Raw genomic sequence first — 71,012 nt, 5'->3', positions numbered from 1 at the left:
TTGTATTTTTCTTCAATAGACATCGTCCACTTGTTTTTGTAAACAGGATTTTTTTTTAAAGAAGAAAACTTGTGGTTTTAAAATAAGATTTGTCGACATTTTAGCCGGAAAAAATAGTGATATAAGCTATTAATTAATAATATTAGAAAAATTAAATTATGTTAGATACAAAAATTTTAAATTTTAGATTCAATAATATATAATTAAAAATATATATATTATGGTTAGGATCAAATGTGTAAAACTCTTTTATATTTTTCATATGTTATAAATTTATAATTTTATTTGTAGGTTTTAATACGTTTGTGTGCTATTGTCGTGTTTTATATATTATATGTTAAAAAACAAACATTCTAGATATTTGAAAAACCCTTGAAAACACACGCACACATATAACATAACACGTGCATTTCAAAATTTAAAAGAAAAACATGTAACTTTTTCTCATGTATTTTTGCACGAATTAAACGATTTTAATAGTAAAAAAATTATTATTACTTCTTGATATTCGAGTTCAAGCACAAAATATTATGAATGTGACATTCAATATTAATAATTAAAAATTATATTTAAATAAATATTATATTGTATTTATCTCACTTTAATAAAAATCTCTCATAATAGAAAAATATAAAATAGTTAGAAAAGAATTGTTGTAAATATTTTAATCTGCGTTTGAAGTGTGACCTTGTATTTATATATTATTTTTTTGAGTAAATTTATATATTAGTTTTAGAAGTTTTGAATATTGAATAGTTATATTTATAAAATATAAATACTTTATTAATTAATTAAAAATTAAAAAATATTATTGTGTATTCACTTTATACTATTAAAAAATAAAAATAAATAACATACTTAAAAAAATGTTTGATAAAGATTTATAAACAAATCATTTATGGATCCATCCTTGAAATAATCTAAGCATTAATCACTGTTCATGTTCTAGACTGGATTAAGCGGAGCATTGGAAACACTTTGCGGGCAAGGATTTGGTGCGAAAACTTACAGAATACTGGGAATTTACCTGCAATCGTCGTGCATAATTTCTTGCTCTTTTGCCATTGTCATATCGGTCATATGGTTCTACACGGAGCCGATATTGATAGTGCTTCAACAAGACGCCGAGATCGCAAGAATGGCAGCGCTTTACATCAAATATCTCATTCCAGGCTTGTTTGCCTACGGATTAGTGCATAACATACTGAGATTTTTTCAGACACAGAGTATTTTAATGCCTCTGGTATGGTTTTCTGTTATTCCACTGGCGCTTCATTTGGGGATTGTTTACTGTTTGGTTAATTGGACGGATATGGGTTTCAAAGGAGCTCCGTTGGCGGCTTCGATTTCACTGTGGATTTCAGTTATTTTGTTGGGGTTTTATGTGGTTCTGGGCAAGAGATTTGAGCAAACATGGACGGGATTGTCATCGGAATCGTTTGGTTTCGTCGTCGCCAACTTGAAGTTGGCCCTCCCTTCTGCAGCGATGGTCTGGTCAGTTTTACTTTTTCCCTATTTTTTACCCTTTAGAAATATCAATGTTCCCCAGTAAAGGGTAAACTACTTGATTATGGATTGATGTAGATATGATTATCATATTTTTTATTTTGATAATACAATTATATAACTATTTAAGTAGTTTTAATATAATTACTTGTCGTTATAAAATAAACAGCGTAGCTGACTGATTTTTGACTCATCGATAATCAATAATATTTACATCAATTAGGTCGTTTGTTTTATAACAGCAAGTTATTATATTGAAACTACTTGAATATGTATGTTGTCATATTTCTATAATTGAAATTATGGTTGTCATATCAACAGTAACCCCGTAATTAAGTGGTTGTTTGAGTAGTTTAGTGACTTAATTGACAAATAAATTAGTTTAATGATCAAAATTGAGTTGAACTAATAGTTTAGGACCTTAGATGTAGTTTATCCTTTGTTTACTTTGGTTGAATTAATTCGGATTGTTGGAATTTTTTGGCTAAATTATGTATTTCATGCTTACACTTTATTTTTTGGTCAGTTTGGAGTACTGGGCGTTCGAGCTTCTTGTATTATTAGCAGGAATGATGCCTAATTCAGAAGTGACTACTTCACTGATTGCTATGTGGTAAAGCTTACCTTGCACTTCATTCTTTTCAATGGATCCACATAATGGTATTATATGATCACCTGGATAAAATAAATCGATTCAAATATAATCAAGATCGAATTCGAATATTCTAATATTTGATTTGAATATCTTGGCAAATTTAATGCCTAGTTTTTAATCAGCTCAAACAAAATTGACACAAATGATTTTGTTCTAGTGTGAATACAGAAGCAATTGCGTACATGACTACTTATGGCCTTAGTGCTGCAGCAAGGTAAGTTCAATTTTCTCTTCTTTTTCCTAATGAATCAATTTACGAGTTTTATGATAAATGGAGGGTTGGTTTACAGCACACGGGTTTCGAATGAACTGGGGGCGGGGAATATGAGGAAGGCGAAGGGCGCCATGGCTGTGTCGCTGCAGCTGTCGATTCTTCTTGCCGTTGCGGTGGTGGTGGCTTTAGCATTCGGGCATGACTTATGGGCAGCTACCTTCAGCAACAGTGCTTCCATTATTAACCAATTTGCTTCTATGACACCCTTGCTTTTGATCTCCATAACGGTCGATTCTTTTCAAGGCATCTTGTCAGGTTTCGATAACAATACATTGATTTTGAATTTAAGGTTTAGTGTTTAGAATTTAGGGTCCGGAATTTGAAATGAGCACGTGTGGTGCCAGGGGTAGCCAGAGGAATAGGATGGCAGCTGCTGGCAGTATGGGCGAACTTGGGGACTTTCTATTTCATCGGAATGCCCATTGCATACGTTTTGGCCTTCAAATTCAGCTTTATGCTAAGGTGTGTATGTTACTTTAATCATCGAAATCAACGATCGCATCGAAACATTTTTTAAGATCATCGTGACATTACAGTAATAACTATAAAATCATATTATACTATATTCAAAACCGTGACACTACAATCACAGTTTATTATTATATTTTATTCTTCATCTTTTCTTAATGAATTAGTTTGTACTTTTTTTTTCCAGGGATTGTGGATTGGGCTAATATGTGGTCTTTCTTGCCAAGCTGGTGCCCTCCTTGTTATTGCTCTGTTTAGAAAATGGAGTAAACTTGACCTTTCATGATATAAAACCTATCCCCGTGCAACGACGAGACTTAATTGGAGATTTAAAGTGTCTAGACAATGTCAATTTTCTTTGGGTAAAACTACAGGATTGATCATTTTCATTTAAGTTTTCTATACTTTTTTATTGAATTTAAAAAATATAACATTTAGTCATTTTTGATTTTATTTAATTAAGACTTAATCATTGAATGTTGACTATCGTTAGATATTGAAGGTTAACTGTAGTTAGATCTTTAACGTTGATATGACCTATTGAATTTATAAAATTAAAAGGGGTAAACTACACAATTGGTCACTATTTTTAAGTAAGTTTTCATTTTTCCTACTAAGGTTTAAAAAAACAAATTGGTCACTAAAACATCAAATAGGTTCTTGAACAATGATTTTATATCTAATTTTTTATGTTAATTTTATATTCGATTACATTATCATCACGTTGGTGAAAAAAACAATGTTGATTAGTTGGATGAACAAAAAAAACTTTTATAATTGGGTGACAAAAAAGAAAATTAACCATAATTGGATAGCTCTGGATGTAATTTACCGGGAAAAAAGGCTTTCCACTAACAGTGTATTTGGTAATGATCGAAATTAATTTTTGTTTCAAGTTGATTTTTATTTGAATTAAACATAAATTTTACAAATAAAACTGAATAGAACTCCAGCAAAATCCAATTCCAAGTTTCTTACTAACAAATGCTTGTCATATAAAGACATCATCAAAGAAAATACATGTTGAAGTGTTTCTTTCTTCACTAGATGTAAAAACCCTTTCTTCGACAAGATTGATTGATTCAAAATGTTGTGTCTCATGAGAGTGTTCGTGCAACATTTTTGAATTCAGTTAAGCAAGATTGAAGTACCTTTTGGCGATTTTGGAGGGACTGTCGTTTTTGTTGCAGCACATCAATGGCGGCAGGCGATACGAACATGTCCATGAATTTCTCATCATTCACGACAAACAGATCCAGCCCTAGCACCTAAAACCTGTCTCGGCTGTCGAACTAGAAGTAAAGGATTAACAGTGTATTAGCTCCAATCTGAAGTGCATGCTCAACATTTGGCAGCAATCTTGTGCATATATAGCTAATAGAACTGAAAGAACTTACCATGGGGTAAAAAATCCGGAGTTTAGTGTTGATGTCACACTACGCTCAACAAGAACTTCACGTATCCGTGCGAAATGTTGTGCTGCTGATGAGCAGATTGCAGTGTAAGCTGATGTAGAACTACTGTCACCGTTACCGAATAAAAAACTACCGCCGTTATGAACTTTCATCAATTGTTCAGGATTTCTGTTGCCTGTCATTCTTGCCATACGTTTTCTCGGTCCAACTTCAGCCTTAGCACCACCAGCGTAGACCACATCACATTGCTGATCAGGAGATGGGGTCTCAGGGCACTGTCATTTGGCTTTCTCGGAGGACTTCTCGAGCTTCTGTGCCTTTTCCTGGAGTGGCTTTCCGTGCATTGTTTTCAGGAGGATGTTCTCTTGATCCCTCATCGTCTCATCATGCGATACTTGCCCATCATCGGATAGCTCAAGCCAAAATGAACTGGCCGAAATTTGGTTATGCTTGAAATATGAGCTTGCACTTGAGCCAAAGCCTCCTTGAAAGTCATTCTCATAAAAAACCTGAGAATATGGGCTTGTGACTGAATCAAGATGGTTCTTAACTAGTTGCTTGCACTGTTTAGCCAAACCCTTTATGAAGCGATTGTATGCATGTCTTAAAGCTGCATGAAACCCAACATAACCGTCCATGTCTCCAGCTTTCCTACAATCTGTGGAGTTGAAATAAATATGAAACAACTGTGGCAGAGAAAATATACCATCTCTGTGAAGATAATTACTCTCAAAAATGACGGCTAAACATCAATGAGATGAGGGAAAATGGCTATCGATCATAGTTATGGAAAAAAAGAAAAAGTTTAAGAGCTTCTTACACTCTGATTCCCAGCTGCGGTTCCTCTCTAGAGCAATGTCAAAAAGATTGCCTAAAACAGCAAGCCGATCACAAGCAGTATCAAGGAGAGGAGCAAGCCATGACCGTGCAGCAGTTCGTGCAATTTCTGCAGCAGCCTCTGCTGTTCCTCTACCCCCACCTCAACCAGCATGTGCAAGTAAGATATTTGCAACCTGTTTCAGGAAAACAGATCTGTTTAGTATTTCATCCACTTTCAAAATCAATTTAATCAAATGCTCAACCATGATATTCTTGAGTCGAATTCCATAATCGAAATATCTACCTCTCCCTTGATACTGGAGGGCATTCAATGGAATATGCAGCGCAGTGGAATTCATGCATTACCCTTTCAAAAGCAGCTCCACCATAAAGTCGGAGAATGACATTAGCAGGTTTTATATCAATGGTAACACCTGGCCAACTCCCTATGAAACTCTCTGATCTTTCCTCCACTGTTGTTTTCCCCCACTGCTCGGGGGCTGGATCGGCTGCTCCATCAATTAGAACTCCCTTAAGCAACAAAACAGTACCATTAGGTTTCTTGTAGTTAAACAAAGGCCTATAAAGACAGTTAAATTCTTCAAAATTCAAATCTGATATGTGAATTCAGGCGGTCAAACAATATATGTTGTCCAATTTCTTAAATGAATATACATAAAATAATGGGAGGAAGTCAGACATACATGTGTCTGCCGCTCAAACCGAGTTATGCATTACCTGAAGTGCATATGCTTTTCTCAAGTAGGCAAAATATAATATTATGACACTGTTTATCTGGAACAAATGAACATCTGTGTGAGAGATGTCTCACCACGTGATTGCTGATAGAAGCTGCATGCATCATGGCTGATTTTCGAAGATGAGAAACATCAGAAGTTGCTTGTATTTTGGAGTCCAATCTCGCGAGCTCAATGTTGATTTCACTGCACCGCTGCTCAAGAATTTGACCAGTGTTGCTGGAGCAGCTTCTTTTTATCTCTTTTGAATTTCAGATTCTAAATACTCCCTCAATGAAAAAGAACCAATATAGGGTTTGAACTTCTCTTCATCATAGCCTCCCTTGATTCCATCATGCAGATGACGTAAAACTTCAGCATCCACTTCGGATATTTGCCTTCAGAATTCATCATTCGAAACGGTGTTCCTATCCTTAGGCAATGCTACAAAAATTGGTCTAGTGTTTTCTCCAAGATAACCACTTGCACTCAAATAACGATCAACTTCCCATCTGTCACGAAACTCCTGCATTAAATTCAATTGAATTACCACAATCAAATTCCTCACAAGCTACACACCTAGAGACATTCTATCAAACACAGCTTATTTTTCCGATCTTACACCGACTTTTATTTTCAGACATGGGCGCAGGGATATGACCCCCAAGGACCATCCAAATACATTGAAAGGCTTGAAAAAAGTTGAAAATGCCTATGTTAAGCACATTTCCTGTATCGAATAGTTACGTCCAAGTCCTGGTAACATGGATTATTTAAATCCCTCGATTTCATGTGCCATGTGAAAAAGTAGTGTGAATGTGTCAGCTCAATGTTACATCTCATAGATGAGTAGATGACATAGCCAAAAAGAAAAGCAGCAAAATATGTACCATGAGTCTGTTATCAAACTTGGAGACCACAATTACCGTCCTTCTGAAAGTTGGATCAATTTCCCTAAGAGAAAATAACCTCAGTGACCAAAAATGTCTTATAATATACGATTTTAACCAACTTTTTTTGGATTTGCCAAAATGACCAACTAAATCGCAATGCGATCGATAATTCGCAACGCGATCTCCGGTATCGCAAATCAGTTTCCAGATTCGCAACGCGATTCTGACTATCGAATTGCGATTTCCCAAATTCGCGTTGCGATTTAGTAAATCGCAACGAGATTCTGACTATCGCAATACTGAATTTCAAATTCGCAACTCGATTTCTGAATTCGCAACAGGTTTTAATTTCGCAACACAAATGATTTGGGTATATAACTACGCAGCAGCAGCAACTCATAATCTAAATCCCTAAATCACAACTCATTCCATCTCCATCTATCACTCTCTCCGGCGACATCCGTTCCTATATCCAACGACATCCTTCCCCATCCGGCAACAAGTTTTAGTTTCGCAGCTCGTTTGTTTAGTAAATTAATTTACAATAATGAAATCATCTAATGTTGATCATGTTTGGATAGATTTGTGTTTTGGAGGGTCATGGGAGAATGTTCATGGTGTTTTACAATATATGCCTTTACCCATGAATCTTCAACTAAAACTGTCATTAAAAAAGTTAACTTATGAAACTCTAATGTTACGTGTTGTAAATAAATTGAATTTAGAGCCCCTAAGTGGATTTAGGCTATCTTATCAGAGAAATGGTAAAGTTTATTTGTTAACCGACAATGAAGATGTTGAACGATTCATTGCTTACATTAGTGTTTCAAGTGATGATGTTACATTGTATGTTGTTGAACCTAGAAGTAGTGAAGTTGGGTCAGTAGCGGGTAATAATCAACTAAGTTTTTCAACCCAGTTTATGGTGCTCAAAATTTAATGGTTCCACCACAATTTCATCACCAAGCAAATATTGTTTCACCACATTTCCAATACCAAACACAATCTCAAAACCCACAACCTTTCCCTAATCCAAATCCCAATCAACTTTCAGCATCAAATTCTGGTTTTCGTATTGACCAGTTAGACGATGATGAGCCAACAGAAAAAATTATGAGTACTAGTCAGTATTCGAAATTTGATCTTGGTCAATGATCTTGGTCAATACTCAGATTTTGATGATTTTTCAGAAGAAGAAACAGACCCTGCGTGTAATGATTTTGATATTGGTCAACACCCGAATTTTGATGATGAAACAGCCGTTGCCGAGGAAGATGTTGTTGATGATAATGAGGAGGAAGTTACGACTGTAAATGAACATGTTAAAAATCCATTCTGTAATTCATATAACACTGAAGAAGAAAAAGAAAAAGAAGAAATCCCCAAAGAAAAGTCCCCGAAGAAAATGCCCCGGGAGTATAACTGGAATATGCCAGAATTACTTCAGATACCGGAAGAAGAGTTGGTAAAGATAGCAGTTGATTGTTACACAAAATTATTCGTATCAAGAAAGATGATTGTTTTGATACAAAGGAAGACTTGAAGATAGCTTTGTATATGAAATGTGTGGAAGATGGCTATCAACCAAAAGTTAACAAATCAAGCAAAGATCGTTTCGAAACAAGGTGTATGATTGACAAAAACTGTATGTGGCGTATGATTGCAAAGAGGATAAAAGATTGCGAAATGTTTCAAGTTAGGACTTTTATTGATAAACATACATGTTCAAGAACCCAAGTTTTTCCTCACCATAGACAGGCAAACAAAAAGGTGTTGGGTGGTTTTCTGGCTGAGTTAATGTTTTTGAATGGTAAGGTATATCGGGGACATGAAATTATGGCTGACATGAATGCTCGGTTCAAGATTAGTATCTCATATTCTCAAGCTTGGAGAGCCAAATGTTATGCCTTGGAATTGTTGAGGGGGTCGCCAGAAGCATCGTTTGCCCAACTGCCGGCTTATTGTGACAATTTAAAGCTGAAAAATCCTGGGTCGGTAACTCATATCAAAACAGATAGAGATGGACGCTTTGAGTTGCTGTTTATCGCCATTGGTGCTGTGGTTAGTAAATCAATATAATTTTGTTGACTCATTTTTGTTAGTTACATGCATTTCACATTTAAATGATTATATTTCTTGTGTATCTGATTTTGTAGATTCGTTCGTTTATTAATTGCATGCGCCCAGTTATTATAGTTGACAGAGCATATTTAAAAGGTCGATACCTTGGAGTAAACTTATTAGCAGTAGCCATGGATGCTAACAATGGGATACTGCCAATAGCTTACGGGGTTGGCAAATCTGAAACCTCTGATTCATGGACATGGTTTATGGGGCATTTTAGGGATTGCATAGGTCCTATTAGCAATCTGACAATCATATCCGATAGGGCAAACTCAATTGACAACGCTGTTAGAAGGTGTTTCCTAGATGCTTTTCACGGACTTTGTGGTGTTCATTTGTATAGAAATCTAAAATCAAGGTCTGCTGGTATAAAAAATCACAAATGGACATACTGGAAGGCTGTAAAAGCTTATCGGGAAGTGGATTTTAATAAGCATATAAACTGTTTAAGACGTGTTTTGCCTCAGTGTGCTCAAACACTAGAAGATGTCTGGTTTGAAAGATGGTCAAGAGTACATCAACTTGGAGCAAGATATGGTTTCATGACGTCTAATAGTGCAGAATCAATCAACGCTCTAAGTCGTCATTCCCGGAAATTACCCATTACTATGTTAATGGAGTTTTTTCGAGCCTCTATTCAACAGTGGTACTACAAGAAAAGAAACCATGTATTATTTCTTTAAATTCGTAACTTATCATATATTTTACTAAGTATTATTTATTTAAATTTACAGGAACATTGGAACATCGTGTTACACCATGGACAGAAAAAAAGATAACGAAACGTGTTGTGAAGTCAACGTCATGGAGAGTTGAACCATGTTCAAACACTTTGTTTGAAGTACTGGATATAACTTAAATGGGCTTGTCAATCTAAATGCAAAGACGTGTAGTTGTATGAAATGGAAAATATCTGGTTATCCATGTGGCCATGTTATAAAAGTTTCTCTTCATCTAAACCAAGATGATTCAAGCGCATACGCTATGGATTACTACACTACAGAAGTATATCGACAGAATTATGGCGAGATTGTCTACCCTATTCCACATCCTTCTGAGTGGGACATACCAGATGACTTACAAACAGTTTTGCCACCAGCCATGGACAGAAGGCTACCTGGCCGACCAAAAAGTCACGATCGTATACCGTCTAAGGGTGAAGAGAAGAAGAGATCGACATGTAGTCGGTGCAAGGAAAGTGGTCATACAAGGTTGACATGTGGATCACCAGTGCCATCACAATCATCTTTTCCTCTACCAAAATATGGATCCTCATCAAAATCCAAAGCTCATATGGTGTCAAGCAAAAGGCAATCATCTTTAAAATCCCAATCACAACCGGCTTCATTCTTTTGGGACTGTTAACTTAGGTGATTTTTAAATACAAATGTTGTATTATGTGGATTTTATGTGTGAACTTTTAACATTTTCAGTTAGGCATGTATTATTAACTTGAGTTTGAAAATTGCTATGATCTGTTCAGTTGTTATCACTTATTAGGCATTCATTTGACTATCGCAACACGGAAATGACGTTCGCAATCATCTTAATGTCTATCGTAACGCGGAAATGACTATCGCAATGCGAAACGAAAATCGCAACGAGAGAATCGCAATGCGAAATGAAAATCGCAAGAATCGCATTGCGAAATGAAAATCGCAACGAGGGAATCGCAAAGCGAAATGAAAATCGCAACGCGAATTTAGTTTCGCGTTGCGATTTTGTCGTTGCGATTTTCATTTCGCGTTGCGATTCTCTTGTTGCGATTTTCATTTCGCATTGCGATAGTCATTTTTGCCTTCAACATAATGCAGATTGAAATCAACAAAATCAACCATTATATTTCAATCAATTAAACAAGCACAAATAAAAATTATGTTCACATCAATTAAACAAATCAACTTTTACAAATCATCTTTTACAAATCAATTAAACAATAAAAAAATAAGCAATAATTCTTATTTCTTCATCTACTATTGAATCAACTTTTGCAGCCATACATCATTTTCACGCAGCTCACTTCTGAGATTAACCTGCAGAAACCAAACATTTGCTCAAACAACACTTTCTACACATCTAAAACCTACAAACAACAAATTATTGAATTCTAGGTACTTAACCAAACATTTTCAAACCAAAAGCCTATAAACTTACCAATTGTTTATGGACATTTTTATAACGCGAATGCAGGTAGGCAGCGTCTCGTATATATCGATCTAGCCATATAATGCCGAAACCACAAGCCTACTACAGCTCTATCTCTATCGGTGGGAGGTAGATACTTTATACTTCCTGTGATCAAACGCTCCAACGCCAATCATACGAGAGGACCACAATCCCCTTTGGGTCCTTTCGTTTGTTATGGTGCGGTCTCGTCTATGCTAACTGTAATATTGAGCTTCTTTGGCTTCTTGTTTCCAGAATGAGTCCAATAATTTATCGCATCCAAGAATTTAGCCAAATGAGACTTAATAGCACGTGCACGTCGTCTGATGCGTGAACTCCGTCGTGCAAGAAAAACCCGACGTAAAGCATCCACCTTATCGGGCCGCTAAATAATTAAATACAAAAATCAGTAAATAAACAGACATGATATTTAAACAGTGAAAACAAAGACAAATACGTTTCAAACTTGCATTGAATTCACCCAAGTCATTATTCTATCATAGTTCACAAAATGCATCAGATAACAAAGACAAATATGTTTCAAACTTGCAACACTGTCAACTTAGTATTTGTCTTTGTCTATTGGTTGAAGTAATGCAATTCATTCAAGTTTCAATTTGCAGAAGAAGAATAGTTTCTGGAACTTAAAATCGCAACGTGAAAAATGACTATCGCAACGAGAGAATCGCAACGCGAAATGAAAATCGCAACGAGAGAATCAAAATGCGAAATGAAAATCGCAACGCGATTATAGTTTCGTGTTGCGATTTTGTCGTTGCAATTTTCATTTCGCGCTGCGATAGTCATTTTTCACGTTGCGATTTTAAGTTTCGTGTTACGAAAGTAAACTATTTCTTCTTCTTCTGCAAATTGAAACTTGAATGGATTGCATTACTTCAACCAAAAGACAAAACAAAGACAAATACTAACTTCAGAGTATTAAAGAATACACAGTTTAGCAGAATTGGCAGCAACCGAACAAATTTACTTTCAATCAAAAGACAAAACAAAGACAAATACTAACTTCACAGTGTTAAAGAATACACAGTTTAGCAGAATTGGCAGCAACCGAACAAATTTACTTTCAACCAAAAGACAAAACAAAGACAAATACTAACTTCACAGTGTTAAAGAATACACAGTTTAGAAGATTTGGCAGCAACCGAATAAATTTACTTCAACCAAAAGACAAAACAAAAGACAAATACTAACTTCACAGTGTTAAAGAATAAACATTTAGCAGTATTGGCAGCAAACCGAATAAATTTACTAAGCAATCTAAGTGAAATGGTTAATCTAAGTGAAATTACGAGTAAATTTATCATCAAGTTAAATATGGAAAATCTTAAACTTACCTCGTTGCGTAGAGTATGAACCTCATTCTGCAACGATACTACCATCTCACGTAGAGCGGCAACCTCACCACGTAAAGTAGACACCTCCACACGCCATGCATCATCGTTATCGTGTAGAGTACCGATCTCCTCACGCAAGGCATTGACCTCATCACGTAACTCCCTTGACTCATCCCGTGGAGGTGGAGAACAGGGAGATAGAAGTCGTGGCATCTTTGTCGGTCGCCTATCATGAGGTGATGGTGGAGAAGAGGCTCGATGATGTGACGTGATAGGTGATGGCTCTCGTTGTAGAGGTGTATAGTCGGGTCGATCAGGTGATGGCTCTCGAAGTGGAGGAAGTGGAGGCTGCTCATCATTCGTGCCATCAAGAAAACGCTGACTAGCTTGCCACCAATCAGTGGCAAGCTCAGCCTCCGTGGGTGTCAGTCTCTGTAATGGAGTGTTGGCCTCCTAAAAATATAAAAACTCAAACAAAGTTAAACGTCTACTATTAATAACTTGTTTATATATGATAGTATTTGTGTTAACTTACATTATTTATTGTCGCATATGGTATTAAGTCTTCCCAATCCAACAGACATTTCCTCTTCCAGGAAATAGCCCTAGAAATATCATTTGAAGTTTTTAATGCATATGTCCGCATGCTGGGGAAAACCTCGAATATCCAAATCTACAAACAATATAATAACAAACATTAGTAATTGTTAAATAATTAATTATAATTTTGAAAACATTATATAGAAACTCTTACCTTAAAGGCCCAAACAAAGCCTGACAAAGTGTATTTCGACCCATCGCCACGCAAACTTTTGCGGTCATCAAAGGCAGACGACAACTTAGTCCAGGTAGCTTTCCATATATACGAACCCCACGGAAACAGATTCCATGCATTTAGGTCCTCTACCAATAATATTAGCTCCTGAGGAATAAGTTGTCTGGCCTCTCTGTCTAAAAAGCCGGCATAAAAAAGTACTAGAAGGCATACTCGGATAACATCGACGTCATTCATCCGAGTAAAACCATCTTTCTTATTAAACAATTTCTTCAGGTCGTCGACGTGTAAGTTTGGCTTCTCTATTGACTCATCAGGAAAAACCCTGGATAACCATGATGGGCGGGTGATATGACGAGTGTACCGGCCTACATCATCGTGTCCGAATCGTATACCAGTGATTAAGCAGAACTCCTTCCGCCCAAAACAAGTATACGCCAGTGGAAAATAAAACCATATCTCTTCCTCACCACGTTGTATACTGTCGGGTAGATCGCTAGTCATGGTCTGAAGCCACAACTGGGTCAAATTAGAATCTCCACCCGGATGCTGTACTCTCAGCCATAGCCCGAAGCAGGTTTCCTCAAACAATTTTCTTTGTGCAGGTGAAAGCTTCGAAGCAATTGTAGTGGCTAGGCTAACTTTATTCCTTAATGTCAACGAAGCCGAAAAAAATTTCTACAAAAAAATAAACATACCAAGTTAGATATACCAAAAACGACACTGTGAAGATATACCAAAAACAATAAACATAAAGAGTAGTAGTTTATTCTTGAAACTAAAATTTGCAACACTGTTTTGTCTTTTGGTTGAAATGAAAATCACAACGAGAGAATGAAAATCGCAACGCGAAAATGACTATCGCAACGAGAGAATCGCAACGCGAAATGAAAATCGCAACGAGAGAATCGCAACGCGAAATGAAAATCGCAATGCGATTTTGGTTTCGCGTTACGATTATCTCGTTGCAATTTTCATTTCGCGTTGCGATTTTCATTTCTCTCGTTGCGATAGTCATTTTCGTGTTGCGATTTTCATTTTCATGTTGCGATTTTAAGTTTAGAAACTATTCTTCTTATGCATTACTTCAACCAAAAGACAAAACAAAGACAAATACTAACTTCACAGGGTTAAAGACTAAACAGTTTAGCAGTATTGGCAGTAATCGAATGAATTTAATAAGAAATCTAAGTGAAATGGTTAATCTATTATTGAAATTACCAGTAAACTTATCATCAATTTCAATATGAAAAAACTAAAATAATGCAAAAATTTCAAAATAAAAATAATTAAAAAAAACTAACCCTCGGATGTTGATTTTTCATTTCTGAATGATTGTGAGGGATTTCTGACCGTGAATGGTTGTGACGGAAGTCTTTGGAGATGGGGAGGATTTCGCCGTAGAGAGTGAGAGATGGAGATGGGATTGAGTTGTGATTTTAGGTTTTAGTTATGAGTTGCGATTACGGGATATACTGTGGACGGTTCAGTTTCTGATATATTAATATATTCGTGTTTGGAATTTGAAAAAAAATACGCGTTAATACGAATGGCGCTATGTAAATCGAATTGCGATACTCAGATTCGCATTGCGATTTACGTATTCGCATTGTGATTTTCCTAATTCTCATTGCGATTTACGTAATCGCGTTGCGATTTAAATCGCAACGCGAATTTGAGAAATCGCAATGCGATAGTCAGAATCGCGTTGCGAATCTGGAAACTGATTTGCGATATCGGAGATCGCGTTGTGAATCATCGATCGCATTGCGATTTAGTTGGTCATTTTGGCAAATCTAAAAAAAGTTGGTTAAAATCGTATATTATAAGATTTTTGATCACTGAGGTTATTTTCTCTTTCCCTAATTGAATCTAACCACAATGATGAGCACCACTCCACACTACTCTGCTGGAGGAACAACAGAATACGATGGGGAGGACTAGTTAATGGCTTCATCATGGAAAGAATCTCCTGTGGAGTGTTCTCTGGTTCTCCTTTCTTTTCCTGCCAAGAAATTTCCAACCATACATTTCGGCTCATAAATAAAATGTTGTATTACAAAGATTTCAATCAATTTAAGCCTGAATTTTCCTTCACAAATCAGTTGGCAACCTACCTTAAGAAAAAATCCAGGGGTATCAATGATGGTGAGGTTAGGACAATGTGCGAATTCAGCTCTCATCACAACTGGCTTTGGAGAAACTGAAGTTTTAGTCTCTTTTAAAAGTGCCTCACTTCTTGATTTTATGATATCTGCAATTGTTGATGATGAAACAACTGGACTTCCATATTCTTCAGAATCATCTTCCTGTTTTCAATTGTTAATTTTAAGTATCGATGAAAAAGAGAAAAACAAAACAAAAAACACATAGCAGGCTACAAAAGTGGAGCATTCAATGAAGAAAACCCAGATTCTAAAGAAATAAAAGAAAACCTTATGCTAGCAAAATAATTAAAGCTATATTCAAGAGTATTCACATCTAAAACAATCCAAATCCTTGGTAAGTAGCTAATTATTGATATTTTCACCAAATTTAACTTTCAACGAATTCGATCTCTCTAAAGTCTATTGTAAAGAAAAGCCCAACGTTGTTAAGTTATTCAAAAATCCTCGTACTTCTTTTCGTTGTGCAATTTGCAATTCTTCCATTCAAGATTCAGTTATTTGATTCCTATAAATTAAATAAACACAGGTCGATCCAGCATATAACAAAATCAACACAAAACTTTAAAATCAACAGAAAAAAATAAATGCCCGTCAGAACTGTCTTTTGGGTGAGCCCGAAATTAGACTTCGACTTAAATGAAATGGTTAGAGTTGCCACCGATCATTTGAACAATAAGATTTGGCTGATCGGGTAACATCTTACCCGATCTGCGTCTTACCAAAGATGTGTTGGATTCGGGAGTCGGTTACAATTAAGGAAGATAAGCACCATTGAATTGTCCTTTCGGTACTAATTAATTTCCAGTTGTCTTTAATTAAAAAAATTGTAAGTTAAATTAAATGGTAAAAATTGATACAAATTACTTATCTATGACGATTTAAAAGTGTTAGATAAAAATAAAAAGGGGGTAAAAAGATAAAAATAAATGAAATAAGTAAATATATATATATAATAAATAAAAATAGATAAATAAAAGGAAATTAATAAAATAATAAAATAATGAATAATAATAATAATAAGAAAAAACTAAAACTAAAATAAAAGAGATAAATAAAACAAAAAAATAAATGAGAAGAAAAGTAATAATAATAGTAATAATAATAAAAAATAATAAAATAAAATATATATATATAATAATAATAGGAACAAAGACAAGGAAAAACAGGAAAAAAAAAGATATAAATATATATATATATAATATATATATATATATATATATATTAGGTAAAATCATAATAATAAAAGAAAACAAAAACATTATATGTATATAATAAAATATAGATAAAAAATAAAAAGAAAAAAAGAAATAATAATAATACTAATAATAAAAAATATATATATGCACATAAAAATAAAATATAAAAAAATAATAATAATAATAAATCAAAAACAAAAGCCTAAAAAATAAAAAAAAATATAAAGAGAAAAATAATAAAATACAATATATACATATAACAGGATAAAATATTAAATGAAAAAAATTAAAATCATAAAAAAGGGATTAAATTAAAAGAAAAGAAAATTGGGGGATAAATTTAAAAGGAAAACTAAGGTAAAATTCGGATTTAAGGGGCTAAATGAAAGCATTAAAAAATGGGACCAAAACTTATAATTCCCCTTTTATTTCTCAAAACACGCAGATCCTAAGGGTGAATCGGGTCAACACACATGTCGATGAGTTACTATAAAAACCAAAAAATAAACACCCTAACTCATTTCTCTTCTCAAAACCGATTGAAGTCATCCCCCTCCCAAATTCTCTGTAACATTCAACTGTGTATGAAGAACACGACAGCTGCAAACCCAGGTTCCGACGGGTCGTCGTCTCGCCGACCGCCGTTCATCGGCGACGACCAACAAAAAAAATCATTTTTTAAAAGCTCTTTCCCTTCCTGTTTTAAATATCCAAATGGTTTTTGCAAAACGGCATCGGGAGGGCTAGATATAAGAAAAAAAATATCTCGGTCACCCTCCCCTCAATCATCGACCATCCCTCTTTTTTTATATATATTTTCGAATCAAAATGAATAGAAAACTAACAAAAGTTTACATGCAAGAATCCAACCGAAAAATGTGAGACTTTTACCTTTATTTCCCTTTCGAAATATTACACAAATGCTTCAATTTTTTTCTCTTGCGACTGCTCGTAATTTTTTGTGTCTCTCGTGTATCTTTTTCTTTCTTTCAAATTACATGCTTATTTATTACAAAGTCCTATTTTAGGGAGTTTGATTCCGAGTGAAATACTTGGTTTGTAGTTGTTTGTGTTTAACTTGCTTTGGTGTCACACTAACACACATTTGTGGTGTTTGTTGAACCGTGAGAAACGACCGACGTGCGTGAGAAAGGTGCATCGTTGATGGAGAGAAGGGGGATGCGGTTGGAGCAAGGGGGTTAGGGTTTCAAAACCCTAACCGATTTGAGTTGACAATTAGACCGGTTCGAGTTTCTGGTTCGGATCGTGGGTTGCTCTAATGGACCGGGCTGCTGCCTTTACTTTGCAAACGGGCTCGCTGGGTCTATTGTTGGGCTGACTGCTGGAGGGGTGTATTTGGGCCTGTAATATGTAAACAAAATGAAATAAATAATATATATATATATATATCATATAATATATAAATATTATTACTGTGTGACATGTATGCGATACATAATATCACATAAGTTAAGGCGAAATGGTGTGTCTACAGAATCAAACGCAACACGAAATGACGAAGGAATAAAAAGAAGACCCTAAACCACCTGGAATCGACAACGAGGCTCAAGTGCAGAAGGGTCGTGAACCATCTGCAAAATTAGAGGTCAACTAGTACCCATCTCAACTTCACGCACATTGAAACGGAATCCAAGATAAACTTCTAGGAGAGAGCTTTTTCCATCCTCTCTCTCTCCGAAGGCCACAGCGGCAGCTTGGAGGCGGTTTTAGGCCTCGAAACGGGACAGAGAAGAGGAAGAGTCATATAATTGGTGGTGAGAGTGAGATCTCTTGGATTTGTCTCCTGGGGTTCTTGTTGGAGTAGAGGTCGCCGTCGCCATTGAAGAGAGAACTTAAAAAATAAGTACAGGAGAAGAAGGGGAAAGATGGAAAATTAGGCGCTTTAGATTTCGAATTTAAAATTGTCAAATATAGACGTTGGAGGATTATGGGTTGGTTTGGGTTTCTATTAGCCCACATTTGGGCTGGACTTGCCACGTAGAATTGTTGGGGTAATTAAATATATTCTCAAAAATTTTATAATATTTAATTGATATTCTAATCAATTATATTGGTTGGAAATCACTTAATTATTAAATATATGTTAAAGAAAAAAAAATCCACGGTAATTAATTTTTTTTTATAATATGTTCTGTAAGTAGAGAATATGATTTAACTATTAGAATTAAGGAGGGTTAGTCACGCAGAAAATATTATTATTAGAGGAAATAAGAAATTATATTTCTATGCTTTAATGCTTGGTTCGTGAAAATATCATTATCAAGTAATAATTTATTATAAATAGTAACATTTCTGGTTAAAATGGTAGAAATGCATTACTTCTAATTTCTTAGCTATTACACAATTCTCGCCACTTTATACAATAATACTCCTAGAATAATAAATTTTTTCGTATAGATCATTCTCATTCTCATATAGACAAAAATAAATTTGATAAGTTAAAATTATTTAATATATTAACAAAATATAATTTTATTAGGTGAAAAATGTAATTATTTAAAATAATATCTAACTTTGAGTTATTAAAAAATGAATCTCATACATTGAAAAATAATATTTTTGTCCACTTGAGACCACAACGTTGTTTTTTTTTCATATTATATTATATTTTTTATAAATAAATATGATACTTATAAAGAATATTTAAAAATATAAATTTGATATACTAATTATACTAATTATATGTTAAATATATTTTTTCTCAAAAATTAATAGTACAACAATTAAAATATTTTTATGAATTTTCATTCAAATATTTATAATTTAATATCATAATTTAATTTGTTGAATATATATTATATATATATATATATATATATATATATATATCATGTAGATAATTTAGTAAAATATGAATTCAAGTAATCTTATATTTCCCCAATCAACCATAACGATTAAAGATAAATTTTTATTTTATTTTCATCTCATGTTGGTTTTATTTCTTCTATAAATTCTTACTTTAGACATAAATTATCGCATCAACACATAACAATCAAAGATAAATTCTATTAATCATAAGTTTAAAGCTTAATCAGTGACTTGTTAAAGAAAAAAAACTATTATTTCTTAAATAAATAAAACTTCATATACGCTTAATATACAAATAGCTAGTAACAAGTAGAAATGATTGTAAAATAGAAGAGACCAACTTACTTCTAATCAGTGGTGGATCTAAAAATTTAAAATAATAAAGTCTAAAATTTTAATTTTCTTTTCATAAAAATAAAGGATGTACAAAATTTTTTATTTTTCTCATTTTTCTTTAACATATTATACTAAATTTCACTTGACCCCTAGGGGCTTAGTGCATCCACCCTTGCTTGGATAATTACATGATTATAAAAGAAACTTACGTAATAAGAAATTACTTGAACTAGGTTTTCTACTCTTAGTTAAAGACTAATAGTAGAAGTATTAGGGGCATATTCGGTTCAGTTTTTCATTAAAATATGAATCAAATCGTACTTTGTGGATTTTTAAAAATTACAACCAAAACTGAAACTGAATGGCATAAATATCATTGTTTTCGGTTTAATTTGGTTTTGCGATTTTGATTATTCACTATTTTCAAACTCAACCTGAAAAAAACAAATTTAAAGCTTAAATCGAGTGCAAATATATAAATTTATAAAAGAATATTATTAGTTTTTAGATTTTATTTATTTAAATTTTTATTAAAATAAATTCAAAATGAATTTGTTTTAGATCCTTACTTTCTTTTATTTTTAATCCGATTTGATTCTATTCAAACGGTTTTCATATGAAAAAATTGGAATCGAATTGTATATTTATTTTTAAAACCGAATTGAAATTTAATCCCAAATTGAAAAACCTGAACCGAACCACATAGTCTGATTCAGATTAATTTTCAATTTTCTCGATTTTGTTGCTCAACCCTAAGAAGTATAATCATGTACGAATTCGAACCGGGTATTCCACTCGAACTCTCATAATCATCACAAAATTTTCTAGTTGAATTAAAATAAAATTCAATTCACAAAACTCTAATAATCATAATCTCTACATTGACAGAAATTATTGAAAGTGCTTGAAGTTAAAAAAAAACTATACTCAAGAGAAAGTACATTTGACTGGTTGGTCAAACTATTCATCTTTATTTCCTTGTATATCATTAGGTCATAAGTTCTATATCCATTAAGAATACTTTCCTTCCTTCCCTTAAAGTCTTCATTCCCCTCTAGGTAAGATTAAAATTAAATTTATAATTTATAAAAAAATTATTCAATTAAAAAAAGTCTAAACTCAACATAAAACCAATTATTCACCAAAACTATTTATTCAAATAAAGAAGAAGGAAGCATGTGAAATTGCTGAGGTTTGCTGGGGGGCTGAAACCGTGTGGGTTTGGGGCGTCGCATTTTGATTCCGGAAAACTGGACCAGCTTCACGTGTTTTTACAACAATTCCACCCTTTGTTTTATTAGCTCTCATTTTGCTAGATTTCTGCATTCACTATACCCTCCCTTCTATCACGTATTCATATTGTGATTGCGGTAATAACGCGTGCTATTATGATTATTGTGGGTGTCATGATCAGAGACGGAGGTAGAATTTTATATTAAGAATGGTGAACTTGAACTTATAAAATTTTGGAGGACTAACTTGAATTTATAAAATTCTAGGGGGCGAAAACAGATTTTCAATAGAAAATACATAGAAAAAAATCTAAAATATACGATGATTTTAAATTTTTAGGGGACGACCGCCCCACCTAGGTCCATCACTGATCACGATCGTTCAATAACGTTTTTGGACAACACTTTTATTGTTATATAACGATTGCTATTTAAATCCCTCCCCCTTGTTCTATTTCTAGCCAATTTTGGAATGCCTCTGACAATGAAATAGTGATTTTCCACCCTATAAGCAATGCTAAACACTTGATTTAAAATGGTGATAGGAAAATTGGTTTTCAACGTCATCTTAAAAGCTCAAATATCTAATTTTTGTTGTGAAAAATCACTTTTGAGTGAAATTATATTTTTATCCTGAAATATTATCTTTTCAATTTACAACATAATATATAAAATTGGAAATTTTATATTTTCAAATCTGCTTTTTACCAACAATCTAAAACATTTAAATTTTAAAGTGTATTTTTTAAAAATATTTTTTACAACACATTTTAAATCACTTTTCAAAATCAATACCAAACTTATCTTAGCTCAATATGCGTACACTGTGAATTGGTTTAGCTCAAGTAATACTTGTGAAATTTGTTAGATCAAATTCAATATTTATGTCCTTATATTATGTGTAAATTTGGGATAAACAGAATAACAATTCAAAGTTAAAGGACAAAATGTCCCGAAAAATATTTAAGGAGACAACTTGATACAAATGGTATAATTCGGGGACAATGGTACATTTAAGCCTTAACAATTTAAAGTCTTTAATCAAAAAAGATAACGATTTAAAGTCTCAATGACAAACTTGAAACTTTTTATAATTTAGCAAACCAATAAGACATTATCTAAAGTTTAGTTACTTACTGATGTAATTTACCCTTATAAATTTGCAGCTTAAAACACCCTCCACCCTCCCTTAGCTTAAAATTTTTATACGAAAATTTCCCTCCACTTGAAGCAATGGCTTCTAATAACATTCTCAAGCTTATATCCATTCTCTCCCTTACTATCTCAATCCTTTTATCCTTTCATCCTCAAACAACCTTCCCATTTGAGATCGAAGACTTCGACGAAGAGGAAGAATATGTGCTCGATCATCCTCTCATTGTTTCTAACATTCGATCAAGAAGCCGATTCTTAACGACCTCGCCAAAGAAAGATAAGATCAGGAAAGGTGCACATTGCGAACTAAACTCCTATCAAGATACATGCAACGGCATTTCCGTGAACAGCGGGACCGGCATACTGTACTGCTGCAAGATGCATTGTCGAAATGTTCTCCGTGATCGGAATAACTGCGGAGGATGCGGGAACAGATGCCAGTTCGGGCAACAGGTGCACATTGCGAACTAAACTCCTATCAAGATACATGCAACGGCATTTCCGTGAACAGCGGGACCGGCATACTGTACTGCTGCAAGATGCATTGTCGAAATGTTCTCCGTGATCGGAATAACTGCGGAGGATGCGGGAACAGATGCCAGTTCGGGCAACTCTGCTGTGGTGGAGTCTGTACGGGTGTTGTTTACAATGTTGATCACTGCGGCAAGTGTGACAATCGATGCTCGCCTGGAGTGAAATGTGAGTTTGGATATTGCGGTTATGCTTAATTAGATTAAATATCAAGTATATTGATTTTGATCAAATGGCTGTTTTGATGGTGTCGACACACACATACATATATATATATATATATATATATTTGAATAGTCTCGGTAGTAAAAGAAACACTGTTTTCATTTAGTAACTATGTTTCCAGGGCATGTGCATGCGTTGTCAAGTTAAAAAATTCTAAACAAATATTATCTTGTAATCACTCAGATTATATAATGAAAAAAGGTGCCATCTTTATCCCATTGAACTACCATAAAGTACATAGTTTTGGCCCTCGGAAAAAGCATTCAGATTGAACTGAAGCAACATTATGTGTTTTTTTAATAGTTTTGGCCCTCGAAAAAAGCATTCAGATTGAACTGAAGCAACATTATGTTTTTTTTTGTCCATCCTTCATGGGATGCAAAGAACAAAGTCATCAACTTTTGCTACTATGGCCTTAGCTACTAACATATATGATCGACCAAAAATGTTATCCATCACTCCCAGTTCCATTCAAGTTAAAACTTCTTCAGACAAGATAGTAGTAGCTCATTGCTAGAAGTATCAGCACCATCGCAGCAGGGGCAGCCCATATCCAGTAGTTGGTCGACTTCCTACGTTTCAGGATGGCTCGTGGAAGTGACTCAAATTCTTTATTTCGATTCCTGTACCTAGCATTATTCCCCTTAGGTACTTTATCCTTCACTGAAACAGGAGCGGTAACAGGTGCATCAGGAGTGAAATCGACCTTCTCAGTTTCTGAATCCTGTGCCACAGCTTCGGATGATTCCTCGGGATATGCTGCTGCCTTCTTTGCTTTCTTTTCACGCTCCTGCAAAAAGAAGATCGAGAGTGTTTCAGTTTCAACCCACAAACTAATTATGAATAAGAAAAACTGACTAACGAAGCAAATGATTGCCTTGAGCTTCTTTTCAGCTTCCCTTTGAGCTCTTCTAGCAGCTTTGGCTGCTGCTTTCTCAGCCAATTTCTTCTTCCTTTCCATGGCATGCTTTGCTTTTTCCATTTCCTGTTGTCTCTTCAAATCTTTCAGTTTGGCCTCATCGACTTCCTTGTCCGCAGAAGTGTCCTTTTGCAACTTGCCAGATCCCAAGATCTCTTCCGCTACAACACTATACTCTGACGAGTATTTTAATTCCATTAGTTTAGTCTCTGCATCTTTTGCAACCTTTTTGGGGTGTATGGAATCTGGTTGGGGACCTGATTTGGCTTCTTTCTTTGGTTGTCTTACACTAGGTCTCAGAATTGTTTCCGTTTCAGATTGCACCGGTTTCTCGGGTGCAACCAGTGGTTTCTCATCAGGATTCCTTATCCGGCCATCCCGGCTCAATTGCCGACTGTCCAAGGATGGCAGAATTCTTTTCTCATAATCATCTCTGAAGGCTTTCTTGCCATTCCAGAGAGCCATGAACTTCTCAACCTAAAAGCAATATAAAGAGCCATGAACTTCTCAACCTAAAAGCAATATAAAAGATAAAGAGAGTAGCCAAATATAAAGACATGAGATACTCCGGATGTAACACTAATCAGCAGTCTCAACAAACCTCTGCAGTCAAGAACTCCTCAAGAGCCGTTATATCTTTTTCTGCAGCAAGCATTTTAGCTTTGTTTACAGCTGAACGACTCTGGTAAAAGGGAGCATTCTGAAAATTTGAAAACGGAAAGTAATTAAGATGATTCATGAGTAATATCGTGCACGAGGATATGTGAAAGTTGACCTATAATATGCATTATTTAACATCATGCTTATCCTAGACAGAATGAAAAGCACTGACAAAACCGTATAAAAGTAAGTTATTCTCGAACAATTTATCAATCTACGAAAAAGATTAAGAAACAAAAGATCTTAAAAAGGATTTCTATCTTTATATGCACAAGGATTATGATACGGTTATTTTTCTATTATACATCATGATTTCCCGAAAGGTCTCCCTTGCTCTCATGCACCGAATAAAGGATTCTATAGTAATACAGAGAGTCCAGACTTTGGAACTTTGGCCTCATGATGTAGTGAAAACAAATATTGATATAAAGTAAGCTTATTTCATTGTGATATTAAATATTTCATCAATAGTATAATTAAATAATGTCCCAATGAATATGACACTAAAGAAAACACTCGTGATCAACTTATGAGCATCCCTGCATTCAAACTCAAGCATCAAAACACAAATGCAACCTGGTTAAGACTATTCAACCACACAAAACACGAACTGCTGGCAAATGGCAATCTCTTATGGTGCATAACAAAGAATCAACAAGTTTCCAAGAACATTCATTATTCAACTCCCATAACACAAAGGCAGAGAACTGTCAAAACATTTTTCATTGTGAAAAAACCGGAAATGCACACAAGACTATCTTAAGTGACACTACTTATTCAGGTATAAAGGAAATTGTTTCGACATCATCAGCATATGAAACAGATATGTTAAGATTTGAAGGAGAGAAAAGACAATACCCCTTCATCACGTTCTTTTCTCAGATCCTGAATATTTCCATATGCTTCATCCCTCTTCTGGGTCACAGCTTCCAGCTCCTTCTGTAAAGACTCCATTTTATTCTCAATAACATCCAATTTATCTTTAATTTGCCTTTTTTTGGACCAGATTGCTTGCTGCTGCTTCTTTACTCCATTCAAATCAACACCCATAAGCTACAATACACCAAGTTTTTTAGTGCGCAATGCTATGATGTTTTATATTCATAAGGAAAGGGGAAATTCGAACTTTGATGGATAAATGTGCAAAATCAAAATCTAGTACTTTAACTTGATCTTGAATGACTTCTTTTTGGCCTAATGAGTCCTGAATCTTTGATATCATTTCAGCATTAGCAATAACTTGTTCGCGGGTTCCCTCTAGTTGTTTGATTTCTCTAAGGAGTTGCTTCTCTTCAGTCAATGGGATGCTTTCATGCTGAATGCGATATTGCAAGCTATGGATCTGCGATTCACGATTCCCATGAAGTGATTAAAAGAAAGAAGAAAAGGATTAACTGCATGAAAAAGACAACCGATATATCTAAATGCATTAAAAGCTTATAGTAAAATCATACAATAAAATCAAGCTCTTCCTCAGATGAACATATACCAACACGACCATCAGCGTCTCTATTATTGCGAAGCTTGGCTAAAGCCTGCTGCAGTGGTGCTATTTCCTTCTTTTTCTCATCTAGAATCGTCTTAAATTGCTCAAAATCAGCATTCAGGGCTCTCACTTGAGAAAGCAACTCTGATCGTTCGGACTGCAATAGCATAAAGATAATGCATTAAAAAGTTATTGTCTAACCGGCAGCATAGTTATTTTAAACTTATTTCGCAATTTTCTCAACATTCGAAACCAAGCAACAATAATGAATCGTTATACCAAAATAATATTCTACAGGACAACGAAACAACAATAGCGCATGTGTAAGTGTTACATGTTCAAGGACTTAAATTTCAAACATTCAAATACATGCATCCAGGTTTATACATTCATCATATTATTATAAGCACATCAAATTGCACTGCAAAAAGTTTTAAAAGACTCATCCCGACAATAATGTCTCACCTAATGTATGAGAGTCAATGAAAAACTAAACAGGATAAGGCTAATATCACTCACCCTGTTCGCTTTTAATTCCTCGGTTAGCTTAAACCTGGCTTTATTCCACTTTTGTACCTCTTTATCAGCCTGATCGATTTTGACTTTTATCGCTGGGTCTTCGTAAAGGCGATACCTAACAAAATGAAAAGAGTGGATCTGCTTAGGTGCAGGCCACTCATCAACTGCATCCTTTGGGAAGATGGCATCCGATGCATTATTCTCTTCTCCCTTATCCGGTTCCTCAACATTTGAAGCAACTTCAATGGGTACACAATGGAGTGGATCTTTGTCTAGTGTTCCATTGTCCTTATAAAAGAGAATTGATTTGTCTATTTCGGTTACTTTGTCAACAGACAATAGAGCCATGTCTGGTTCAACAACCTCAACATCCATTAATCACAAAAAATGAATTAACCTGAAAATATCCAAAAACAAAGATTAAGATAACATATCGTATTGAAAAAACATAAATATCATTTAGTTGATGAAATATAAATTATGAATAATAAAAAATCAACCCAAAGTAATATGCTCTGCTAGCTTCTTTGTCAATTGGATTATAAGAGTGAACATGCTAAATATATATTTAAAACTACCCCTTTAGCTAGTTTCTTATTGATCAGATCAAAATAGTTAGCAAATAGAAGAATTTCAAACAAAGATTCAAAATTTCACGAACTCTACATGAAATATTTACAACAAACATAAAATTAAATAAATTGAATAATAGAATACGCATGATTGACAACTATAATTGAAATTTATAATACTAATAATAATAATCAGATAACAACCTGATAAAAAAAACTAAATGATAAATACATTAACCCGTGCTATAACACAAAATCAAACCTTTACCTATCAAGAAATTAACATGCAAAATGTTATGAAATTAGAGGAAAAAGGGGAAACCCAGAACTTTTGTTCAGAGTTCTTGCAATTTAAAGCGAAATGTTGTCAGATCTCAGTTTCTTTCACTTTGATTTCTCTTCCGCTTCTTCACAAAGAAAGAGGGAAAAGGGAGCAACATAGGAAAATGAAGGAGTTAATGACTAAGATCTTTGCTTTAAATGTTCGTCTTTAGAAGAGCGGAATTCGAGGGAAAATATATTTAATATTTATATTATCATACAACCAAACAATTTTAATAATTAATAAGTATATTATTTTTTGAAGTCACGAGTTTTAATATTATATATGTCAAGATATAAATATTTAATAGCAAATTATTAAGATTTTTTTAAATATATACAATCTCGTTTCGTCTGAAATTTATTAAAAATATTTTTTTATCTTTTTAAAGATGAATTATGGACAAAATATTATTTAGTACTTAAATTCAATTTCATTATTCAAATTATTAGTACTTATACTTTTATATTAGTTTGAGCACTGAAGCTAACTTTTAGTACCAATCTTGATTAGAAAATATATAAATCAGTTTGTTTGTTTTTTTGAGAAAAAATCATTCCTTGGTGGTTAAAAAGCATACACAGATCTTACTTAAAAAACAGATACATAGATATCAAACTTGTACACATATACTATTCAACTTTCAATTATTTTAATTATAAAATATTGATTTTGATTTTAGCTTTAAATATATCATTCAACCGTTAAATTTTAACGGTACAATAATGTAGATTGATTTTTTTGGCATTGTAGTGATATGGATAAAATGACATAATTTTAGGTAATGAAATTTAAGAATATATTAGTTTTGCCACTAAATTAAAAAAGCATACACAGATCTTACTTAAAAAACAGATACTAGATATCAAACTTGTACACATATACTATTCAACTTTCAATTATTTTAATTATAAAATATTGATTTTGATTTTAGCTTTAAATATATCATTCAACCGTTAAATTTTAACGGTACAATAATGTAGATTGATTTTTTTGGCATTGTAGTGATATGGATAAAATGACATAATTTTAGGTAATGAAATTTAAGAATATATTAGTTTTGCCACTAAATTAAAACCAATTTTATGTATTTAATGTTCGTTTTTTGTTACAAATAAGAACGATGCCGGGAGAGTGCTAGGGGCCTCGTCCACTCAGCCCTTTCCAGGTTGAGCAGATTTCTTACTCCCTCAGGGGGAGTCGACAAGATACATAGACCGATTTAGCTATTCCGCCCTAGGTGGGCTAATGAATCAGTGACTATATGGGCTTCCCGGTGAATGTGGGAAATCTTCACCCTCATTCGCATTGAATAAAGTTCCTAATTCTTCGAATCAGCGCTATCTCATTCGATTGCTGAGCATCATTAAGGGCATCCACTGCTTCCTGATTATCTGTCTCCACCTCAATATTATAGTGTCCTTGGTCCCACACGATTGACAGGCCATCGAGGAGAGCTCATAACTCGGCATGGAAAGCTGAACATTTACCAATGTTCCGGCGGTACCCTACTAGCCAAGTTCCTGCCCTATCTCTGATAAATTCGCCACCAGTTGCGTCCATCGTTTGTCGGTTCATAGCCCCATTGGTATTAAGCTTAACAGCTCCATCTCTGGGTGTCATCCATCTATGCTTCATGGTACTATTTGCCTGGCTTCGTCGGGGTTCACCCTTAGCATTCCGAATCGTTTGAGTCCACACTCTTACCGATTGGATGATTTCCATGGTTGACAAGACGTATCTATTAAGGACAGTTATTCCTTTGTTTCTATAATCTCCATATGAGTATCTTAAACAGATGCCTCCAATTAAGTAAAGGGGTGGAGAAATAACTACTCCTAATATGTAAGTGTAGAATATACTCCCAAGTTGCACGCGTGTAGGGCAGTCACGTAAGACGTTAATAATAGTCTCTTCACCGTTGTTGCAAATCGGATCCGTCACCAGCCCCATCCTAACTCGTTCGACGTTGGTTATTCGTTCACAAATGATCAACCAAATAAATTGTTTGACCCGCTGGAGGCAATCAAAGTCCCACACCATCTTCCAAACATTACTTTGAGCCTCCTAATCATTCCGATTAAACTCATGGAAAGTGGACTTCACAGTACAAACGCCTCTGGAGTCCCACCTAAAAGTTGGGGGATCATCTCTCATGCTATCGCACGGTTTGGGGGCAGCGATGACTCGTTTTCGGGTTTCCTCATCAAGCACGCCTTGGAGCTTTTGTTAGTTCCAGTCATCATCCTCTTTTATATATATATAGTCACAACGGCACTGTGGGGGTCGGTTATTCTATTTGAACTTATGGTGGTGGTTATTTCCTTATTTTACTTATGGTGTTTATCTTAAAATTTTATTTTTGTACACCTTTAAATTTTAATTATGCCCACACATTAATTTTTTTTGTATTACTAGTCGATATATATTCGCCCTCAAAAATATTTTTAGATCCATCACTACCGGCTAACATTGTCTCTGATAAGCTTCCAAACACGGGTGAGCGACCTCCAAACAAAGAAACAGTTCCTGATCATGTATTGAATGTTTCCAACTAAACAATCTATTCAAATAATTCATTTCTTCATGATAGTAAACAATGTAATATTCAGAATATCAACTAAAATTCTAGACATACTTTGGCAGGAAGAGTGACACCATACAATATTGGATCTTAGGGTAGTTTAGGGTTGTTTAGAATTTTTTAAAACATTTGGAATGGGGTGACAATGATATGAAGAACGTCAAACAATTTCAACAGTGACCTGAGTTGATAAATTTTAAAACTTAAGATTTTAAAATTTTAACGTGTCACGTTTAGCTTTCGACAATTAACAATGATAACCAAGTGCCCTAAAAATTTAGTAATTATATTATAAATTTTAAAAATTTCATGAGTAAAATACAAATGGCTTAAAAATTCAAAAATTATTTATGTAGTTTTATTTTAAAACAAAATAACTTCTTTTTTTCACTAAAATCACTGAAACGATGTCTTAGGAAAAATAGTTAATCGATAAATAAATATTCAAACTATATATATAAAAATTAGAGTGTGGATTTAAAAAAAGAAAAGAAAAACAAGTGCTCTACCGCAGTTATTTTATATTGAATGATTCCCACAATTTTCCTGTGTCAAGACACCGGTGGCTTTTTCCTATCACTATCCTGTATTTTTATCCTTTTTTTTATCAATGTTTGGTGTCTACTATTATTAATTTTTAGTTATATTTTTTAATTTATTTATAATAATATTTTCTCTCGATCCTTTCTTCAATAAAGGGTATCATAGTTATCGGTGTTTTTGGATTTTCATGAGTTTTCTTCGTGTTTTTTCTCATCTACATTTGATACAAGAGGACGTAAGAGTGATTCGTTTTTGTATGTCACTGCCTCAAATACTCATGCTCTTGATCATCAGACTATCATTAGTCGCTCATCATTATATTTTACTTTTGATAGTTATAAATGTATTTAACCGGTAGATATTTGACAAGTCATTGTTGATGGTACTTTCTTTGAATAATAAATATATCTTCGTACTATTTTGATATATATATATATATATATATTATATATAGATATATATATATATATATATATATATATTAGGTGCCTAAAAGATTTTTTTAATTAAAATAATTTTTCAATGTTTCATTTTAAATTTTGATTCTAGGACGATATGTTACGTTGATTGAATAAATGTTGATATTCTCTATTAAATAAATGATGATATTATCTATTGATGAGTTTCTAAAAACTTAAAATTTTTTTTATCTAACTCTTCATTATAAACACTTAAATGCATTGGCAACAATGGTGGAAAAAATGATTTTGAGGGAGCAACTTTCCTCGAGCCTACAGGACTGGCAGCCCTAAAATTTCAATACGACATTAGGAATATAAACAACATTGTTTAAGTTAGTCTAGTTTTACTCTCCTTCACTTAAAAAACCTAAAATAAAATCAAAATTGATTTTTAAGAGTTGAAATTTTAATTTCACGTTTGGAAAAGATGAGTTTTTGTTATCAAAGTGAATGAAATTAATTTTTAGGGCATACAATTTTTTATCTTATAAAAAAGAGAGTTAAGAACAAAATTGATGTAATAAAAAAAATTTAAAAAAAGGTGCCTAAAATATTTTTATCCTCTATTTTCGAATTCATAATTTTTTCTATTTACTTCTCTAAAAAAATAGAGAAATATTATAAAACAAAATAAATGTGTCACATGTTATGCATTCCCTGCATAATATTTTTCTTGAAAATAAAAATAAAATAAAATAAAACAAAACGATTAAACAAAAATATTAATACAAAATTAGACTCTTTAAATAAAAACAATCCATACATTTATTTATCAATTAAGCTTAAAAAACATAAACATTTGTTGTAACACCCTAAACCAATATGACACACAGTCGATTGATTAAAATGCCACACAGAACCACCCGAATGACTAACCAAAATTTTAAGAAAAAATTTTCTTTAAATAAAACGATTTCTTGAAAATACTCATAATATAATAAATCAACCACAATTATATAAAATAATTTACAACAGGAGCTCCAAAATAATTAAATCAAAACATACAAACTTTTAAAATGAAGTTACGGCTCGAACATACAAAAAAGGGGTCTACAAATATACATGCGCTCTACAAAGATAACTCGAGACGTACTCTATTATGGATCTCGGTTTGGACCTCGACTGAACAAAAAAGCTCTTCAACTACTTCTCATACTGACCAACGTAAGGAGACAAATTCCAAGCGCTAAGCTCACTAGCCCAGTGCCATACTAACAACTAAAACATACTAAATGTGTTCATCTAATGCTCAACTATCAAGGAACATGCAAAATATACTCGTATACTACACTCTCTACTATATGATAGACATCAAGGTACGGTTGAGGGTTCTGTATCTCGGAGCTCACGCACCTCTCTAGTCTACAAAGGATGGAATATGTACATCGGACACAACACTTTCGACTAACCCACCCCTCGCGAGTGTCGGGCCTAGGCCCTAGTTAGTATGTTTAAAGTATCTCGCGCACTACCTAAAGATATCCAGTATGATTTTATTGTTGGATACTAGTATCATTTACTAAAGTGACCCGGGTGTCCTGATCGTTTCCCGAGTATACAAACAAGACTAGTTTTATGCAATCCTAGCAGTTACTGTATAACATCCAGAACATGTATACGTCTTGAATTACGAGTTAAAGATGTTACATTAGTAATTCAGACATTTGTGAAACATAAATGTTTAAAATTTCGTTTCATTGTAAAACATCCCTTTAACAATTTTAAATATGTTTCATTAAGCATGTATATTCATAAAATAATAATTTATCATTCAAAACAAATCTGATTTTACCCAGCAATTAGACAGTTCAATGTTGTTTCATAACTATATAAAACTGCATAAATACTGCTTGATTTAAAAACCAGTTAAGACCTAACATTTATACTATCCATTCATAAATACGATTATGACTAAAATTTGTCAAAATTAAAATAATCCTAAATTACTATTATATACCCTTTTAAAATTCCAACAGATATAATGTACATGCCACTAATAAGTCAAATATATGATGTCTTACTGATATTGTCAATAGGTTTGATTTCCAAAAGATTCTTGGAAAGCTCCTCACTTCACGTTCTTTTCATTATTCAAACATATGCATGAAAATCATCACACGCTAAGTAAAACTTAGTGAAACAGTAATATAACTAAGTTAAAATAAAACATAAAATTCCATAAAATACTTTAAAACATAAAAAGAAATGTAAGTCAAAGAAAAATCATTGAAACTTTCAAACCGAGCTATTCAAGCCGATTTCCTCTTTAAAAACCTGAAAATCGTTATCTCATGAATTTATCAAAATCATGCAAATTAGCATTTAATATAACAACTATTTCATATTATTTTACATTCGTACATAATTCAGAACTTTCATTGTTACTTCATATTATTTCCTTTTAGATATTTTTCTTAACTTTCACATTCACTATTCATATTTACTTTCATAGCCCAATGTATATGTAAGAGAATGCAAGGTACGTGAGTCAAACATAAGGTGCACACTAGGCACTACACGGTGCCAATCATCATCATAAGATGCACTTATAGTGTAAATCATATCATATGCACCAACGGTGCCATACATAATGTACATGAATGTACCATAATTTAACTTAACTTGAAATTTACTAAAATTCCTGGCATACCAAGTGTACCTACGACTCTCAATGCAACATACAATGAGATTTATTTCATAATCATTTGGTAATTAACATTTCAAAATCAGAATAATTTTTAATTCATCATCGTATAAACATAAACTTGTACAGTTCATACCCTAAACCATCAATAAAACATTTGTATAAACATTATAGCAATATTCCATAAATAATTTAGAAATCATACTTTAAAATAAATATTATGAAGTTGACTTATTTCAAGACTTCCTTGATCCAAATAATTAAATGAATAATTACACTCACAATAATAATTTATATACAGGTAAAAAAATAAGCCTCACTAAGCTTTAAGCTTAATTCTTTTCTTTTGATTCGCTTCTATCATGAAATTTATCACAATTCCATATTCTGGCAGTTTGCATTACCTTTAAAGAAATATTATTTTGTATTAGTATACACACTTAAAAACTATTTTGTTTATACCAACGAAAACTAAACTCAAATACAAATCTAACCATATAAGGCATTTATTCTAGTTCCATTTGTACAATTTATAGTAAATTTTTAAAGCTGACTTACATAAGTTGTTTTGAGCAGAATCTACTGCCATATTTTCTGATCTATCCTCGATTAAAAATTCATATCTTTTTATGTAGTCGTCAAAATCAGTTACCAATCGAGTATTAAGATGGCTCCTTATGAAGCCTTTTATGGGAGAAAGTGCAGAACATCCTTAAATTGGTTTGAATTAAAAGATCGAGATCTTGTTGGCCCGAACTTAATGAAAGAAATGGAAGTGAAAGTTATCCAAGATAATTTGAAGATAGCCTCTGATCGATAAAAATATTATGCTGATTTAAAAAGAAAAGAGATTGAATATCAAGTAGGAGATAAGGTATTTCTGAAAGTATCGCCCTAGAAGAAAGTATTGCGGTTTGGGCGCAAAGGAAAGCTGAGTCTGAGATTCATTGGCTCGAGAAAGCAAAGAACTGCGTAACAAGAAGATTCCTCTAGTTAAAGTACTTTGGCAAAACCATAAGGTAGAAGAAGCTACTTGGGAAAGAGAGAATGATATGAGGAAACAATTTCCACACCTTTTCGTATCAGGTACTTCTTTAAATTCGATGATGAATTTTCTTAAGGGGAGAATTGTAATACCCTAAATATCGGGTCGGTGAATATAGTGAAAGGATTTAAAAATTTGGAGTATTAAATTGAATAAATGGTAAAGTATAAGAAATGATTTAGGAAATTGTGTTTAAGACCAATTAGTAAGAATTAAAGAATGAAAGGGCATTTTGGTGCTTTAGAGGGAAATGGATTTAAAATTCATTTTTACTAGGGATATTTAAGAGTTAAAAAGGAGAAAGTTGGATAATCTAAGTTATCTTCTTCTTCTCCTTCTTTTCACGCCGTGCTCTCCCAATAGCCAAAGGAAAGATTTCTTAAAGTTGGGTTTTCCTTTAATTTATGGGCTGATTTTGAAAACTTAAGTGATATAGAGGCTTAAGGAAAGTTCAGGGATTAAAACTAAGTGATTAGTGAATTATTTGAGATTTAAAAAAAATGGGTTTTTGAGTGATATGATGAAATATGAGTTTTTATTGAGGTTTTCAAGTAAATTTGACTTGTCAAAGAATTAAATGAGAGATTAGAAGTCTTGGATGTGATTAAAAACATGTATGAAAAAGTAGTGTGATTCTCGCTTTGGAGTGTTCTTTGGAGATTTTAGATGTTATAAGAAGATTAATAGAGGAAAGTTAGTTGGGTTAAGTGATGATGAGTTTAATGGTATTGTTGGAGGTAAAAGTAAGAGAATTAAACGAAATTTAGGTAAAAATCGAAATGAAAAATGAAAAATCTGGGTAAGGGTATCGGTACTGGAAGAACAGTACCGATACTATAGGTTTAAATTTAAGGAAAAGGATGAACATTATCGATACTGATGCAAGTAGTATCGATACTGTTGTGGGTATCGATACTAAGAGAAATGTATCGATATTATGGATTCTAGAATGCAAAAATGGTATCGCTACTAAAGGAAGTATCGATATCATAGTATAGAAGTATCGATACCATAGTAGGGGTATCGATACTATTGAGCCTAAAATTTTTAAATAGGAACAATTTTAATAGAAATTGAAAATAACAATACTTTTGAGTATTATTAAAAGTATAAATGTTAGATAGTATACTAACATTTGTATTGTATGTGTTATTATGGATGCTTGTGTATATCGTAACCAAGCTCTAGAGTCAAGCAAGAAAAAAGGGCAAGGATAAAGTTGTCGAATAGTCGGACATCATTAAAGCATACTAGTGAGGCATATAAGGTAAATGCAATTATTGTACTTATACGAGATGAGGAAGACTCGCGACGAGTCAACCTCAGATGTTTTGTTAGAAGTATGTTTTATAGTATTTTAATATATCTTCATAATGTTTGTGGAAATGATATTATGAATAAGTTTTAGAGTATGAATTACTCTAAAATGAATAAATAAACTTTGATGTTGTTCAATGGTTATCGATATTGCAGAAATAAAACTTTAAATATGTGAATTTGACTTAAAACCCTATTGTATGTGCATTGAGAGTCATAGGTGCATTTTAGCATACTTCGTGTATGATGGTATCGATCGATTTTATTTAATGCATAACGGTGCATTTTCGTATCAGTACTATGTGTACTTTTGGCTCTATATGTGCAATCATGGTATTCATAATAAGTTTGTAAATTACCATTTCGATATACAATTATGTATATAAGTTATCGATCGATTTTGTTTAATGCATAACGGTGCATTTTCGGCACTAAATGTGCAACCCATGGTATTCATAATGCGTTTATGAATGACCATTTAGACACTATTTATGCAATCCACATAATTTATAATGAGTTTGTGAATTTTCATTTAAGCACTTCGGTGCGATGCATGTACCTTGCATTCTCATTTGACATACATTGGGTAAAATAAAAGATAATTGGAAAAATACAGATAGATAGATAGGTATGCTAGGCATACTAAGAATAGTTTCGATGACTATATGAAAGAAACATGGTTTACTAAAATGATTTTAATTATGAATTATACGATTTAGCTCGTATTTTGATAGTCATAATATACTTGAGTATGAATTACACTTCATTTATTATTATTATGTCTCACTAAGTAAATACTTAGCGTGTATTGATTTCACGCCTAGGTTATAACAAAGACTAGCAGGGTAAGGAGTACCGCATAGATCATCAATCTAAGGTTGACTATCAGTAACTGTAGGACAATTGTGTCTACTTTTGATAATTAGATGGCGTGTATTGGACATATAAAAATGCTCTGGAATGTATTTGTCTTACGGTTATTGTAATATGTTATAACCTTAAAATTTTTGTAAGTTAACGAATGTTTTATTACAGTTATATTAAAATGTTTTGTTTTTAGAAACAAAAAGTTTTTGGGTTTAAAAATAAAAAATGTTTTTAAAAGTCATGTGACACATATAACTTGTGTACGGAAACGTATATGGGGAAATGTATGTTATATTATGCTTCATGGTATCTATACTACTGTGTAAAGTAGTATCAGTACCTCCTTGAGTATCTGTACTTATTTTGCATTCTGTAATTTGAGCAATTTGGAAAACATCTGGTAGTATCGATACTACCTAGAGAGTATCAATATTTCTCTTACCTTTGGTATCAGTACCACATGAGCAGTACCGATCCTGTTCATGTAGTGTCGATACTGTAAGAACAGTATCAGTACTACGTACCTAGAAAATTGTTTTGTGCTCAAATTCTAGTTTAATAGACTTTGAATTATTTTTGAAAACTTTGAACAAAATCAATCAAGTCCAAAAATATTTTGCCTTAATTTGTTATATCAAAATATTATAAAACATGGTTCAACAAATGGTTTAGAAAAATAGAAAATAGCTTAAGCTTACCAATTTTGGACCTGTTCTTGGTCAGTAGACCTTTATCCCCACCAAACTTTAGGTCCTGTTCAGCTTTTCTTTATTGGAGATTTGTTGCATTCCAAGATGTAAAATGACAATAATTTGGCATGTATGTTGGATTACCATGGAGGCATGGACATGATAGATTCTTTATTGGCAATTTCAGATATTATAACCTTGATGCTTATTATAAGCGTCAAATGGAGAAAGAGAGCAAGAAGGGTGTTAAAAAGGTTCTCGAAGCAGAGCGCACAGTATTCAATGGTGAAGAACAGCGTCGGTGTGTTTCTATGCACACTGCATCATTTATGCCATACTTTTTGGCATCTCTCTTGAATACAACTTCCTTTGAATTAGACATATATTTGACCATTCATGCATTCTTTTTCTTCTAAGCTCTATTCTAGATCAAGTTCGCAATTGGTTGGTATATTTGCGGAAAAACTGTCATTTGCAGTATCAATTAGCACTGCTATTACTCACTATTAGATTCACTTCTAATGGAGGGAGTTTCTTTAATGCAATGTCGTTACTATATGGTTCTTGTCAACTTACAGATTTTGCATCTTATATATTTTATGGCTTGTTTATTTACCCATCCCTTGATCATCCAAAGCAAGGATGATGTCGCATTCTATACCGTCATATAACGTATCCGAGATGTTCAAATTATGATGATGATGTCATTGACCCTAAACAAGAGTTGTTTGTAAATCTCAACTACATAATGCTATCCAAAACTGTTTGTAGTGTCTGGTTTAGTGATCCTATGTTACTATGATAAGCTTGTTACACATGCATTATTTATTCTTGTTGGCTCATAATCTCAATTCCGCATGTTCAGGCAAGAACTGCTTATGACTCGTGAAAAGCAGAAGGAAGAAGAGGGCGAAGCTTTGAAACGTGCCATGAAGAGTGGAATGGTTAGCCCTTTCTTAGGCTTTCTAACACAGTGACCATTTTGCTGCTGATCTGTTGAACCCCGGGCATGTTACATTTCCTGACCTCCATCTATATGAATTTGCAGGCACAAGCAATGAAAGAACAAGCTCAGCTATGGGAAGAAATGGCTTACATGAACAAAATCGGCAACTTCGAGGTGGGGGGATACACTGTCGGTTTTATCTTACCTGTGCAATCTTGAATTACTCCATCGTCGATGATTGACGTTGCATTGCCGTATTAAATTTACAGGCCGCAGCTGCCATTCAAAAACGGCTGGACCCAGATGTTGCTACGTAAGAAGAATGACCTAGACGACGGTGCTAACAGTTAGTCAGAGTTCATGGATTCCACATTGCGTATGTAAGATGCTTTAAATATCGATCAGCCCAAGGCTTTTACATCGACTTGCCCACCGGAAAATTGTATCAGGAGGAATTTACCGTCGTCTTTCAATTTGTACCAGGTTGAATATAATTGTATCCATTTTATGAGGATTACAGTTTTTTTTAACTAGTTTGCGGTTTTACTCGCAACTATTTGTGTAGGAATAGAATGTTTTAGTGATCCATGTTTAGTATACATTTTAGGATACCACAGATAATTTTGTTGGCATTAAGAGAATGTTTTGGGAAACGTTTTAATATATAAATAAATATATATATATATATATATATATATATATATATATATATATATATATCATGTATTTGTATTATTGATTTTTATGTTTATAATGAATTATTATTTTTCTTTGGTATAGAGACATGTATGGCCGAATTATGTTAAATTTCACTTATATATTCCATTTTATGTTTAATTCGCTATGATAATTTTCTCAGCTCCTAACAATAAAGGAGTTTGCTCATTTATTCATTTCCATTAGAGGAATGAAAGTAGTAATAACTGTAGATGCTCGATTTGTCTGGGGTCTTATTCGATGATTAATACGAGTTTATTGTTATTGTTAATATTGTTATAAGTAATTATTATATATATATATATATATATATATATATATATATGCATTAAGTAATTAAATAAATAAATAATTAAAAACACACTAAACATGTTATTTGATTTTTACAGGCCCGAACTTAAGGAAAAAATGTTACAACAGGCCCAAAACCGAACCAGGCAGGCCTAAATTCGGTAGCCCAGTGCTACAACCCACTTGGAGAAACCCTAGGCCTGTTAGGGTTTCCTGTCACCAGTGCCCAGCCGCCTCTCGCCCAGAACCGTTGGATCTGTTCCTCATTTAACGGTCCAGATCAAAGGACCATTAGGGTTTTTACCCTATACCCACGCCGCCGAAGCCTACACGTTGGATCTGATGAGATCCAACGCTCTCAATGATCACAAAGTACCGAGACAGTGCAACACCCACCACGCACTCCTCGGGATAGCACGAAACCACGTCTGTCGACCATCCATTGAAACCGAGGCCACCACCACCTTTGCCCGTGCTCACCATGTCCAAATCGGGGGGGCTGCACACAAAATAAAACAGAACACGAGGAAGCAAAAACCGAGGAGATCGACTAAAAAGCAGAGAGCAAACCATATATCATCAGTGACAAAACGTTCGTAGAAAAAAAATCCAGAAAAAAAAGGAATCATCAACGAGAGAAGCAAAAACATAAACGAAAATACCCATCATCAACAAAAAAAGACAACAAAAAAAGAACCGAGAGCATCCAAGAAAAAGGAGGATTCTTACCTCGATAGCGTCCAAAACCTTGTCGTTCGAAGCGTAGGCACCTCTTTTCTCGAAGGTAAGAGCTTTACCATCATAGATCTAGGTTCGTGGGAGGTTAAGGGTTTGAAAAGTAAGGTTTTTGGTTAGTTTAACTGGAGGTTTTCTTGGGGTTCTGTAGTGAGAGAGTCGTTACTTTGGGGTTCAAGGTTGTTTTTAGGATAGGTATTTGAGGGGTTTGGCTCCTCATCGGAGCCGTTGAACGGCGGGGGCCGAGGTGGCCATGGGTTTTTAGGGTTAAAGAAAAAGAAAGAGATAGAGGCAGAGTTGAGAACGGCGGGGGGATGTGTTAATCCAAAATAAGAATAAGAGTAGAATAAAATTAGGTTAAAATTAAACCTAGGGTGTCTAATATATGTAGTTTCCAAAACGCACCGTTTAGCAAGCTCCAAAACGGCATCGTTTTGATGAGCAGGGGGAGAACCGGGTTTTAGGGTAAGTGGTCAATCTCGTTGAGGGTCCGTTAGTTTCAATTATTGAATTTGGGTCACTAAATCGAGGTTTCTTTTATTAAATTGGTTCCTATATTTTGAGAGAGTTTTTTTGGTCTGAATCAAACTTTACTGGTTTCTGATTGTGCCTTGTTATTTTCAGCGTATTTGTTTTGGTCCTTAAGTTATGTTGTTCTTCATTTTGTGTTTTTTTTGAATGTACCCTGTAATTTTGGTTGCCTAGCATTTTAGTCACTCAACAGATTTACTCATTTCAGTGGTTAATTTATATTTTTGCATGCCTAGTTTAATTTTCTTTCATGGTGGTCCTCTATGGAAATTTTAAATATGAGACTTGAGTTATTAATAGCATATTTAATTTTATGTTGTTTTACTTTAATGCATGTATGTACCATATCACCCAATTGTATTTTAGGCCTTGTAAATTAATAAAATTAATATTATATCTTAGTTATTAGTTAATTTAGTATGAAACCCATTTATCACATGTATGTTAATATGGTAATAATAAAATTTTATAATTTTAAAATATTAAGGTTTCATTATCATGTTTGCCGATTAGTCATGTGTGCAAGTGATTGGGTTACTTTAAGCTTAAATGTTTTGTTAATATGTGGCATTATTTACTTAGTGTTTGCATGTTAGTCTCACGTGCATAACTCGAAATTATTACATAATTTGATTAAGGGTAATATTATGTTAATTTAAAATTGTTTTAAGTGGGTTGTCTTAACTGATTAGATATCCGCTTTAAACGATTTTAAAATAAAAGTGTATCCCATCAGTGACACCTAAGAAATGGATTTATCATTTTAAAATTTGGGAATGAAAGAAAAAGAAATGTTCGGCTATTTAAATTTATCGAGAAAAGGTTGTTATAACTGTTTAAGATCTGGTCTCGGCATATGTAAATAATCGAACATTCTTTATCTTTCTAAAGGTTGGGTAATTTTAATTTAATCTATTTTGGTGCTTTTGAATGTTGTAAAATTCATATGTTGTTTTGTCGGGGATCATAAACCAATTTAAAATCGAATTTGCAAATTTTATTGCAAAGAAATTAATTAATCGACGAGGTACCGATTTAGGCGCTGTGGGGGTGCTAATCCTTCCCCACGCGTAATTGACTCCCGAACTCATTTTTGGTAACGCGACCTAAATTTGTGGTTTTAATTAAAATTAATTTTTATTTAAAATGACAACGTTTTTGGGTGTCCAATCACACCCTAATCAAAGATTGGTGGTGACTCTTCGAACCTGTGTTTTTATCATGAATAAATTCCCAAATTTTCGAAACGAGAGGTTTTCTAAAATCACATTATTTTTAATAAAAAAATCAAACATAAAGATCATAATTTAAAAATGATGCGATTTTCAAAATCTCGCTCCCACAAAGGTTTAAAAATCGTTTCGACAGCTTGGCGACTCCGCTGGGGAGTTTTTTTAGAGAGTTAAGCCTATAGTCGATTAATTAATTGTCTTTGCAAGTGAAAGTTATAAATTCGTTTTAATTTGGTTTTCGATCATGTGTTTGGTTTCAGTATCTTTTTGTTCATATTTTTGTCTAACGAATAAATAGTTGTACTGATCTGTTTGCTAATGGTTTCAGATTATTTATGTGTGGAAAGAGGGTTGATTTTTGAGTGTTTTGTGATATATGTTGTTTATTTTCGCTTTTCCTCACACACTGCACAGTTGCATTTGCATAACATGAGCTAAAACCCCGCTCTGTCCTATTTAAGTAGGAGTGAGAAACTACTCCCTCGTGTGGTTTTCACCTCCGCATGGGATAGTGGACCGCTCCTGGAGCTCACGCCTTATGGTCCTCGTGATGGTATTCACCTCCGCATGGACATCGGAGGTGTGTTCCCTCGAAGTTAAACTCGATCCCTAAAGCCTATGATGGGCCAGGATTAAGGGTTCGATAGCCCAAGGGGGCACCGACAAGGACAATTCGAGAACCTAATACTTTAGAACCGAACCCAACATGCAGTGAACATAGAGCCTGAACTTAGGTCAAGCCTAACCCGAACCTTAAGAGACCCGTGAGGAGTGTACACAAGGAAAAGCCGTTTGGGTCATTTATTTTCGTTTTTGTGAATAAATGCATTTGAACTAGATATCATGTGGTTAGGGTTTTAATGTTTAAGAAAAAGCATGGGGGTAGATATCATGTCGGGTAGGAAAAGATAAAGAATTATTGGGTAGTCATCATGTGAGGGTAGGTTTATTTGACAAATTATTAGCTCTGATTAATTGATTTATGTTTACTAACTGATTTCCTTTTGTCTTTGTTTTAATTCTTTTGTTTTGCATTGCATTATCCATTTCATGGTGTTGATTTGGGGGTCGATGTCCATATAGAAGGCCAGAATATGGAATGAAAGGTTCACAAAGAGGTTGCAGACAATGCAGATGTTCTGAGATGGTCAAAGCGGTCACAATTGACCAATGGAGATAGTTTGACGCCTGGGCACATATCAGAGTTATTTGACTACACTCACATCAATGTACGTCAGAATGTTTTGAATGAGCTAAGGGATATATGGGTAGGATGCGAAGCAGCCGACAAAGAGATGTTCTGTTAATTATATGGAGATATACCTTATCTTCTGGAGGTTCCCGTTGATCGAAATCTGTTCAGAGCCCTAGCACAATTTTGGAATCCCGCTTATAGCTGCTTTACGTTTGGTGGATCTGACGCCTACAATAGGAATATCAAGCTTTGATCCGGTGTCCGAGAGCTTAAGTGGATAGAGTTTATACCAAGCCCCCAGTCACTCCTTCGTTCAAGAAGAAATTGTTATCGATAACTGGAATGAGTTAGGATTGGGTTGTTAAAAATATTAAGAAGCAAGGAGATAGTGAGTGCTTCCCTTGGTCCGCTCTGAAAAAGATAATCAATTGTCATCCTGATCAGAGAAAGAAGCTTGACATGCTGGCTTTAGGAATTTATGGACTCGTTATCTTCCCAAAGGTGCTAGGGTATGTAGACATATCGGTTGTTGACCTGTTCGAAAGATTAGACAGGAATGTGGATCCCGTCCCCGCCATCCTAGCAGAGACGTTTCGTTCTTTGAGTTCTTGCAGGCAAGAAGGAGAAAGACGCTTTATAGGATGTGCACCTTTATTGTTAGTGTGGATCCTCAGTCATTTCAAGCATGTCGAAAGGGCACCAGGTCGAGTATTTCTTGATGGGTTTTCACCTTTGAAAGATTTCCTTTCAAAAGATTGGCCTGGAGGTTTTACAGAAGAGAAATTGATGGTTATCTTCAAAGATATCAGAGATGGTGATGTTTTATGGCGAGCTTCTTGGAATGTCACTTCAGACATACTTTATAGATGTGGAGAGCGGGATTGGGTCCCTTTGCTGGGTATAGGGCTGTAAATGAGACGAGACAGATCGCGAGCTACTCGAGATTGACTCGATCTTGGCTCGATAAATACTCGGATCGAATGGACTCGACTCGAGCTCGAACTCGACTCGAGTTCTTAACGAGCCGAAATGAGCTACTCGATACTCGACTCGAAAAGCTCGTGAGCAGTTCGAAAAAATGTTATATTATAATTTTAGATTTTTTAAAATTACATTATTAAAAATATATTAAAAATACATTATTGATTAATAAATATTCTTGAATGAAAATGGTTAAAAATTATTTTTGAATAAATTTTCTTATATTTATTTTAAATTAATAAAAAAATTATTTATCTATTGACAAATATTTAATATATTTCTAATGATAATATTTGTAATAACTAATTTTTTAAATTGTTGTTATATTTTGAGGTTTCGAGTTCAAATATCATAAATATCAAGGGTTTGAGCATTTAATATCAATATATTATATTGTACTTACCTCATAACTAATTTTTTATTTGATAATAAATATAATATAATAAAAAAATATGATTCAATTTAAATATTAATAATTTAAAAAATATCAAAAAAAGTATACTCTCTCTCCTTTCACTAAGTCATCTCATTCCTTCTAATTATGTTATAAGGTTTAGGGTTTAGAGTTTATGTGATATGATTTAAGATTTAGAGTTTAGGGTTTATGGTTTGAAGTTTATGTGATAGGATTTAAGGTTTATAGTTTAGGGTTTAGTGTTTATATATTAGGGGTTAGAGTTTAGAGTTTAAGATTTAAGGTTTATGTGATATGATTTAAGGTTTTTAGTTTATGGTTTAGGGTTTATATATTAGAGTTTAGAGTTTTTGTGATATGATTTAAGGTTTAGAGTTTAGGGTTTAGGGTTTATATATTAGGGTTTAAGGTTTAGGTTTAAGTTATACGCATGAAGGTAACATACAAATTATGAAAAAAGATGTTATGTGACTCCTAAATAAATCATTCGCATACTTATGCATAAACATATCAACATGAAAAATAAATATACATAACTAATTAGAGAAAACAATCCTAAATAGGGACTAAAATAAATATACAAAATTGGAATTAAACCAATGACTTAAATACAAAATGCGCATAAACTATAGGGTCTTATGTGCAGTTGATCCTATTCGGTTTAAGCTAAAATAATATGAAAAATAACATAAATGACACCTGAACATTTAAAACAAATAAGAAAATTTAAACAAATGTGATTGAAATACAAAAATTAAAATATAACATACCAAACTATAAATTTATTAAACATGCATATACATATTAAACTAATGACTAAATTTAAATAAACGTAAAATTTAACATACAAATCAAAAATTAAATTAGGAATTTACAAAAGGGTGCTCAAGTTTGAGGGATTATAACTTAATTTACCAAAACAATTAATATGAAACCTAAATTTAACTAAACCTAAACTAAACTCACGCAAAATACCAAACACAGTCGTACAACCCCTTTATTCTCCAACAGCCTCTCTCGGTAGCTCTCTAAATCTCATCTCTTCCTCTCACGCACACACGGCGCCACTCTCAACATGATGGTCCTCTTCTTCTCTGGCGAAGACCCTAATACAATAGGGTAAACCAGATAAAAAACTTCTACAAAAGCAAAACCTCATGGTTGGGCACTAGGAAAGCTCATGGAGATGGGTTCGGGCTCTTTGACTGAGTCAGGCGGTTCTGCCACCAACTCTTCCGTCGAGTCACTCAACGGCTTCAACACCGGGAAAAAGATCTCATTTTCCACCACCGTATCCGCCACTGCAATCATGGGGACATCATCCAAGTCTGGTGAAGGGTCTTCAAGCTTATCCGGGTCGGGTAGGAAGGGCAGGGCTAGTGGAATGGTGCAAGGGGCTCAGCCTCCAAGGTGTCAAGTAGAAGGGTGTAAAGTGGATCTAAGCGATGCTAAGGCTTACTCTCTTCTGTCAAATCGAACATGGGGCTCCAGAAACCAGGCTTCAAGTTTCGGGGTAAGTGGTGTGATAAGCGATGGTCCTCTGCGGCTCAACCAACACCTCATGGTGTGATTGTAAACCCTTATTCAAATGCCTCTTGGGTTATTATATTGTATCATATCATTTAAAGCTCTGGGTTGCTAAAGTTATTCCTGCCACAGGTCTTTTGTTAACTGGATTGAATTTGTGAAACATTTTTATGATCCTTGGAATCGTGTCTTTGCAGAGAGATTGAATCTTAAAACAACTAATGAGTACAACTATCTAGGCCAGAGTGAGTGCTTGGTGATTAATGGTGTTAATGATGCTCAGAAATTCCAAAAGCTTACGGTAAATTCAAAAGACTATATTTATGTACCATCAATAGTGTAGCAATTTTTTTAACCGCTTAATTTGTCTCATTGGCCTTTAAGCAATATTTTCTGCAGGAAGCCATGGACATTGTTCAAATTTGCAAAGAAGAGCAAGAGCAAGCATTTGCAATGCTTGCTGTAGTTTTATGGTTGGGAAATATATCATTTCAAGTAATTGACAAAGAAAATCTTTTAGAGGCATCTGCCGATGAAGGTATGTGTGCTCTGAAGACCTCATAATCCATGATTTTCATCATCATCATTTGTCTTATGCCTGCTAAAATAACTTGTTTTGTTGAATCTGTTTTAAGTTAAATCTTTAGTTAGCATTTGTTTTTCATGTAAGTGCTTGTTGTTATTATGTTGTCTTTATAAGATGCTTATTTATGTTAGATCTTATTCCTTGTTGCAGCTTTAACCAGTGCTGCCAGGCTGATGGGTTTTGCTCCAGATGAACTAATGCAAGCTGTATCTACGCATAGAATCCGAGTTGGCAGGGATAATATTTGTAAAAAATTGACATTGCAACAGGTTTGTGCAGTTTTTGTTAACGCAACTATTCTTTCTCAATCCTCTCAAAAGTCAGTTTATATATTTGCTGTAGCCTGTTATGTGTGCATTGACAGCATGATAATCATTAGTTAATTTGTAATATAGGCTATTGATGCAAGAAACGCATTGGCAAAATTCATCTATGCAAGCTTATTTGACTGGCTTGTGGAACAAATCAACAAGTCACTTGAAGGGGGTAAAAAACACATTGGCAGGTCTATAAGCATCCTTGATATTTATGGGTTTGAGTCATTTAAGTAGTTTTGGGTTTGGTGTTTAGAGTTTATCACTGTGAATTTTCAGTTTGTCCAACTGATAATTTTCTCATCTGATTTTCAGAAGAATAGCCTTGAGCAGCTTTGTGTAAATTATGCAAAGGAGAGGTTGCAACAACACTTCATCCGGCACCTATTGAAGCTTGAGCAAGAGGTAAGCAACTCAAATCTTTTAATTTCAAGAGTTTTTGACTTATGTACAATTTCTGTATAATTGAGTTGGGACTCTAGTACTCTGTATAATTTCAAACCAAAAGTTCTATATAATCTGGTTGAGTTGTCTATTCTTGCTCTGGATTTGGTTTCCATTATCAGAAATTACAATTTCGACCAACTTCCCATTGTTAAGAGTTTCTTTTTCTTATTTCAGGAGTATGAGTTGGATGGGATTGATTGGACCAAAGTTGATTTTGAAGACAACCAAGAGTGCTTGGACCTATTTGAGAAGGTAATTTGATGGTTCAATGGTTTCTTTGTCTTGAAGGTTTATTTGGAGTTCCTTGGATTGTTTTAAGGATTTCTGGGTTCTGTTCTGTATATTGTGTAACATGTGGATCTTGTGTATTCCATAGTTACTTCTAAGATGGTAGCTATAAATTGAGCTTGTTATTAAGTATGTTGGCCTAGCTTTGGTGCTAATTCTGGCTGAAATTTTTATTTTCTTTTAATATCTCGTTTCATTTGAAACCAAAATGTTCCTTGGCAATCTGTCATTCTTCCTTTCTGGTATTTATTTTGCAGAAGCCCTTAGGGCTACTTTCCTTGCTGGATGAGGAATCAAATTTACCCAATTCAACTGATTTTACCCTTGCTAATAAGTTGAGGCTGCACCTGAATTCTAATTCTTGCTTTAGAGGAGATAGAGGCAGGGCCTTTGGTGTTCGACATTTTGCAGGAGAGGTCAGTTATTTGTATTTTGAGGACAGTAAGAAATTCTTTTTAAGAATTTTCCTTTCCTTCAATTTCAAAGGAAAATAATCAAGAAAGTGAGTAATATTCAAGAAATTTTTGCAAGTTGATTCAAATGGTATTGCAAACTAATAAAATGGCAATGCACAATGCTTATATGATTATTGGTTTTACGAGTTCTCCCAGGTGCTGTATGATACTAATTGCTTTTTGGATAAGAACCGATATGCATTGAACCCTGAGGTAGTCCAACTTCTATCATCCTGTAACGGCCAGTTGGCACAGTTGTTTGCTCCTGGTGGATGCATTGGTTTCAGTGGATGGCCGACCAGCATGGGTCTTCCTCGGTGGGTTCACGTGGGCGGCACACTGTCTCGGGCTTCCTCCTGGTGGATTTGCACCATATGTTAATATAATAAACATGAGTAATAATAATAGTAATAATTATTATAAAAAAACTTCAAAGATTATATTAATTATCCTAAATTTCTTGTAATTGTATTTTTATTTTTTAGATTTTTATATTTTATACATTCATATTATAATGTATTGTGATGGTTGATTAAAGAGAAAATTATTATATATTTTAAATGTAATATAAGATTTTTGTAGGTTTGAGTTCGAGCTTAAATCGAGTTCGAGCTTGAATCGAGTTCGAGCTTGAATCGAGCTCAAATTCAAGTTTGAGTTCGAGCTTGACTCGAGTTCAAAATCGAGCTAGAGTCTCGAGCTTCAATCGAGCTCTTGAATTTTTTTAGTTCGAGCCTCTTCGAGTTCGAGTCGAGTTTCAATATTATCTTTCGAGTTTGAGTCGAGCTTGAAAATTTTAGGCTCGCGAGTTTTCGAGTCGAGTCGAGCCTACATTTAAAGTTTTTGAGTTTGAGTCGAGCTTGGCAATACTCGAGCTCGACTCGGCTCGTTTACACCCCTAGCTGGGTATATGGGGCTCTGTTGGATATGCACCTCTGCTAGTTTCCAGGAAATTTGGGTCAAGACAGTTCATTCCAGTTACACAGGACTTGTTAGGATCAGATTTTGCGTTCAAGGGAGATCAGTACAAGAGCAGAGTCAAAGGGGTAGCTGTAGCCTGGAAGCAAGCTCGTCGGGTAAATCTGTTCACCTTTGATCTCGAGCTATCACCAGAGTATGAGCAGTGGAGAAGCAATCGAGTAAACGATAACATCCTGACGGTGAATCCTGAAAACGTCCAACCCATGGAAGAACATTTGAGGATAGTGCATCTACTTTAGAGCTAGCTAAGCGCGATTTTGAGGCGGAGAGGAGACAGTGGAGAGCTACTCTGCAAAAGCTAGAAGATGAGGCGTATCAGAAAGGATTAGAGATCGATATCCAAAAAAGTAGAGCGATCAAGCTGAAAAAATGGAGAGGCAACTGCGGCTAGATTTTGATTATCTTCAGTCAACTTATCAGTGAATGGTGAAAGATCAGACAGCTTCTAGTTCAAGCAAATCATCCATCGAGTGGAGACAGGAGGTGGCGAGCTTGAAGAGAGTAGCCGAGGAGAGTCAGGAAGAGCTTAAGCGAAGCAGGCATCAGGTTAGGAGTTTGTCAAAAGAAAGAAGTGGTTTAGAGCAGCAATTACAAGAAAGTGAAGCCCAGAGTGAGAAGTTGACAGGGAAGATCTCGAGTTTAGAGGTTGCATTACGAAGGTACTGGAACCAGGAGGGTATCTCGAGTCGCGGAGAAGTCGAAAGTCTAAAAGGAAGAGTAAGTGAGCTCAAAGCTATGGTTCACGAGTTCCAGAGTCAATCAAGTGAGTTATCAATAGTTCCTTATGAGGGGGATGCTCAGTGGCGTTTTCGATGGGAGCGAGCCCAGGCGAAAGCCAAGCGAGGAGAAGACCTTATCGCTTGTTACCTAGGGCATGCTCGGGGGATCACACAGTATTTGGTCGATCTATCTCAAGAAGCTACTGCTATAGGCGGAGAGCTGGATCCTGAGGCGGAAGAAAACGAGAAGATCTTGGAATTGCTAGTCCATGTGCAACAGATAGGGGAAACAGTGCAGATTTATCCATGATATGTTTTAACCTTGTAATCGAATGTCGTTTCTAATATAAAGAGTTGTTCTAAGGAATCGCTCCAGGATCAACACCCTGCATTTTGCATATACATCATTTTATTGTTTTCATAATGCATTTTTATTTTTCTTATATCGCACTTTATTCATTCATATTATATACTTCATATTCATTAAATAAGATACAAACATTAACAAAAGGACTGTGTAACAGAGAAATACTGGGACCTTCTAAGCATCTATACAACACAAGAAAGAGATCAATGGAAGATAAGATTATTCAAATTGAAAAGACTCAGCTAGAGTTGCAGGAGAATTTCAAGAAAATACAGGAAGACCTGATCAACGCTCAAAATGATATGCTCTCTAGGTTAGCAAGTATGTTGGGAGAGAGAAATCCGGAACATGGGAAGGCCCCTGAGCAAAGAACTGAAGACCCACTTTATCCTCCAGGATTCACCCCGATACAGTCTCAAAACATCCAAGGAACCACTGTCCCTACCAGAGTGCACATAAACCCTGTTGGCGCCTTTGAGAACCTACAACCGGGATCTGGTTCACATCGCGAGGAAAATCCGTATCACCCGGTCCTGGACCTTGATGAGGAAGCAAAGAAGAATGAAAACAAGCTATTACAAGAGCAATATAAACAATTAGCCAGTGAAGTTCAAGCTATGAAAGAAGACACCAGCCTGTACGGACTTGACGCTAAGGAATTGAGTCTAGTTCCCGATTTGATCCTACCTCCAAAATTAAAGACTCCTGACTTCAAGAAATATGACGGTACCAAATGCCCTTCTGCCCACATTACGATGTTTTACAGGAAAATGACTGGGTATATAGGGGATGATCAGCTACTGATCCACTGTTTCCAAGAAAGCTTGGATGGTTCATCATTACGGTGGTATAATCAATTAAGAAGAGCTGATGTTAAGTCGTGGAAAGACCTGGCCAAATTATTTCTTGATCAGTACAAACATGTGAAGGATGTCAGGCCAAATAGAATGGTGTTGCAAGCAATGGAGAAGAAGCATAGTGAAAGTTTTAGACAATAAGCTCAGAGGTGGAGGGAGATAGCAGTGAAGGAAAACGATAATCCTTCTCGAAGTTTTGCTGATTTAGTTAAAACGGGAGAAATGATTGAAATGGCGATCAAAAGTGGGAAACTCGAAGGAGGAGAGTCCAACAAGAAACCTCCGATGAGAAAGAAGGAAAACGAGGTTAGCAATGTAAGGCAATATGATTCCCATAATATCACAGTCTCTCGACCTCAGGGGACGACAACGCCATCCCAAAATAATAACAAACAAGGGGCAAGGGATCCAATAAGAGAGAGGCCTCAATTTGATCCAATTTTGATGACCTATAAGGATTTATTTCATGAATTATACGAACGACATGTGGTCTCACCGTATCACGTAGACCCTATACAACCCCCTTATCCCAAATAGTATGATGCTAGTGCTAACTGTGAATATCATGCGGGGGTGGGCCGGACATTCCATTGAAAATTGTCCCGCGTTCAAAAAGGTCGTCCAAGCTCTGAGAAGAAGAAATGTCATCAATTTTGGTGACAACGAACAGCCCAGCATAGCCCAGAATCCATTGCCAAACCATGCAGGAGCCGGGATTAACGTCGTCACTGAAGAGAGAGGAAAGAGGACTATAAAGAATGTTAATGAGGTGGTATCCCCAATGTCTTGGGTGTGGTGCCAAATGGTTAAAGTAGGACTATTAAAGACCAGTCTTCCGCATGAGCTCTTCAATAATGAAGAGATATGCCTCTACCATAACGACATAGGACACACTACACAACATTGTCCTGATTTCTTGGAGCTGGTGCAAGAAATGATGAATAATAAAGAAATCGAGTTTTTCAAAGAAGTGGCTGAAAGAGAAGAAGCAGAAGTTTACGCCTCTGAGGGGTCATTTGAAGGAATATACAGTGCTAGTCGTCCCCTCATCATTACTCCCAAGAATCGAGTAGCTGAAAGGGTAGCTCCAAAGGTGATTATTACACCTCCCTCTCCGTTCCCGTACAAAGATAATAAACAGGTGCCCTGGAGATATACTTGTCAAATAGGAGAGGTGGCAAAGCAACAAGAAGAAGTAGACGAAGTGGGACACATGACCAGGAGTGGTAGATGTTATCACAAAGAGCCTGAGAAGAAGATTGCCGTCGAGAAAAGAAAAAGTGTTGACGTGCAGATAAAAGAAGATAAGCCCGTCGTCAATGAGCCGGTAACGGAGAATGAAGCGGTGGAATTTTTAAAATTTTTGAAGCATAGTGAATACAGTATTGTTGAACAACTGCACAAGCTGCCTGCCCGTATTTCTGTCCTATCACTTCTTCTGAGTTCAGAGGCTCATCGCAACGCTTTGTTAAAAGTTTTGACCAAACCTTTGTCCCGAAGGAGATACCCACAGAAAAGCTGGACCGATTAGTTGCCAACATACAAGCCGATAACTTTTTATCTTTTTCTGAAGACGAGATCCCTTTAGGGATAATTGGCAATCATAAGGCTCTACACATTAGAGTTAGGTGCAAAGGGCACGTTTTATCCAGAGTACTGATAGATAACAGTTCGTCATTAAATGTGATGCCCTTGGTGACCCTAAAAAAACTACCAGTTGATAGTACCTAATGAGAAACTGCCAAAGTGTGGTTCGAGCTTTTGATGGAACGAAAAAAGAGGTGTTAGGTAAGATTGATATTCCTCTGACTATTGGTCCAGTAATATATGAAGTAGAGTTTCTTGTGATGGACATCATGCCTACATACAATTGCTTGTTGGGAAGACCCTGAATTCATCAGGCCGGCGCTGTCCCGTCAACTTTGCACCAGAGCATAAAATTTGCAATTGATGGGAGGCTTATATGAATTCACGCTGAAGAGGATATTATCGCTTCAGTTTCGACTACGGCTCTGTATGTTGAAGTGCAAGAACAAGCTGTTGAGTGTTCTTTCAGATCGTTAGATTTTGTTAATGCAACGTTTGTAGCTGAAGGCAAAAAGATCCCAAAACCTAGATTGTCAAACTGCACCAAAATGAGACTCAAACGGACTCTTGGAAGAGGAGCCTGGCAAAGGGCTTGGACGTCGATTGCAAGGATCGATGAGTCTGATATACCCTATAACTAAAAGTGACATGTTTGGTTTAGGGTATCAGCCAACTTTAAAAGAAAAACTGAGGGACATCAAGAAGAGCCAAGAATTGAGAAAAGCAAGACTGACTGGTGAAAAACCAAGCTGGGAACCCATGACTTTCCCGCCATTAAGCAACACTTTTGTGTCAGAAGGGCATATGTTTCAAGGGACCTTGGGAAGTGGTAAAGTGATAGTTGAGAAGGCCTTGGAGGATTTAGGCATTAATGTTATAACCGATGAGGGGTTCGAAGAAATGAGAGATGTGGGCATTTACCCTGTGCCACCGGGCGTTGTGTTGAATAATTGGACTGAGGAAGAACTGCCTGTAGTTTACAAATCTTTTGCAGAGAACTCAGATATCAATGATGCAAATACCGATGAACCTAACCCGGAGATTGATTTCGAGATGCCCATATGTCAAGGGGAAATCGAAGGTTTTGATGATTATGAGGGATGTGAACTACCTTCTGAATTGCTAAGGATGGTGGAACAGGAGGATAAACAGATTCTGCCTCACGAAGAGCATACAGATATTTTGAATTTGGGTACGGATGAGGATAAAAAATAAGTAAAGATTGGTACTACCCTATCTATTGAGGGAAGACAAAGTTTGATAGAATTACTTCAAAATTTCAAGGAGGTATTTGCTTGGTCATACGAAGATATGCCAGGTTTGGATACAGAGTTGGTTGTCCATAAACTGCCGATAAAGCCTGATTGTAAGTCCGTTCAACAGATTGAGAAGAATGAGACCGGAGATGCTGCTTAAAATTAAAGAAGAAGTGAAGAAACAATTTGAAGCTGGTTTTCTTAAGGTGGCCAAATATCCTGAGTGGGTAGCAAATATTGTCCCAGTGCCGAAGAAGGATGGGAAAGTGCGAATGTGTGTCGACTATAGAGATCTTAACAGAGCCAATCCGAAGGACAACTTTCCTTTGCCTCACATAGATACGCTGGTGGACAACACTGCCAGAAATTCCTTATTCTCATTTATGGATGGATTCTCCGGCTACAAACAAATTAAAATACACCTTGAAGATATGGAGAAAACAACTTTTATCACTATGTGGGGAACGTTCTGCTATAAAGTCATGCCGTTTGGATTGAAGAATGTAGGGGCAACCTATCAGAGGGCTATGGTGACATTATTTCATGACATGATGCATAAAGAAATTGAAGTCTACGTTGATGATATGATCGTCAAAGCCAAGACAGAGGGGGAACATATCGAGAATTTGAGGAAGCTTTTTCAAAGATTAAAGAGGTGTTAACTAAAACTTAACCCAAATAAGTGTACTTTTGGGGTGACCTCGGGAAAACTGTTGGGATTTATAGTGAGCAGAAAGGGAATTGAAATAGACCCTGATAAAGTAAGGGTCATTCAAGATTTGCCAACCCCAAGAACACAGAAGGAGATTCGAGGATTTTTGGGAAGATTGAATTATATAACCCGATTTATCTCACAGTTGAAAGAGAAATATGATCCCATATTTCACCTTCTTCGAAAGAATGATTCAGGAGAATGGAGTGAGGATTGTCAAGAGGCTTTTGAGGTGGTAAAGAGGTATCTGTCGAATACTCCGATCCTAGCGCCACCTATCTCAGGCAAACCTTTAATTCTTTACTTATCAGTGTATGACAATTCCATGGGATGTGTGTTGGGGAAACATGATCAAACTGAGAAGAGGGAGAGGGCTATCTATTATCTCAGTAAGAAGTTCACTGAGTGTGAGGCAAGATACTCACCAATTGAAAAGTTGTGTTGTGCTTTAGTATGGGCTACCAGAAGACTTAGACAGTATATGTTGTATCATACTACTTGGCTCATATCCAAACTGGACCCTTTGAAGTATCTAATGGGTGTACATGCTTTGTCGGGAAGATTAGCCCGTTGGAAAATCCTGTTGTCCGAATTTGATATCCAATATGTAAGCCAGAAGGCGGTTAAAGGGAGCGCCATAGCAGAATTCATTGCAAGTAGGGCTTCTGAAGAATATGAACCGTTGAACTTCAACTTTCTAGATGAGGATTTAATGGCTATCTCAGAGGAAGAAACAATTGTACCCACCGGTAAATACTGGAAGATGAACTTTGATGCGCTTCAAATGCCTTAGGACATGGGATTGGGGCAATTTTGGTTTCGCCAGATGAAGATCATTATCCGTTTATCAGTCGCTTAATTTTGATTGTACAAACAATATGGCTGAGTATGAGGCCTGTGTTATGGGTCTTAAAGCTGCAGTTGAACTCAGAGTAAAAATGCTCAAAGTATACGGGGATTCAGCTTTGGTAATTTACCAACTCAGAGGAGAATGGAAACAAAAGATCCTAAGCTTGTGGAATATCGTAAATTAGTCTTGGAACTCATTGAAGAATTCGAAGAAGTGACTTTCAATTACCTCCTCAGGGAAGAAAATCAAATAGCAGATGCCTTGGCTACTTTGGCATCAGCCTTTAAGATGAACGAGCATTCAAATATGATGTCTATTGAGATGAAGGCTTATGAGTATCCAGCCCACTGCTTTAACATTGAAGAAGAAGAGGATAGAAGACCTTGGTACTATGATATCTTGCAATATATAAGGCATCAAAGTTACCCCGAACAGGCAACTGAGAATGACAAGAGGACTATTAGGAGAATGACAGCAGGATATGTGCTTAATGGTTAGACATTATACAAGAAAAGTATGGATTATGTCTTATTAAGGTGTGTGGACACTAAAGAAGCCAAAATGATCCTTGAAGAAGTACATGAAGGGATATGTGGCACCCATGCTAATGGGCATATAATGGCCAGGCAGGTTATGAGATTTGGGTATTATTGGTCAACTATGGAAACTGATTGCATTAATTATGCCCAAAAGTGTCACAAGTGTCAAATTTATGGGGATAGAATGCATACCCCTCCTCATCCGTTGCATGTGATGACAGCTCCATGGCCGTTTTATATGTGGGGCATGGATGTTATTGGGCAAATTTTGCCAAAAGCGTCAAATGGCCATCACTTCATTCTGGTAGCAATAGATTACTTCACTAAGTGGGTAGAAGCAGCTTCCTACGCAAGTGTTACCAGTCAACGGTAGGTTCTTGAAGAAGGAAATCATATGCAGATATGGCTTACCGGAGAGAATTACCTCTGACAATGCATTGAACTTAAACAACATGATGATGAAATCTGTATGTGAACAATTCAAAATAAAGCACCATAATTCCACTATTTATCGCCCAAAGATGAATGGGGCCGTGGAGGCGGCTAATAAGAACATTAAGAGGCTTATAGAGAAGATGACTGAAACTTATAAAAATTGGCATGAGAAGTTGCCATTTGCTCTGTTAGCCTATCAGACTTCTGTATGGACGTCAACTGGGGCAACTCCATTTTCTCTAGTGTATGGGATGGAAGCTGTCCTCCCTGTTGAAGTGGAAATTCCCTCACTCAGGGTTTTATCGGAGGTGAAGCTAAATGAGGCAGAATGGGTACACGCCAGATATGACCAATTGAATTTGATTGAAGAAAAGAGACTGAAATCTATTTGTCACGGTCAAATGTACCAGAACCGGATGATATGAGCACACAACAAGAAAATTCACCCTCGAGAAATTCACGAAGGAGATCTGGTGCTTAGAAGGATGTTGCCCATTCAAAAAGATTTCCGAGGAAAATGGATGCCCAAATGGGAGGGACCCTATGTTATCAAGAAAGCCTTTTCTGGGGAGCTCTAGTCTTAACTGAGATGGATGGGTTAGAATTACCCTATCTGGTGAATTCTGACACGGTTAAGAGGTATTTTGCCTGAAGATGAAAACAATGAAAAAAATAAAAAACAAAAAAACAAAAAAAAAACAAAAAAGAACAAAAAAAAGAAAAAAAGGAGGGTTCAGGATGAAAACTCGAGAAGGACGTCTTGAAACCAAAGAAGGCCTCAAGTTGAAAACCCGCAAAGGGCGGCTTGAGTTTTAAGATTCAGAATTCATGCAAGGTGGAGGTTCTGAATTGTTTTTAGAAGTGGAAAAGAGCTCTTGACATGAGCAGCAATGGCAGTGGGTGATCAGGATTGAGACCAAAGATTAATGAGTCTCGATGGAAATAACCAGGGGAGAACTTGAATGCACCTGGGATTTAATACTGGTTTAGGGCATCCGATAATGGAAGATTTTGGAGTTCAGAAAAAGCTTCACACTCTTAGGCATCATCACAATGTTGGAAGTCTTTTTGACAGAAGCTACACTCGAGTCATTTTAACGGCGTGCAGTTCAAAAACATTTGTGTTATTGATATTTGAGGGCACCTATCCCTTTGGTTTTCAAATCAAAGTTTTTTATATAGTCGCCAAAGATTCTCTGCATTCATATCAATAAAGAGATATTTTTCCTTTTCAATTTCCTTTTTTTACAAGCATCTAATTTTGAAAAAGTTAAAACACATAGCTTAGCTTGTGGTACATGAGATCATTTTGTACTATTATGCAAAAGGTTTTGGAAAATGCAGGTATTCTGAAGCTAACAATGGTTTTAACGTGTAAGCTTGTATGGTTGTGGGAAGCTAGAACCTGGGAATTCATAGAAAATCCCAGTCATTAAGAGATGAATCAAAGAGATTGTTATTTATCAAGAAGTGGTCCTGAATACTGACAGGTTTCAAGAAAAAAAGAAGTCAAAGCCCTGTCAAGCCGAAAGTTATGGTATTGAGATTGTCAACTGGGGTGAACTGGCCAAATGTTCTGTGCCCAAGACGAAACCAAGGTCCATCGAGATTAAAGGAGACGGTGTTCCTTTGGAGAAGAAAGTGCATTAAATTGCATGATTACATACATCGTAGGCATAAATAGGATCATAGCATTGCATGATGATTTAAAATGGCTACAGGTTTCCCAATAATAGTTGAAGATTGAAGATATTGAAGCATGAAGATGAGGATAACTAGTTTGGTGATCTTGAAAAGATTGATGAAGACGATTGAGCCCGAATAGATTCTCGTATCTAAGGGCTCTTAAACAAGTTTCAAGATGAAGACAAATTTTCAAAAATTTTCTTGAACTCTGAATTGTTGAGTATAATATTTTGAAGCTTACATTAATGAGTGATAATGTTTGATTTTCAAGTTTAACCTTCGAAGAAAATCAAACTTAAGCCTTCACAAGAAAGTAGTGAAGAGGAAGAAGATATTCGAGTTCTATACTTTCTGAAGAAAGAGGGAGCGAACCCGTTTGAAGATGTTCGAGTTCCATATTCCCTAGAGAAAGAGGGAGCGAACCATTGTGAAGTTATTGGAGTTCTATACTTCCTGAAGAAAGAGGGAGCGAACCCGTTTGAAGAAGATGTCCGAGTTCTATACTTCCTGAAGAAAGAGGGAGCGAACCCGTTTGAAGAAGATGTTCGAGTTCCATACTCCCTAGAGAAAGAGGGAGCGAACCCGTGTGAAGTTATTGGAGTTCTATACTTCCTGAAGAAAGAGGGAGCGAACCCGTTTGAAGAAGATGTCCGAGTTCTATACTTCCTGAAGAAAGAGGGAGCGAACCCGTTTAAAGATTTAAAAGTTCCATACTCCCTAGAGAAAGAAGGAGTGAGCCCGTTTGAAGATTTTCGAGTTCCATACTCCCTAGAGAAAGAGGGAGCGAACCCGTTTGAAGAATGTTCGAGTCTTATACTCTCTGAAGAAATAGGGAGCAGACATGATTGTTGAAGACTGTTCGAGTCTCATACTCTCTGAAGGAATAGAGAGCAGATATGATGGTTGAAAATTCTTCAAGTTTCATACTTCCTAAAGAAAAGGGAGCGAACTCATATTTAAAAATTTTCAAATTCCACTTATTTTGAAGTTACAATGAATCAGATTAATTTTTTGAGTTTTTCATGACCGGACAAACTTGACCATCTTTTGATCTTTGCTCTATTCTCGTTATACGACAATGAGCAAAGAGGGGCAGCTGTAGATGCTCGATTTGTCCGAGGTCTTATTCGATGATTAATACGAGTTTATTGTTATTGTTAATATTGTTATAAGTAATTATTAACATATATATATATATATATATATATATATATGCATTAAGTAATTAAATAAATAAATAATTAAAAACACACTAAACATGTTATTTGATTTTTACAGGCCCGAACTTAAGGAAAAAATGTTACAACAGGCCCAAAACCGAACCAGGCAGGCCCAAATCCGGTAGCCCAGTGCTACAACCCACTTGGAGAAACCCTAGGCCTGTTAGGGTTTCCTGTCACCAGTGCCCAGCCGCCTCTCGCCCAGAACCGTTGGATCTGTTCCTCATTTAACGGTCCAGATCAAAGGACCATTAGGGTTTTTACCCTATACCCAGCGCCGCCGAAGCCTACACTATTGGATCTGATGAGATCCAACGACTCTCAATGATCACAAAGTACCGAGACAGTGAAAAACACCCACCACGCACTCCTCGGGATAGCACGAAACCACGTCTGTCGACCATCCATTGAAACCGAGGCCACCACCACCTTTGCCCGTGCTCACCATGTCCAAACCGGGGGGGGGCTGCACACAAAATAAAACAGAACACGAGGAAGCAAAAACCGAGGAGATCGACTAAAAAGCAGAGAGCAAACCATATATCATCAGTGACAAAACGTTCGTAGAAAACAAAATCCAGAAAAAAAAGGAATCATCAACGAGAGAAGCAAAAACATAAACGAAAATACCCATCATCAACAAAAAAAGACAACAAAAAAAGAACCGAGAGCATCCAAGAAAAAGGAGGATTCTTACCTCGATAGCGTCCAAAACCTTGTCCGTTCGAAGCGTAGGCACCTCTTTTCTCGAAGGTAAGAGCTTTACCATCATAGATCTAGGTTCGTGGGAGGTTAAGGGTTTGAAAAGTAAGGTTTTTGGTTAGTTTAACTGGAGGTTTTCTTGGGGTTCTGTAGTGAGAGAGTCGTTACTTTGGGGTTCAAGGTTTTTTTAGGATAGTATTTGAGGGGTTTGGTCCTCATCGGAGCCGTTGAACGGCGGGGGCCAGGTGGCCATGATTTTTTAGGTTTAAAGAAAAGAAAGAGATAGAGGCAGAGTTGAGAACGGCGGGGGGATGTGTTAATCCAAAATAAGAATAAGAGTAGAATAAAATTAGGTTAAAATTAAACCTAGGGTGTCTAATATATGTAGTTTCCAAAACAGCGCCGTTTAGCAAGCTCCAAAACGGCATCGTTTTGATGAGCAGGGGGAGAACCGGGTTTTAGGGTAAGTGGTCAATCTCGTTGAGGGTCCGTTAGTTTCAATTATTGAATTCGGGTCACTAAATCGAGGTTTCTGTTTTATTAAATTGGTTCCTATATTTTGAGAGAGTTTTGTTTTGGTCCTGAATCAAACTTTACTGGTTTCTGATTGTGCCTTGTTATTTTTAGCGTATTTTGTTTTGGTCCTTAAGTTATGTTGTTCTTCATTTTGTGTTGTTTTTTGAATGTACCCTGTAATTTTGGTTGCCTAGCATTTTAGTCACTCAACAGATTTACTCATTTCAGTGGTTAATTTATATTTTGCATGCCTAGTTTAATTTTCTTTCATGGTGGTCCTCTATGGAAATTTTAAATATGAGACTTGAGTTATTAATAGCATATTTAATTTTATGTTGTTTTACTTTAATGCATGTATGTACCATATCACCCAATTGTATTTTAGGCCTTGTAAATTAATAAAATTAATATTATATCTTAGTTATTAGTTAATTTAGTATGAAACCCATTTATCACATGTATGTTAATATGGTAATAATAAAATTTTATAATTTTAAAATATTAAGGTTTCATTATCATGTTTGCCGATTAGTCATGTGTGCAAGTGATTGGGTTACTTTAAGCTTAAATGTTTTGTTAATATGTGGCATTATTTACTTAGTGTTTGCATGTTAGTCTCACGTGCATAACTCGAAATTATTACATAATTTGATTAAGGGTAATATTCTGTTAATTTAAAATTGTTTTAAGTGGGTTGTCTTAACTGATTAGATATCTGCTTTAAACGATTTTAAAATAAAAGTGTATCCCATCAGTGACACCTAAGAAATGGATTTATCATTTTAAAATTTGGGAATGAAAGAAAAAGAAATGTTCGGCTATTTAAATTTATCGAGAAAAGGTTGTTATAACTGTTTAAGATCTGGTCTCGGCATTTGTAAATAATCGAACATTCTTTATCTTTCTAAAGGTTGGGTAATTTTAATTTAATCTATTTTGATGCTTTTGAATGTTGTAAAATTCATATGTTGTTTTGTCGGGGATCATAAACCAATTTAAAATTGAATTTGTAAATTTCATTGCAAAGACATTAATTAATCGACGAGGTACCGATTTAGGGCGCTGTGGGGGTGCTAATCCTTCCCCACGCGTAACCAACTCCCGAACTCATTTTTGGTAACGCGGACCTAAATTTGTGGTTTTAATTAAAATTAATTTTTATTTAAAATGACAACGTTTTTGGGTGTCCAATCACACCCTAATCAAAGATTGGTGGCGACTCTTCGAATCTGTGTTTTTATCGTGAATGAATTCCCAAATTTTCGAAACGAGAGGTTTTCTAAAATCACATTATTTTTAATAAAAAAATCAAACATAAAGATCATAATTTAAAAATGATGCGGTTTTCAAAATCTCGCTCCCACAAAGGTTTAAAAATCGTTTCGACAATAACTACCAGAAATCTAAAACCAGTGACATCAGTGAGGGGTGTAGCAACTAATAATGAGATATAATTTTTAAAAAATATAAAAAAATCTTTTAGATTTTAAAATGTCTAAAATTCTAAAAAGAATATAAATGGCAATAACATTACTTATTACAAACAATTAATTAATTTGAGATTCATTAAATTATAATTCACATAAAAAATATTTAATTCGAGTTTGATTCAATATTTAATGACTATAATTCGAGTTCGATTCAATATTTAATGACTATCAAACATTGTTGGTACGGGGCTTAAGTTGTTAAATATTATGAAGATAAAATTTGTTAATAAAATTGTTTCCAGCTAATTAGTGAGGGCCAAGTTTTTATCATTCCATGATCCTGAAGTGAAAATAACAAATTGTTTCCAGCTAATTAGGTGTTTAAACTAATTATCCATCTTAATTCATTAAATTCAGGAGCTGATGAAGCACATGAACGGGTGGTTTTTCTTTTCGTTTCGTTTATGTTTTGCTTGGTGAATAATGAACGATTGGTATTGCAACAAATTAAGGCACATAGACGGCTACTCATGTAAGGTCCATGATCCCATATTAGAAGAACAAATCAAACAAGCAAATGCCATGGGGGTATTCTCTGCACTGCACTTCCCTCGAATCTTCTCTCTTTCACAGCCATTTTCAACACTATATAAATAAATGATGTGATACCCTTTGAATCACGTTGAAGAGTAGTAGAAAACCAACAAAATGGCATCCTCATCCTTGGTACTAAAGTTTGCGTGCATGGTTCTCTCGGTTTGTTTATCCTTGGGGTTGAGTTCGGCTAATAGGTTCCTATTGGACCAAGCCAACCTCGTCTACACAAGCATGGACCCTGGTGTCCATGAACCAATAAAGAACCCTACTGACGAAAAACTTGGCGTTGGTTATGGAGTTGGAATTGTCAATGGAAATGGTATCGGGTATGGCATTGGACAATCATGGGGACAATCAGGAGAAGGTATTGGGTATGGTGTTGGACAATCAGGAGAAAGTCTTGGGTATGGTATTGGACAATCAGGGGGACAGTCAGGAGAAAGTATCGGGTACGGCATTGGCGAATCAGGGGGACAATCAGGAAATAACATTGGATACAACATTGGGCAATCAAGAGGACAATCAGGAAATAACATTGGATACAACATTGGGCAATCAAGAGGACAATCAGGAGAAAGTCTTGGGTATGGCATTGGACAATCAGGAGGGCAGTCAGAAGAAAGTATTGGGTACGACATTGGGCAATCAGGGGGACAGACAAGAAATAGCATTGGGTACGGCATCGGACAATCAGGGGGTCAATCAGGAAACAATGTTTGATATGGTGTTGGAATCGGGTCAGGTGGGAACAACGGGTGTGGTGGACCGGGGGTGGAGTTGGGACTGTAATTGGATCCGGACAAAATGGAGTTGGTGTGGGATATGGTTCAGGTGGTGTTACTCCTGGATGTAACGTGGGCAATTGTGGTGGAAACTGTGTACAATCCTCGAGTGAAGCTACCAAAGAGATGCCAAAGACTATTAAAACAATTACTTAGCCCTAGCTATCAGAGTGTTCTCTAATATACAAAAAGTAATGATGCTTACGTGATTTACAATCAAACCTTGTTGAATTATATCAATAAGATAAAAATAATCAAGATCTGTTTTTCTTTTTAACTAATATTGAAAAAGTTTGGACAAAAAAACTATATACACAAAATAGTATTCGATTAAAGATTGTATCACTCAGTATATGTCGACGGAATTGAGATAAGTGTCCAACTTTCTTACCTCGAAAGTGATCACTTTTCAATCCATGATATCAACATTGGTTAATGAAAGACATATGTGATACGAGCATCATATGTCTAAATCCAGATTTCAACCTAATTCTTCCAACGGGACCCTAATGTAAGAAATAAGTTTAAACAACTGGCAAGAACGAAACGACTTCAGCGGTTTATAAACTTGTTATTTCTCGAAGTCCTGAGTTCAAGAATTGCATACGTCAAAAGTATGAACGTTCATTGTCAAATGATCGAGATTCTTTAAATAGATATTACCTTGTATTTATATTAGATTTATATAAAAAAAATCAAAACAACTGAAATTGAAGTGAGTCCAAAATGGGAAATGCTCACGTGCGGCAGCCTTAATATACAACTAAAAAAATGCGCTACCGGTTTTGTTATTATTGGGCGCTTTACCAAATTTGATAAAGCGCTACCAGTTTTGTTATTATTGGACACTTTTACTTGAAATGTTACAAAAAATTGATGTTTTAGCTAAAAAATAATAATGTTTTAGCTAAAAATAATAATATTTTAGGTATTTTTTTACGATTTTGTTATTTAAATAATAATAAAATCGGCAACGTCTTATTTTAGCCTTATATTAAGGTGTCACACTGTAAAACTTCCCGTCCAAAATAGATATCCAACCTGACCAGTCCAAGCCCATACCAAAAAATTTAAATTTTTGGAGCCTTTAAAAACATATCATAATATCCAAAGATTGATGCAAAAGAGTTTCAGATCAATTAGAGGACTTAATTAGAGACTAACTAACTTTTTAAATATTTAAACTTTATTTTTTTATCAGGAAAATACTCTAATATATTTATTTTTATTCATTGAATTAAGATAATACATATTTTTTTTATCTCTTTTATCTAGTTAGTCTTTAATATTAAATCAAATTTTATCCTTTATAATCTTTCTTAACCAACAAATAGCATTACCTCTTTTTTAGTCAACGTAGCTCAGGTTCAATACAACTTACTTATCTTCAGAAAATTCTTTGTTTAAAATTTTTATATTATCTTATTTTAGAGCGGAAGTGTCCAGTTACGAAGTAAAAAAAAAAAATTGATCTTCTTTTATGGAATACATATGTCCGTCGTTTCATTAGGTTACAAAAGAATTATGTGGGTAAGAGTTCAAATAAATATTCGTTTGGCTAAGAAGTGTAAGGAAAAAAAGTTGACTAATGTTAAGCATCATTATGTTCATTTTTTTATTAACATTACGTTCATTTTGAATTTTAGAAGATAAAAATAAATTATCAATAAAAAATATAAAAAGAAAATTTAAAATATATGAGAATCTGGAATTTTTAGATACAACATCCACATTTTACAAACGCTGTTACTTGCACTCAAATCTTAAATTATATTTCTTTTTATCAGTGAGGTTACTCACTGTCTTTGAATACAAAATCCAGGACGTGTTTGAATGCTCTTCATTAAGACGCAAAAAAAAAAAAAAGTTGAATCCGTGGAATAGAACACGAAATTCTACAAATCTTTGAAAAGATCAACCGTCGAATTTTGAAAATTTTAATATACTTATTAATCAAGTTTACTTTTCTTTTTATTTTATAAATTTAGAATTCAAATCTCATCATGTTTATTTTTCAAAAACAATTGAAAAAACGCTAAATTAATTAAGTTGTTAAATATTATGGCAATGAAGTCTAATAAAATCACCCTCACACCAATAGATGAAGCTCAAAGCCCTAGTTAAGGTCGAGTCTTATCATTCCATGACCCTGATGTGAAAATAACAAATTATTTCCAGTAATTCAAGAGTTAAACTAATCATCCTTCTTAATGCATTAAATCAAGGAGCTGATGAAGCACATGAAAGGGTGGTTGAGAAGGCATAAGTCACATGAAAGGCTGGTTTTCTTTTCCTTTTGTTTCGTTCATTTTTTGGGTAAACTACACGGGTGGCAACCAAACTATGATCAAAATTCATTTTGACCACCAATGTTTCAATTTGATTAAAATATCACTCAATTATTTAAGTGGTTCAATCAAGCCATTGACCTTTAGTTTTTAACGAAGGTGATGACATGGTATGTTAATAAAATTGACATAATTATATATTTGATCATTAATATTTACACATTCTATCAATTTGTAAATGTGTGAAATAAACTCAAACACAATAGATAAAATATTGTGCAAGTTAATAACAAAAGAGTGGTTTGGCCCAGTGGTAAGGCCATGCCCAGGGACAGGACAATTGTCCCTGGGTTGAATCCACCTGCAAGCAATTCATGGGTATTTTGATTTCCCTTTGCATCGGTGGCGAGATGTGTCACCACCTGATTTGTGGGGAAAATTATTCAATTAAAATAGTAAAATAATCAAATTCACCCTCCAATCATATAGTGACATATGACACCTCCGAATTAGAGGATTAAATTTATTTAAATGAATTAAAATAATGACTAAATTGATAGAATATGTAAATATCAAGGACCAAATATATAAATATACCAATGTTGTTAACGTGTCACGTCATCACCTCCATTAAAAACTAACAGTTAGTGGCTTGATTGAACTATTTAAATCGTTAGGTGGTCTTTTTAATCAAATTGAAACATCAGTAGTGAAAATGAATTTTGACTATAGTTTGGTGGTCACCCGTGTAGTTTATCCTTCTTTTTTGGGTAAACTATGCATTTAGTATCTAAACTATCATTTTTGGTCCATTTTAGTACCTAAACTTTTAATTCTTTCAAAACCATACATATTGTTTAGTTTTTGTTTTATTTTAGTACTTCCGTTAAAAACTTAACGTTAAGTTTTAAAAAAATTAAAAATTTAGATACTAAAACGAACTAGAACTGATAGTTTAGATATTAAACGCGTTGAGTTTTTAACGGCGGGATACTAAAATGGAACAAAAACTAAACTTTAGGTATGATTTTGAAAAATTGAAAGTTTAAGTACTAAAAAGAACAAAAACTAATAGTTTAGATACTAAACATGTAATTTACCCATGCTTTTTTATGAATAATGAACGATTGGCGTTGCAACAAATTAAGGCACATAAACGGCTACTCATGGAAGGTCCATGATCCCATATTAGAAGAACAAAAAAAGCAAGCAAACGCAATGGGGCATTCACTTCCCTCGAATCTTTTCTCTTTCACAGCCGTTTTCAACACTATATAAAGCAATGATATGATACCCTTTGAATCACATTGAAGAAGACTGGAAAACCAGCAAAATGGCATCCTCTTCCTTAGTACTAAAGTTTACGTTCATGGTCCTCTCAGTTTGTTTATTCTTGGGGTTGGGGTTCGGCTAATAGGTTCCTATTGGACCAACCCAACCGTGTCTACAAGACCCTCTTGTCCATGAACCAATGAAGAACCCTACTGATGAAAAACTTGGTGTTGGTAGTTCCTCGAGAAACACCATGGGAAATGGCATTGGATATGCCATTGGAAATGGCGGGAATAATATAGAAACAGGTATTGGTTATGGCATTGGACAGGTGGGGGTCAATCAGGAAATAATATGGGATATGACGTTGAAAATGGAAACGGATATGGATATGGTATGGGGTACGTCGTTGGAAAATTAGGGGGTCAATCAGGAAATAATATTAGATATGGTGTTGGATAATCGGGGGGGTCAGGCACGAAACAACGTTTGATATGGTATTGGAATTGACAATGGAGATGGAGAAGGTGTTGGGTATGGTATCGGACAATCGGGAGGTCAATCAGGAAATAGTATTGGGTATGGTGTCGGACAATCGGGAGGCCAATCAGGAAATAGTATTGGGTATGGAGTAGGACAATCGGGAGGTCAGTCAAGAAACGGCGATGGATATGGTATTGGAATTGGCAGCGGAGAAGGAGAAGGTGTTGGATATGGTGTTGGACAACCGAGGGGTCAATCAAGAAATAGTATTGGATATGGTGTTGGACAATAAAGGGGTCAGTCGGGAAATAGTATTGGGTATGGTGTTGGACAATCGAGAGGTCAATCAGGAAATGGCGTTGGATATGGTATCGGAATTGGCAATGGAGATGGAGAAGGTTTTGGGTATGGCATTGGACAATCAGGAGGTCAGTCAGGAAACAACTTTGGATATGGCATTGGAGTTGGCAATGGAAATGGAAAGGGTATTAGATATGGCGTTGGACAAACAATGGGACAGTTAGGAAATAATATCGGATACGGAGTTGGACGGTCAGGAGGTCAGTCTGGAAACAACTTTGGATATGGTATGGAATTGGATCAGGAAATGGTGAAGTTGGATCAGGAATTGGCGTGGGGTATGGTTCAGGAAGTACAACTCCTGGATGTAATATAGGCAATTGCAATGGAAACTACGTACAATCCGCTACTGAAGCTGCCAGAGAGATGTTATTAGCACAGTTACTCAGCACTAACACTGTATAATGTTATCTAATATATAAAAGTAATGATGTTTCTAGCTTTACAATGTTGAATCAATAACGATAAGATAATAAACACAAAAGAGTCTTTTTGGTTAATGTATGACTGAAAAATTATAATGTATGACATGTTTAATGCTTCTTTATCTTGTGAGAATCATTGTGAAGTTAACACCTTCAAACTTATGGTGGTAAAGTTGGATGTGGTAGTTAATGATTTTTTGTAACAGGCATAGAGGATGATCTTCGAAAATCTTCGTGCTGAAGCCTAGATATAGTTGATGCAGAAATAGTAGATGTTCTAAGTACAGGCACACTGATCCTACTTGAAGCTTCGACAGGATGGAACATCAGTTCTTGGTTGCAACTCTATCTCAGTGTATGTACCATCACCGGCTTCATGAACATCAATCAACAGGTGGTTGTCTTCCTCGACTGACATAATTGTGCTTGTGTCGGTATGTATAGTCGAATCGTCCATGAAACGTCCATCTCTCCTCTTTCTCCTTGCCGCCTTACCCCACCCGTGGATGTCTCCCTTATCCTTTCTGGAATCAGGGCTGCTTTATAGTTTGTTCCCATCTGGAAAGGAAAACCATTTGTAAATGAGATCAAAGGCACACAAATAAGATTGTATAACACCTTTGGGGTAAGCACATGTTCAACACGACATTTTCGGGTTAAGCTTCAGAAAATATAACTCGAAGAATCAGCAGACGTCGATAGTCATTACGAAGTACAACAACCGAAAGGGATGTTACCTGAGTGACAAGAGCATAGAGAGGCAGGGTGATGTAGCTACAGCCATAAACCTACGAGACTGTTAGGAAATAAACGAGTAACAAGTAATTTCCCTATAGTCAGATTAGTGAGAATACGAAATAAAAGCAGAAAAATAATACCCGAAATTGATAATGGAGTTCAGCATATTGTGCTTACGTCTCCGGAATGCTGCAGATCTTTTACTAAGAGAGAAAATTTACAGGTGTTTACAAAACACTCATTACTCACAAGAAAAATCTCTAGTATTGGGAGAAAGAAATGATTTTTGGGATGATTTTGAAGCTAAATGAGCTAGGGTATTTATAGTTGAAACTTAAGGACTTAATCTTGTAAATACCCTAAAACCTAGGGATTAATTGTGATTATCCCATTATCATTTTTCAACAAACATCTACCAAACTTTGAAAAACTATTTTTCAAAGAAACATTTACCAAACTTTGAAAACCATTTTCAAAGAAACATTTACCAAACTTTGAAAATCATTTTTTCAAAGTTGGTTACCAAACTTGAAAACCATTTTAATACTTTCAACAATCTCCCACTTGAAGACTGATTTTAATCTGTCTTCACACCTCGATCTATGCAACAGCTTTTCTATTCTTGTTACTCTAGTATGCTAACTGAAGTTGAACACAACTTCAGTTTGTCTGTAGTCACCGTCTTTGTCAACATATCTGCCGGATTTTGAGCTCCACTGATCTTTTCAAGTTTCAAAATCTCATCTTCCAGATGAGACCGGATAAAATGATATCGCAATTGTATGTGCTTTGTCCTAGAATGAAAAGACGGATTCTTTGCTAGATGTATAGCACTTTGACTGTCGCAATACAAGACATTGTTTTCTTGTTTCTTGCCTAACTCTTCCAAGAAACTTTGGAGCCAGACCATCTCCTCGCTAGCTTCCGTAACAGTGACATATTCTGCTTCAGTTGTGGAGAGAGCAACTATCTTCTGTAGTTGAGAAACCTAACTCACTGCGGTTCCTCCTAGAGTATAGACATACCCTGTAGTGCTCCTTCTGATGTCAACATTTCCGGCTAAGTCAGCATCTACATAGCCTGTCAGTATCGTATCTCCACCTTTGAAACAAAGTGCTTTGTTTGTGGTACCCCGCAAATATCTGAGGATCCATTTGACTGCTTCCCAGTGTACCTTGCCCGGATTATTCATGTATCTACTAACAGCTCCCACTGCTTGAGCAATATCTGGTCTGTTACAAACCATGGCATACATCAGACTTCCAATCGTTGAGGCGTACGACACCTTCACCATGTGTGCACGTTCTTCCTCTGTCTTTGGTGACTGTTCTTTGGAGAATCTGAAATGAACACCTAAAGGTGTACTTACTGGTTTAGCATCTTGCATGTTGAACCTGGAGAGTACTTTGTTGATGTACTTAGCCTGTGATAATATCAAAGTCCCTGACTTTGTGTCTCTCTTGATCCTCATCCCAAGAATCTGCTTTGCAGTGCCCAGATCCTTCATAGCAAACTGCTTTGACAATTTTTGCTTCAAGTTTATAATCTCTTGCATGTCTGAGCCTGCAACGAGCATGTCATCAACGTACAACAATAAAATAATGAAGCTATTGTCGAACCTCTTGATGTAGCAACAATGATCTGCTTGGCATCTGCTAAAACCACTGCTACTCATGAAACTATCAAACTTCTTGTACCACTGTCTAGGAGCTTGTTTTAAACCATACAAGCTCTTCTTCAACCTGCATACCAGGTTTTTCTTGTCTGCCTCTATGAAGCCTTCTGGCTGCCTCATATAGATTTCTTCCTTCAAATCACCATGAAGGAAAGCTGTCTTTACATCTAACTGCTCAAGATGTAAATTCTCTACAGCTACAATTTTCAACACCAGTCTGATTGTAGACAGTTTCATGACTGGAGAGAAAATTTCATTGTAGTCAATACCTTCTTTTTGCTGAAAACCTTTGACAACCAATCTCGCTTTGTAGCGTTTGCTCCCATCGTGCTCTTCTTTGATCCTTTAAATCCACTTGTTGTGAAGCGCTTTCTTACCTGGTGGTAAT

General features: G+C 35.2%; 8 protein-coding genes and 2 pseudogenes across 9 annotated transcripts; 5 read left to right on the top strand and 5 right to left on the bottom strand.

The window, feature by feature from the left end:
- The window catches only part of LOC120143469, a 4,140-nt pseudogene extending 784 nt beyond the window's left edge, over positions 1-3,356 (top strand).
- Positions 3,357-4,596: 1,240 nt separating this feature from the next.
- On the bottom strand, positions 4,597-5,500 carry LOC120143385 (dynamin-related protein 5A-like). The gene is made up of 3 exons (XM_039157720.1): positions 5,442-5,500; positions 5,139-5,287; positions 4,597-4,976 (listed from the first exon to the last, which is right to left on the bottom strand). Exons 1-3 carry the CDS (start codon positions 5,498-5,500, stop codon positions 4,597-4,599), a joined length of 588 nt encoding a protein of 195 aa, XP_039013651.1.
- Positions 5,501-13,711: 8,211 nt separating this feature from the next.
- Positions 13,712-18,154, bottom strand: LOC120143384 (dynamin-related protein 5A-like). Its single transcript, XM_039157719.1, has 4 exons — positions 18,099-18,154; positions 15,305-15,496; positions 15,065-15,192; positions 13,712-13,736 (listed from the first exon to the last, which is right to left on the bottom strand). The coding sequence occupies exons 1-4, from the start codon at positions 18,141-18,143 to the stop codon at positions 13,712-13,714; spliced, it is 390 nt and encodes a 129-aa protein (XP_039013650.1). The 5' UTR covers positions 18,144-18,154.
- A 4,027-nt stretch (positions 18,155-22,181) lies between these two features.
- Positions 22,182-22,831, top strand: LOC120143440 (protein GRIM REAPER-like). The gene is made up of 2 exons (XM_039157761.1): positions 22,182-22,395; positions 22,557-22,831. Exons 1-2 carry the CDS (start codon positions 22,182-22,184, stop codon positions 22,829-22,831), a joined length of 489 nt encoding a protein of 162 aa, XP_039013692.1.
- Positions 22,832-23,176: 345 nt separating this feature from the next.
- Positions 23,177-26,833, bottom strand: LOC120143470 (proton pump-interactor 1-like). Its single transcript, XM_039157784.1, has 8 exons — positions 26,444-26,833; positions 25,893-26,081; positions 25,601-25,780; positions 25,297-25,491; positions 24,380-24,478; positions 23,737-24,255; positions 23,274-23,649; positions 23,177-23,236 (listed from the first exon to the last, which is right to left on the bottom strand). The coding sequence occupies exons 1-7, from the start codon at positions 26,816-26,818 to the stop codon at positions 23,347-23,349; spliced, it is 1,860 nt and encodes a 619-aa protein (XP_039013715.1). The 5' UTR covers positions 26,819-26,833; the 3' UTR covers positions 23,177-23,236; positions 23,274-23,346.
- A 1,962-nt stretch (positions 26,834-28,795) lies between these two features.
- Positions 28,796-29,290, bottom strand: LOC120143383. Its single transcript, XM_039157718.1, has one exon. The coding sequence runs from the start codon at positions 29,288-29,290 to the stop codon at positions 28,796-28,798; it is 495 nt and encodes a 164-aa protein (XP_039013649.1).
- Positions 29,291-45,515: 16,225 nt separating this feature from the next.
- On the top strand, positions 45,516-48,410 carry LOC120143419 (myosin-2-like). 2 transcript variants are annotated; one of them, XM_039157746.1, is made up of 9 exons: positions 45,912-46,043; positions 46,255-46,358; positions 46,457-46,595; positions 46,794-46,912; positions 47,039-47,148; positions 47,273-47,362; positions 47,579-47,656; positions 47,950-48,108; positions 48,304-48,410. In XM_039157746.1, exons 1-6 carry the CDS (start codon positions 46,010-46,012, stop codon positions 47,298-47,300), a joined length of 534 nt encoding a protein of 177 aa, XP_039013677.1. In that variant the 5' UTR covers positions 45,912-46,009; the 3' UTR covers positions 47,301-47,362; positions 47,579-47,656; positions 47,950-48,108; positions 48,304-48,410. The 2 variants fall into 2 exon arrangements, with proteins under 2 accessions (XP_039013676.1, XP_039013677.1); XM_039157745.1 differs by lacking the exon at positions 46,255-46,358 and having other exon boundaries at positions 45,516-46,043.
- A 14,338-nt stretch (positions 48,411-62,748) lies between these two features.
- LOC120143382 (putative glycine-rich cell wall structural protein 1) lies at positions 62,749-63,539 on the top strand. The gene is made up of 2 exons (XM_039157717.1): positions 62,749-63,275; positions 63,344-63,539. The coding sequence occupies exons 1-2, from the start codon at positions 62,749-62,751 to the stop codon at positions 63,537-63,539; spliced, it is 723 nt and encodes a 240-aa protein (XP_039013648.1).
- Positions 63,540-67,142: 3,603 nt separating this feature from the next.
- On the top strand, positions 67,143-67,718 carry LOC120143381 (putative glycine-rich cell wall structural protein 1). The gene is made up of 2 exons (XM_039157715.1): positions 67,143-67,344; positions 67,471-67,718. Exons 1-2 carry the CDS (start codon positions 67,143-67,145, stop codon positions 67,716-67,718), a joined length of 450 nt encoding a protein of 149 aa, XP_039013646.1.
- A 766-nt stretch (positions 67,719-68,484) lies between these two features.
- LOC120143430 overlaps positions 68,485-71,012 on the bottom strand; it is a 9,112-nt pseudogene continuing 6,584 nt past the window's right edge.

The sequence above is a fragment of the Hibiscus syriacus genome, unplaced genomic scaffold (genome assembly GCF_006381635.1).
Source record: "Hibiscus syriacus cultivar Baekdansim isolate YM2019G1 unplaced genomic scaffold, ASM638163v2 tig00110847_pilon, whole genome shotgun sequence".
Lineage (NCBI taxonomy): Eukaryota > Viridiplantae > Streptophyta > Magnoliopsida > Malvales > Malvaceae > Hibiscus > Hibiscus syriacus.
This window is presented reverse-complemented; position numbering and strand designations above follow the sequence as displayed.

Excerpts from the sequence above, each read along its gene's own strand:
- LOC120143383 (XM_039157718.1), bottom strand. The coding sequence starts at position 29,290 with ATGGGGCTGGTGACGGATCCGATTTGCAACAACGGTGAAGAGACTATT.
- LOC120143440 (XM_039157761.1), top strand. The coding sequence starts at position 22,182 with ATGGCTTCTAATAACATTCTCAAGCTTATATCCATTCTCTCCCTTACT. Across the intron at positions 22,396-22,556 it reads GAAAGATAAGATCAGGAAAG|GTGCACATTGCGAACTAAAC; the intron begins GTGCACATTGCG and ends TTCGGGCAACAG.
- LOC120143384 (XM_039157719.1), bottom strand. The coding sequence starts at position 18,143 with ATGGTTCACGACCCTTCTGCACTTGAGCCTCGTTGTCGATTCCAG. Across the intron at positions 15,497-18,098 it reads AGCCTCGTTGTCGATTCCAG|GAAGATGATTCTGAAGAATA; the intron begins GTGGTTTAGGGT and ends AATTGAAAACAG. Across the intron at positions 15,193-15,304 it reads CCCCTGGATTTTTTCTTAAG|GAAAAGAAAGGAGAACCAGA; the intron begins GTAGGTTGCCAA and ends ATTTCTTGGCAG.
- LOC120143385 (XM_039157720.1), bottom strand. The coding sequence starts at position 5,500 with ATGCATGAATTCCACTGCGCTGCATATTCCATTGAATGCCCTCCAGTA. Across the intron at positions 5,288-5,441 it reads CCTCCAGTATCAAGGGAGAG|AGGAACAGCAGAGGCTGCTG; the intron begins GTAGATATTTCG and ends AGGTGGGGGTAG. Across the intron at positions 4,977-5,138 it reads CCGCAGCTGGGAATCAGAGT|ATTGTAGGAAAGCTGGAGAC; the intron begins GTAAGAAGCTCT and ends TCAACTCCACAG.
- LOC120143382 (XM_039157717.1), top strand. The coding sequence starts at position 62,749 with ATGGTTCTCTCGGTTTGTTTATCCTTGGGGTTGAGTTCGGCTAATAGG. Across the intron at positions 63,276-63,343 it reads CAGACAAGAAATAGCATTGG|GTGGGAACAACGGGTGTGGT; the intron begins GTACGGCATCGG and ends GAATCGGGTCAG.
- LOC120143381 (XM_039157715.1), top strand. The coding sequence starts at position 67,143 with ATGAAGAACCCTACTGATGAAAAACTTGGTGTTGGTAGTTCCTCGAGA. Across the intron at positions 67,345-67,470 it reads GGATATGGATATGGTATGGG|GTGTTGGGTATGGTATCGGA; the intron begins GTACGTCGTTGG and ends GAGATGGAGAAG.
- LOC120143470 (XM_039157784.1), bottom strand. The coding sequence starts at position 26,818 with ATGGATGTTGAGGTTGTTGAACCAGACATGGCTCTATTGTCTGTTGAC. Across the intron at positions 24,479-25,296 it reads GAAAAGAACGTGATGAAGGG|AATGCTCCCTTTTACCAGAG; the intron begins GTATTGTCTTTT and ends TCAAATTTTCAG. Across the intron at positions 24,256-24,379 it reads AGGAGTTCTTGACTGCAGAG|GTTGAGAAGTTCATGGCTCT; the intron begins GTTTGTTGAGAC and ends TATTGCTTTTAG.
- LOC120143419 (XM_039157745.1), top strand. The coding sequence starts at position 45,711 with ATGGAGATGGGTTCGGGCTCTTTGACTGAGTCAGGCGGTTCTGCCACC. Across the intron at positions 46,596-46,793 it reads AGAGGCATCTGCCGATGAAG|CTTTAACCAGTGCTGCCAGG; the intron begins GTATGTGTGCTC and ends TCCTTGTTGCAG. Across the intron at positions 46,913-47,038 it reads AAAAATTGACATTGCAACAG|GCTATTGATGCAAGAAACGC; the intron begins GTTTGTGCAGTT and ends TTTGTAATATAG.